Raw genomic sequence first — 69,443 nt, forward strand, 5'->3', positions numbered from 1 at the left:
GGATGCCCCTGTCTCAGAGTGCCTGAGCCCCATGAACAAGGTGATCACCAAGACTCTGCCATGAAGCCATTGTGCAGAAATGTCCCTGGGAGCTGCTCACTGTCCCCTCTCCTCCAGCTCCAAGTGCCACCAGCACCTCGAGCCTGTAAGGTCTCAGCTTCCTCCTGGGAGCTGTCCCCACAGGGACACGAGCTGGCAGAGGGTGGCCCAGCCAGGCCTGGGGTGGCAGTGCCAGGGGAGGAGAGGCAGCTCGGGGCTCTGGTTAGCCCTGAATCCGCAAAACTCAGCGTCCCCTGAGCAGTGCTCAATACTCCTATTGATCAGTGCTGTGCCTTGATCAGTTTGCTGTGCTGCTGCCGCAGTGCTGCTCTGGGCAGGGAGGGAGGGAGGGATGGAGGGAGGGATGGAAGGAGGGAGGAAGCGGCCCTGGAGGGGGCAGGGAGCCCAGAACGCGCCTGCGCTGCCGATGCTCCAACTTGCCAAGGCCAACTTTGCCTGGTCCTGCTGGGCTCGGGGCCTGCCTGCCCTTCTGAGGGAGCCAGGCTGAGCTCTGCACTGGGCACTCGGCTCAGGGGGTGTTTTTGAGGCAGGAGGGTGGAGGAGAAGTCCAAAAATTCAAAAATCTCCTCGCTCCTGCCCAGCTGCCTTCTTGCCAAAGCCTCCTCAGACACCTACAGCTGGGTGTCCAAAAGCAGAAGCCAAGAGCCAAAGGAGGGAGAGGGAGATGTGGTGTCTGTTCTGGCTGTTAGCACCCAAAGGAGGGTGGGAAGCAGGTGGAGGTCCCCATCCTGCTGTGTTTCTCTACAGAGGAGTGGCTGTGTCAGAGCAGAGGTGGGGTTGGGGTGTCCCAAGGGCCTGTGCATGGCCAGGGTGGCCAAGAAGGCCAATGGCACCTGGCTCGTACCAAAACCAGCAGGGACACAGGGATTGTCCCTCAAAACAAGCAGGGACACAGGGATTGTCCCTCTGTGCTGGGCACTGCTGAGGACAAACCTGGAGCAAGTGTCCAGTACTGACTCCTCACTGCAGGACAGACACCAAGGCTGGAGCATGTTCAGGGGAGGGAATGGAGCTGGGGAAGGGTCTGGAGCACCAGGAGAGGCTGAGGGAGCTGGGAAAGGGCTCAGCCTGGAGAAAAGGAGGCTCAGAGGGGACCTTGTGGCTCTGCACAGCTCCTGCCAGGAGGGGCCAGCCCAGGGGTCGGGCTGTGCTCCAGGGAACAGGGACAGGAGGAGAGGGAACGGCCTCAGGCTGGGCCAGGGGAGGTTCAAGTTGAACATCAGGAGGAATTTCTCCATAGAAAGGGTGCTCAGGCATTGGAACTGCCCAGGGAGGTTTGGAGCCCCCATCCCTGGAGGTGCCCGAGGAAGGCCTGGATGTGGCTCTCAGTGCTCTGGGCTGGGGACAAGATGGGGATGGAGCACAGTTTGACCTCGATGGCCTCAGAGGGCTTTTCCAAGCAGGTGGCTCTGTGATTCTGTGTGAGCAGAGGCCCTGAGGAGAGTGTGGTGGGATGGAGCAGAGCAGGACAGGTGGATCCACAGCTTTGACCTGGTTTGGGCTCAGGCTGGCAGTGCATGGGGTGGGTGTGAACACCTGGATGACTCTGGATGTCCCCATAGCCTGGGCTGGCTGTGTCCTGCACTGTCCCCATCATCTCAACACCCTCAGCAGCCTTGGGGACATCAGCCAGGGGCTTGCTCATGGGAGCAGCCCCATTTCTGCTGAGAGGACTGGGAGCACATGCTGGGCTCAGGAGTGGAGGGAGGCAGGGAGCCCAAACCCCACCCCCAAGGTCACAGAGTTAATTCCAGCTCGTGCCCCCCTCTCACACCTCACTGATTAATAATTGAAGAAAATGTATTTCTTTTTCAGCTTGGCATAAATCAAAAACAAACACAGCATCCATATTCTGCCCCAGGGAGGAGCAGGAGTGTGGGCTGGGAGCTGCCTTGGAGCAGGGGGAGGCTTGGATGGCAGCAGGGGCTCTTTGGCAGAGGCTGATGTTGGCTTCGAGCTTCTCCCATTGAAACCAGCACTAAAAGACTCCTTGAGGAAAGGGGCTGGTGGAGCTGGGCTGTCAATCTGCTGCCACCAGGAAAGCCTGAAGGGGTTTTGGGCATTTCCCAGTGTCCAGGTCCTCCACCCCTTTGGTTACCAGGTCCTCCATTCTTTCTCATCTCAGGTCCTCCATTTCTCCTGCTCCCAGGTCCCCCATCCATCCTGCTCCTTGGTTTTCCTTTCACCCTTCTTGCTCTCAAGTCCTGCACCTCCTCCTGCTCCCAGCCATGGCTCACCTGAGCTGCTGGCAGCCTCTGGAGACGCAGTTTTGGATTGCTGGAATGCTGTTGGAGGAATTCACCAGCCTGGCACCCACACAGTCCAGGGAAGCCTGGAAAAGGAGGAGGAATGGCAAGGATGTGTCCCTACCTCACCCAGGGCTTCCTGCCTGAGCAGGTCTGGAGCACCAACCATCCCTCTCTGCCACTGGCTGTGGGAACCCAGAACATCCCTCTGGATGTCCAGGACCTCTGCCAGGGGGCTCAGAGACCCTGGCACAGAGCCCAAGATGCCTGTGGGTTTGATTATGGCCCATGGAGCAAATTACCAACCTTATATGAAGATCAGCAAGCTACAACAGCTTAGGTAGAATATTAGTGAAGTTATCACAGGGTGGAAAAGTAGATTTTGGGGTTTTTGGTATGGGGGTTCAGGAGGCAAGATGGAGGGGACTGGGTGTGTCCAGCCTTTCTCCTTCTTCTTCTTGGCCTCCCTCTTCTGCTGTGATGGTGGCACTTACAGATTGGTTTAGAGTAGAAGCTCAGTGTCTAACATAGGTGATAGGTATTGGAAAGTAACTGTAAACATTGTACAAGTAGTTTTTAGTATAAAGACATAACACTGCCCCTGGGGCAGGCAGAGTGCCTGGAACTGTCCTGCTGGACGGACCTCAGCAGGGCAGGAGAAAATTTTTTATAGATAAGATACAATAAACAACTCTGAGACTGAGAAATTAAGAGCTCCGACTCATTCTTCAAGTGCTCAGGCTGGGAAAAGAGACTTTTAACATTCTGGGGGTCAAAGCAACCCAAAAGACCCCGAGAGCTGGCTCCTTCTCCCACCTCTCAGGATCCTCATCCAGGAGGGTTTGCCCATCCTGTCCTCTCCCTCCCGGCTCCCAGGGGTGACCCCATGCTCAGCTGCTCCTCTCCTGCTCTGTCTCGCTGCTTCCAGCCCCACAGGCTGCCGGCAGGAGCTGAATCCAGCGCTCCTGCCATCGATTTGCATTGATGGATCCTCCAGGAACGCCCATGGAAGGCGCAGGCATCCCTAACCGGGCCCGGCTCCTCCATATTCATCTGGCAGCTGTCGGGGCTGTACGTGTCGTCTGTAACCTCACACCTGCCCCTGGTGTGAATAACTCCCTCACGAGTTATTCTGCAGGTCCAAGGAAGGCCTGGATGTGGCTCAGTGCTCTGGGCTGGGGACAAGGTGGGGATGGGGCACAGTTTGACCTCGATGGCCTCAGAGGGCTTTTCCAAGCAGGTGGCTCTGTGATTCTGTGTGAGCAGAGGCACTGAGGAGGGTGTGGTGGGATGGAGCAGAGCAGGACAGGTGGATCCTGCCAAGGTGGAGCTGCATTTTGCCCTTCTGGCAGCGGCTGGAGCCCTTTGTTGGGGACGTGGAGCTGGGCAGGTACAGCCAGGATGGACTGGGAGAGACCTAGAGGTGGCAGGTGCTGCTACCGACACCTCTCCTCAGGGCTGTGGGGGCACCCACATCCCACAAAACACCCAGAGAACTTCTGGGAGCTTGGAGGGATCCGGCAGACCCCGGGCTGCTCCCATTTCTGGCAGCTGCCTGCTCCTCCCTCCCCTCTCGGTTAAATAAAGCTTTGGGCTGTGATGAAGCCCATTAAAGTCAGAGGCGAAGGTGTGGGATTGAAATGTAGGACAGCAGCCGCTGCAGAATGTGGTTGCATGGGATCAATGGGAAATCGATACCCGGCTCTGCTCCGCAGGCTCCCGCCGGGCCCTGCTGCTGCTGCTGCGCTCCCCGGGCACTTCCCAACTTCTGCACCCTCTGGAATGGCCCCGGACAGCCCCCAAAAGTGGGAAAGGAGGAATTTTGGCGTGCAGACAAAGGTCTGCACCTGCAGAGGGCTCAGGGTTTTGCAGAGGGCTCAGATGGGGCTGGATCCCCGTGGGGTGGGAGGGATGGAGCTGAGCTCAGGCACTGCACCTCTCCAGCTGCTTGTGGACGGTGCTGGGGAAGCAGCCACGACCCACACGGGGTCAGGGTTGGAGGCAGTGCCACCCCTGATCCCTGCAGAGGGGAGCATCCATCGGGAAGTGGGGCTGCTCCAGGCAGGGATCACCGAGCAGCAGAGCCCCGGAGTGGGGAGCAGAACACCAGCGGGGCATCCCTGTGCTCCCCCTGTGCCTCTGCACCTCGGCAGGAAAACACAGGTGCTGCCCGGGGCTCATCCAGCTCGAGCTCCCAACCTGAGAGAGGCTCTGCATCCCCCCATGCCACGGCCAGAACAGGCGAGCATCCCCACTGCCACTGCCACCACTGCCACTGTCACCAGTGCCACTGTCACCACTGCCACTGTCACCATGGCCACTGTCCCCACAGCCAGTGCCACCACAGCCACTGTCCCCACTGCCACTGTCACCTCTACCACTGTCACCACAAAGGGATCTCTCAGGAGCCATGGTTTAACTGGACCGAGGTGAGCGCGGTGCTGTTTAACCTCCTCTGAACATTGATGGATTGATCCAAGCCTGTTACTCTGGGTTTGTGCCAGCAACTGGGGCTGGGCAGGGCCCGGAAGGGCTGGGAGCTGTTCTGGGGGTGCCGAGCTGGGCAAGGAGCTCCCCACACTCTGCTGTGTGCCTGTGGTGCCCAGAGGTGACACCCCTGGCAGTAGTGCTCTCCACTGGGGCAGTGTGCCCTGCCCAGCCCAGCCCAGCTCAGCTCAGCCTGTCTCAACCCAGCCCAGCTCAGCTCAGGTCAGCCCAGTTCGGCCCAGCCTGGTCCAGTCCAGCTCAGCCCTGCCCAGACCAGCCCAGACCAGCCCAGCCCAGCCTAGCCACAGCTCAGTCCAGCCCAGCTCAACCCAGCCTAGCCACAGCGCAGTCCAGCCCAGCTCAACCCAGCCCTGCCTGGCCCAGCCCAGCACAGCTCAGCCCAGCCCAGCCCAGCCCAGCCCAGCCCAGCTCAGCCCAGCTCAGCCCAGGCCCCTCTGGGCTCCCCCACACCATCCCTCTTTCCAAACGTCACTTTGGGTCTCTTGGTGTCCCCTGAGTCCCTCCTGGCGAGGAGGGGACACCCTGGGGCCTGGGAAGGGGAAGGGATGTGCAAAAGCGCCATTAAACAGTCGGGTTTATCATCCCGGCTCACGTGAGCACGGCGGAACCATGACACGATCCATCAGGGATGAACATTAATTATGATTGCACCTTGGGATCTTGATTGCCATCGATTTATCGATTCCTCAGCCCCTGGCAGCAGCCCCACTCCGCAGGAATTGCACGGCGGGGAGGCGCCTGGGCTGGCCCTGACTGAGATTTGGGGCTGGGGTCTCCAGGGATGCTTGAGAGGAGAGGGGACAATGCTTTGGAGGGGAAGAGAAAAGAGACATAACGCTGCAGCACCGTGCCACCTCCTCCATGGCACAGAGGGGACGTGGCAGCCGCTGGGGACACTGAGGAGAGGCTGGGAGCACATCCTGGAGCAGATCCCACAGAGCTACGGGCTGGGAGCAGATCCCACAGAGCCCTGGGCTGAGGGAGGCCCAGAGCAGATCCCACAGATCCCACAGAGCCACAGGCTGAGGGAGCACATCCCGGAGCAGATCCCACAGAGCCACGGGCTGAGGGAGCACATCCCGGAGCAGATCCCACAGAGCCACGGGCTGAGGGAGGCCCGGAGCAGATCCCACAGAGTCACAGAGTGAGGGAGGCCCGGAGCAGATCCCACAGAGCCACAGACTGGGAGCAGATCCCACAGAGCCACGGGCTGAGGGAGGCCCAGAGCAGATCCCACAGAGCCACAGGCTGAGGGAGGCCCAGAGCAGATCCCACAGAGCCACGGGCTGAGGGAGGCCCAGAGCAGATCCCACAGGGTCACAGGCTGAGGGAGAAGATCCCACAGGGCCACAGGCTGAGGAAGAAGATCCCACAGGGCCACAGGCTGAGGGAGCCTCCGAGCAGATCCCACAGGGCCACGGGCTGGGAGCAGATCCCGGAGCCACAGGCTGAGGAAGGCTCGGGGCAGATCCCACAGAGTCAAGGAAGGCTCGGGGCAGATCCCACAGAGTCACGGGCTGAGGGAGCAGATCCCAGAGCAAATCCCACAGAGGCACAGGAGCTTCTTTGAGGCGGGGTCTGTCCCCCCCGGAGCCTCCCCGCTGCGGATCCCATCGAGCGGCGATCGGATCAATGCTGGCCGTACCAAGCCCCGCTCGGGCGGGGAGGAGGGACGGGCTGCAGCGCTTCCGAGGAGGTTTTCCATCCTCAGGCTCCTGGAGAAGGCGCCTCTGGACTGCTCAGGCTTGGTACATCCAGCAGCGATTAGCGAGGGAGGGAGAACAAAACCCGTGATGCCCCGATGTGTCCAGGCTGGGAATGCCGGGGGGCAGCACCTCATTCCAGGGCTTTGGTTTGCTGGGATGGGAATGCTGGGGTGCAGCACCTCATTCCAGAGGTTTTGTTTGCAGGGATTTGTCCATGCTGGGAATGCCGAGGTGCAGGACCTCATTCCAGAGGTTTTGTTTGCAGGGATTTGTCCATGCTGGGAATGCCGAGGTGCAGGACCTTATTCCAGTGGTTTTATTTGCAGAGATGTGTCCAAGCTGGGAATTCTGAAGTGCAGGACCTTATTCCAGTGGTTTTATTTGCAGAGATGTGTCCAAGCTGGGAATGCTGGGCTGCAGCACTTCACTCCAGGGGTTTTGTTTGCAGGGATGGGAATGCTGAGGTGCAGGACCTCTCTCCAGTGGTTTTGTTTGCAGGAATGTGTCCAAGCTGGGAATGCTGAGGTGCAGGACCTCATTCCAGCAGTTTTGTTTGCAGGGATGGGAATGCCAGGGTGCAGGACCTCTCTCCAGCTGTGCTGGCTGCAGGGATGGGATCCAGCGTCCTCCTCAGCTTCAGGGACATCCTTCCCTCTCAGCATCTCATCAAACTACCCAAACCAGCTGTTCACCATCAAAACTGCTCCAGGCTGGCTCTCAGCAGGCTCCAGGCTGCTCCCAAAGCTGGAGCAGCCCTGGATAACCATGTATAGAGGCAGGAGCAGCAGGAATGCTTGCTGAGTGACCCAGCTGCCCTCACTGACTTCTTCCAGCAAACCCAACCATGCCCAGGGAGGTGCCAGCCACAGAGCTGAGCCCATCACAGCTCAAGCAGGGAGAAAATAAATTATTTCAAATAATTTGGCTGTAACAGGATATTGATAACCAGACCAGGGCAGAATCAAGGGGAAACAACCCAGGAAAAACCTTCCTGGTGAATCTCCAGGGAAAACTTTTTGCAAAGGTTAAAAAGAAAGAAAAAGAACCTCAAAAAAATGCCCTGCTATACAATTAATTCCTTCTGATGGTCATTTCTCTGGCTACCATTTAAGGCAGGCACTTGGGAAGTGCTGGGATATCGATGGAGAGGAGGAGGAGGAGGTGGCAGGACCTCATCCCCTGCCCCTCTGCACAGGCTGTAAGTGCAGGGCCCGTGATTTATTCAGTATCCATGAATACTGAGTGAAATCAGAATAATGGGGCACTTAGCCAAGTTACTGAGAAATCGCTATTGTGATGCAATTTACTTCAATTAATTAAGCCTTTTTTGTAACCATTATTCCTTGTTTTACATTTTGTTTTAAATTTCAAACGATTGGGTGCATTGTGGTGGGAAGCTGATAGCGCTGGTTGGAGCCTGCACTCAGAGCCATAAATACCCCATGCTTGTGCCAGCCCCTCCCAGCCCCTGGGCCTGCTGCCCTCCCCAAAACTCAGTGAAGACCACAGAGCTCCCCTGCAGCTCCCTTGCACCTGAGTTCGGTGCTCAGGTGGATTTAATGTGGTTTTTAATGCAGCTCCTGAGCATCCTCTAAATTTGACCTGTGAAGGGAAAGCCTGAGCTGCGAGTGCAATGAGTGGAAAGGAAGGTTTTTCTCACTGTGTGGAAAAGGAAATAAACTCATAGAACCACAGAACTGGGTTGGAAAAGAGCTTGAAGCTCATCCAGTGCCAGCCCTGCCATGGCAGGGACACCTGCCACTGTTCCAGGCTGCTCCAAGCCCTGTCCAGCCTGGCCTTGGGCACTGCCAGGGATCCAGGGGCAGCCACAGCTGCTCTGGGCACCCTGTGCCAGGGCCTGCCCACCCTGCCAGGGAACAATTCCTGATTCCCAATATCCCATCCAGCCCTGCATGGGGAGATGCTCCGCCCAGGGGAGGAGCCAAGCATTCCTACCTGGGCACAATCTGAGCCTGGCACAGCACAGCAGCCTTTGCCCCCTGCATTGCCAGAGGAGCAGCTTTCTGCTGCCCTGCATGGCCAGAGGGAGCCCAGGCCCATCTGCAGCAGCCCTGGAGCTGCAGAGGAAAACTCCCCCCTTGTGCAGGATCCCTGCTGCAGCAGAACCACAGCTGGCACTGCAGGAGGGCTGAGCCCCCCTGGGATGGGGCTGGGACACCACCCTGGCACACAGGGGGCAGGGCATGGTCTGGCTCTGGCAGTGGTTTGTTTTCTGTTTTTGTTCTATTGCATTTATAATTTTAATTTCCCTAGTAAAGAATTGTTATTCCTGCTCCCATATCTTTGCCTAAGAGCCTTCTTATTTCAAAATTACAATAATTCATGGGGGCATAATAATTCATTTTCCATTTCAGGGAGGCTCCTGCCTTCCTCAGCACACACTTGTCTGTTCAAACCCAGACCCCAGGTCCCAGGGCTGCAGAGCACAGGTGCACACACAGGGTGTCAGGTCTATTCTGACTCTCTCAGTAGGTTATTTTGTTTGTACTATTGCATTTGTATTTTTAATTTTCCTGGTAAATAACTGCTATTCCTGCTCCCATATCTTTGCCTGAGAGCTCCTTAATTTCAAAATTATATTAATTCAGAGGGAAGGGGTTTACATTTTCCATTTCAGGGGAGCTCCTACCTTCCTTAGCACACACCTGTCTGTTCAAACCCAGACACCAGGTCACTGTTCCAACTCCTGCACTGGCACATGAGGGGTTCCTGTGTGGGGCTGGGGTCACCCCTTTAATGGAGGGGAGAGAAAATATTGGTGCCTCGGCCCCCTCAGGGAATAAATTCATACTGCAGGATTGATTCGATCTTTTCCCTCCTCTGCCTGATTCCTGGAGCCTCCTGGGTAACAAAGATTAAGCTCCAAGCCCTTCTGATATTACTTTGAAATGCAGAAACCTTCAGAAAAAGACACTAAATCTTCCCTCATCCTGGAAAATGGCAAATATCTCTGGGGATGGGCGAGTGCTTGGCTATTTGCTCCTTCTCCCACCCTGGAGTGAGGGAGCTCCAGGGCTCACAAAGCCCCCAGGGGCACCACACACCCCTGCCCTGCCCAGAGCTCCCCTTGCTCCCTCTCAGAGCTCAGAATTCAGTCTCACTCCTTTAGCTGTGGCCGGGAGCACAGGCAGCAGCCACCTTCATATCAGATCAATTAATTATCAGCCCTGTTAGGATGAAGCTGCTGAAATGTGGGCTGGGAGAGCTCAGGAGTGCAAGCACAGAGCTCTCATTTCCCCAGTCCCATAATGGCTGGAGACAGCCCTGCCTGTGATCCCAGTCTGCAGTGGTTTTGGTTTGTTAATTTGAGATTTTGTTAATTTTTATATTTTTTCAGCTAATGTATTAAAGAGTGTGGTTTGGTGTTGGTTAATTACTAATGTATTTGCTTTATGTTGTGAGATAGGATTAGGAGAAAGGTAAAGTAGTGGGGGTACAGAATAAGAGAAAAATGCTCTTAATTAATGGAATAATAAAACATAACAATGAAAATAATATTTTATTTTACAATGAAAATAACAACATGATAAATATACTGGAGAAACTAAAAAGGGTGTAAAAAGAATATTATGTTTTTTGGGGGGTTACAAGATTTTACATTAAAACCATGACACAGTTACACCAGAAGAAACCTGGAGCAGCTCCAGGTGCTTAATTGGTGCCACCTGGGCATGGGCAGGTGGAGCAGCATCCATCCCTTGGGGTGGGATCCTGGTCCTCCCTGAGGCAGCAGCTCCTCAGCTGGGAGACAGCAGGGGCTGTAGGCTTCACTGTGCACGGAGATGGAGCTGGAAATTGAGGACATTTAAAGAAATTGAGGAGAGAACAGGTAAAACTGAGGCACAGGGAGCAGGAGATGCAGAGTCCTGAGTGTGGGGGGCTCCTCACTGCAGGGAGGGGAAGGAAAAGGGGGTGGAGATGCTGCAGGAGGAGGCACAGTGTTGGATTAAATCCATTTTTGATTTAGAGATGGGGTAACTGAGAGGTGTTTTAAAAACTTTTATTCTATTTTCAGTCTCCTGAGAAGGGTGAGACAATGTTCACATTATTATCTGTATTATCTGTCATAATTCACACCATCACAATCAGAAGATAGTTGTGGCAGAAGATTGTGTCTAATCTCTCCCCTTTTCAAGAGAGAGGGGGAAATGTAGGAAAAGGATTTGTAGGGAATTCTCAAAGCCTGACAGAAAGCTCACACTGTGTGCATCTGTATGAAAACTTCCTATCAAACTTTCAAAATTCTCTACAAATCCATTTCCTACAGCACGGGAGCAATGGAGTGGAGAGGAGACAAGGAGAGGGACAAGGACAGGGCAGGGACAAATACAGGGACAGGGCAGCAGGTTTGATGTGCCCATGGGGTGTTTGTTCCCCAGGCCCTTGGGCTGCAAAGGGCTGGGCACTGCAGCCCTGAGTAGAGAGCAGCTGGAAAAGCCCAAGCAATTGAGGGGTTTTGTAAAATTGAAGCACTTTTCCCAGTGTCTGGGACCTGCCAAGTCAAGTTTTTGTCACTCGAGTTAGTTTGGGCTTTTCCTTGGTTTCAGCCATACATTTCCTTTACGGTCATGTCCTTCAAGTTCGGTGATGTCCCCCAAAATTCCCCCTTCCTTCCTGGGCTTCTTTCTTTGACCTCGGAGCCCTTGATCAGTCCAGACTTGTTCCACTCCCAGACTGGGCATCTCCCTTCAGCAAACAAAGCCTCTCACAGCCAAGGCCAGCTTTGCCGCTTCCTTTTCCTCAGCATCCCACAGCTCTGGACAAGTCCTTCCAGCTCTTTGCCAGCTGTGCTGCCTGCCCTGCCATCTCCAGAGGGGTCATTTCCCTGCTCCCAGCCCCGTCCCCAAGGCTGGCCTGGGTTACATCTCCCTGCCAGGTTAAACCTCCCCTTTCCTGCCCTGCAGATCTGCAGGAGATTCCACCTGAAGTCCAAACTCCTGGATGTTCTCACTGCCTCAAATGGACAGCTCTGGACATGAGGCTGTCCCTGGAAAAACTCCAAGTTTTCCATCATGACTTCCATGCCCCATCCCTGGAAATGTCCAAGGCCTGGCTGGACGGGGTTTGGAGCCCCCTGGTCTAGTGGAAGGTGTCCATGGCACAGGGATGGAACTGGATGAGCTCTGGTGTCCGTCCCAACCCAAACCAGTCTGGGATTCCATAAAATTCCCTTTGAAAGACTTTGCCATTGAGTTTTGGCCATGCCCAGGGAAGCTCAGGGGAGCTGGGAGCCACATTCACCATGTGTGTCCACAGGTCACTGCCCTCCAAAGCCAACCTGGAATTTCAAGGCAGGGACTCTTTCCCCCTCCAAACCCTCCCAGGCTGAGAAGGAAGTGATATTCTGACTCTATTTTTCTATCAATAAAGTTTATTGTCCTTTTCTCCCAAACCCTTCAGCAATTAAAAAAAAAAAAAAAAAGAAGAAGAGGAGGAAGAAGAAGACAAAGGGAGTTGATGTTTGACTGCTGGGCTATCACTTAAGTCCTTGTTCCTGTTTACTCAGGACTTATTAGAGCTCATTCAATGCCTATAGCATGGCTGGATCAATACCTGCTGGGAGCAAGAGAGATTCCGCTTGGCCACTGTAGCCCATGTTGCAGAATTGATCTGCTTGGCTGCTGCAATCTGAAAATCCATCTTTTTGCGCTCCCTGCCTCTCTCTGCCGCGGGTTGCTAAGCAACAGGGGCTCCTTGGGATGGCCATTGGCCAGCACTGTGGTCCTCCCTGGTCACTTGGCCACTTTGGGCTGCGAGTCCTCCTCCAAGGCTGGCTCCGGGTGCTGGGGAGGTGGGGAAAGGGCAGGCAGGAAGGGAAGGGGCTGGGGGGGTGGCGAGAGGAGGGACGAGGAGAAAAGGGAAATCGATATCACCTCACATTTAACCTTTCTTTAAAAAAAAAAATCTTTGAGAAAACTCTATTGACCCATTCCTTATCACTTCTCGCCACCGCAGCCTCTGCACCTGCTCTGCCGCCTCTTTTTGGGGCTCAGCACACTCCTGTCCTCCCTTCTCCCTGTGTCCCTCACCTTGGCTGGACACAAAGTTATGCCAGGTTAGCTAAAGGTGTCTTTTTAAACTGATTTCATTAAACTGGGGCAAAACCTTTGTGCGGATGTACTGGGATCAATGTAAACCCCATTTGCATCGATTTCGCTTCGCTTTGGTAAAGGAATCGAATTATACAAACCAATACCAACCTGCTTTAAAATGATTTAAGAGTGTCTACACAAGACCAATTTTGGCTTGCAATTTTGTGTGTAGACAAGGTCCATCCCTCCTCCCAAAGAGCCCTTCATTAGGCAAATCCTAATGGCCACAGGAGGCTCGGAGCTCTGGCTCCCATGGCCTCCCCAACAGACAAGCCTTTGCAGCTCATCCTAAAAGCTGTGCCCGGGTTCTGCTGCTCCTCCACCAGATGCAGATCAGGGCTGGGGAGGTGCTTTCCCAGGTGCTGCAGAGTGTTTGCTGTGCAGGTATTGATGCTGCTCTGGCTCCACCTGCTCCAGATGGAGGCACCTCCTGTGTGTCTGGTACTGCAGTCCCTGCAAGAAATCACATTTAGAGCCCAAACTGCTCCTACCAGGGTTAGCAACCCTTGTTTTGTGGTTATCTCACGTGGACAGAGGACAGAGGGGTCAGTACTGGACCACAGGCGCTCCAAAGTGGGTGTTTCCCCTTGGGAGACACCCATGGGAGTGGCTTCATTTCCACGAGTGCAGGTGGGCTCCCACAAGAGCTGGGAGAAGCCACATTTCTGTGGGCTCATCCAACCCAACCCTTTGCTCAGCTCCCACAGGAGGTAACTCACACCCATGGATGCTCCCCAGGTGGAAAATGAGCTCAGAGCTGGCTTGGGTGGGTTCTGATCCCAACCCTCAGCTTTGGCACAACTCCAGTGAAGCCCAGGGTCCCCCAGTGGCACACCCACACTGTCACTGGGCCAGCTGCTCCCTGGGTCACCCCTTTGATTAATTTGGGGGTTCAACACTCAATTCTGAGGCTCTGCATCACAACAGTTCCTGGTCAAACTGTGATGAGAAGCTTTTTCCTTTTTCCACAATGGCCTGCCTCACATCTGGGTGGGCTCTGGCTCTCAATGGAGACAAGAAACCCACCTGAGGGGCTTTGATCTGAACCCCTGAACACTGTGGGCAGCTTCAGGGACCCTCCTCTGACCTTCAGCCCAGGGAAGAAGCAGCAGAGGACATGAGTGTTATTATCCCATCTTAAAGATAGATTATTCTCATATTTTAAAGATATATTGTTGTACTGAAAGATAAATTATTATCTTAATGTAGATTAAAAATTCCAGCAGTTTTTCATCCTGAAGAGCTGAGCATAACTCAGGCCAAGGCAGTTACTCAGATTTTACACCCAGGCATCCAGGCAGGGTTGAATTCCCCATTCTGGGTGGCCAAAGAAAGCAAATCCTTTGTTGTGAGGAGTCCTCCTGACTCTGCTGCTGCAATTTTCTCCTTCTCTGCAGTTCCCTTTTGGAATTTTCTTGTCCTACACTGATTTTTTTCAGCCAGAGGAAGGGCAGAACACAAACCTTGGAGGACAAGTTGAGAGCCCTATTGATGCAGGGCTCTGTCCCTGGGAGCCTCTGAAGCCTTTCCACACCAAGCAGAGGTCGGGGACACTCCAAAAGTCTGGAAAATCAGAAAAAAATGTCACTTCATCAAAAGAAATCCTTCTTCCAAAAGAGCCACTGCTTCCTGAAATCTCCTTTTTCAAACATTTAATTTTGAAAGAACAGGAGTCATCAGAATATTCCCCTTCAGCATTTCCAAGGGAATCATTTTCCTCTTCCAGCCCTGCATGATTTTATTTTTGTTTTAAAATCATGATTAATTTACACTAAAAGGCAATTTGAAAAACCGCCCAAACTTAAATTTAGCTGCTACTCTAAAGCCTGTCAGAACCCCCTGCCTTGATTGACAGTGTCTGTTACAGCTGGGATTTCTTTATTCCATTTCTTGGGGTTTTTTTCTGATTGACAATGTCTGTAATGGCTGGTGTTTCTTTATTCCATTTCTTGGGGCTTTTCCTACGTGAGGACATTCAAATTCCCATAAATCCTCACAGAAGGAGGATCTGTCAGATCCCAAACCCCCAAGCAGGTACTTAGAGGCTGTCATGAATAGCAACCCTTCCTCCAATGGGGCAGTGATTTCCCTCTTCCCACTGGGATTTTTGGGATATTTTGTTTTATACACACAGTAATGGCTGCTGAATGATCACTGGGAAAAATGTGTATTTTATGATTCACAAATATTAAAATGAATATTAAATGTGTTGTGTTAGAAAGTGATGCTGTATTAATTCTCTTAAGTAGAGTGTTAAATATAGTTTTAGGGTATAAAAAAATGTTAAAATAGAAACGATGCTATGTAGGATACTTTTTTTGAAAGAGAGGACTTGCAGTAAGGTAGCAGCCACAGGACACCTGAATCTTTCAGAGAAAGAGAATTTATTGTTCCATTGTCAGAAGAAACGAACTCCTTCCTGCCTTGCTCAGCCCTGAAGACACTGTTAGGATTCAGAGGAAGAAGTTGACAGACAGACAGACAGAATCCTGTGTTTGAATGGAATTTATGCATCATGTATGAGGTGTATGAATATGCAACAGGTTAGTGTTTTAAGGGTTAATCGTCTGTTAACTGTGTCCTTTTCCAGGCTCGTGCTGCCCAGAAAAAGGTATCCAGACTGTCCATAATTCTTTGTTTCTATTGTCTCATATTGTCCTAATCCGAATTGTCCAAAATCATTATTACTCTAATTATATTACCATTTTTATAACCATTTTATTACTATTAAACTTCTAAAATTTTAAAAACAAGCAGTTAGCATTTTTCACACTTCCCTTCCCTTCCCTTCCCTTCCCTTCCCTTCCCTTCCCTTCCCTTCCCTTCCCTTCCCTTCCCTTCCCTTCCCTTCCCTTCCCTTCCCTTCCCTTCCCTTCCCTTCCCTTCCCTTCCCTTCCCTTCCCTCATCAAGATTTCGGTTCCTCAGCCCAGGGAGCAGCTCTGATCCAGCCGAGCTGGATCCAGCATTGGTTTTGCACTGTATATTTTTCTATATGTACTTTTCTTACAGAAATTTGTTATTGACCCTAGCAGGTGATCTTTAGGTTTTAAAATGGTACCAAAGGCAGCCAGGCTGATCCCCTGCAGCAGAGGAGGTGCTGGTGCAATGGCAGAGGATAAAGGAGCCAACTCTTATCAAGGGTTAATCCAAAATTTATTTCAGGAGCTCCAGGGAGCCCCCACAAACCTCAGGGGGCTCCTGCTGAGAGGTGCCAGGGTTACGTTGAAAGGGAGGTGGAAACCCAAAGTAGAAAACATTTACTGACCAATGAGTGACCCTGAGGGATGGAGGCTGGGGATGGACATTCAGGACAGGATATGGGGTGACACCTGGGGGTGACCCCTGGCCTCTGGCTGATCACCTGGATGGAAAGTTCTGGATGGAGGGGATGGGATGGTGAGGGACTGACAGAGAGCCAGGGTGGGGATTTGGGGATGATCTCAGCAAAGGAAAGGGATTACACAGGTAGAGGGAGGGGACACAATCTGAGGAAAATAAGGAGATACAAAGACAAAACCATTATAAAACATAAAAACTCACTACAACACACTTCACTAATCAGCCCCTCACAAATCACCCGCCCTGGGCTCTGTGAGGACTCCCCATGCCCAGAGCAGGGCTGGACAAGACCATTAACTGATTTTTGCTTTCACTTAGAGCTGCAGCATTGATGGCCCTGCTCGATATCTGACAGGCTCTGAGCTGGCCCCGAGAGCTGAGCAGCATCTCAGGAAAACATTCCTGGTCCTGCCTGCCACTGAAACCCCCAGGGCTGATCCTCAGAATCCTCCAGGCAGGGTGGGTGCTCCCCTGGGCTCCCAACCAGCTTCTCCAACATCTCTGGGTCTGAACAGCTCCAGATGGATTCAGGGGGCTGGGGCTGGGTTTGGTTCCTGCCTCGAGCCCCTCATGGTGTCCCCACTGTGGCCATCCCTGCCCCAGCCTCCCCCTGACTGCCATGGCCACCAGTCCAGGTTTCATCAGGAGGTGGTGAAGGTGTCCATGGCCTCAGGAATTGCTGCAGGTTTGAGCCTGGGATGTGGATTCTGTAGGAAGAGAGGGAGGTGACATCTGGGGACAGAATTCCCCCAGTCCCCTCCAGTGAGACCATCAGGGGTGAAGCTTAACCAGGGGCTTGGCTTAAAAACTGGAGATGTTCACCTGGACAGGAGAAGGCTCCAGGGACACCTCAGAGCCCCTTTTGGGGCCTGAAGGGGCTCCAGGAGAGCTGCAGAGGGACTGGGGACAAGGCCTGCAGGGACAGGACACAGGGAATGGCTCCCACTGCCACAGGGCAGGGCTGGGTGGGACATTGGGAATCAGGAATTGTTCCCTGGCAGGGTTGGGCAGGCCCTGGCACAGGATGGCTGCCCCTGGATCCCTGGCAGTGCCCAAGGCCAGGCTGGACAGGGTTGGAGCACCCTGAAGGTGTGCCATGGCATGTGCCATGGCAGGGGTTGCACTGGATGAGCTTTAAGGTCCCTCCCAACCCAAACCCTTCTGGGATTCTCTGAGAACATCAAAGAGAGGGAGGAAGAGGAGGGCTGCAAATGGAAAGGAGAGAGACCCTTGACAACATGAACTTATTCATTTTGCAGAAAAGAAAATTCATTCTACATTTGAGGAGAAACATTGAATATTTTATTCTTCAGGCCCTGTTTCTAAAAGTTCCTGTTCCCTTGCAAAGCCCCTGGACACCTGAGAGGCTCCTTTCAAGCTCACTTGGAAGGTTGGGGGAGGAAACAGAAGCTTCACCTTCCCAAGGAGATGAGTTTGTTGTGGATTAACATGAGACAAGTGCTGGGAAGCTGAGCCCACAGGCAGAGATCCCCCTGGCAGGGTGGGCAGTGATGGATGCAGGGAGTGGCACTGCTGGCCCTTCATGGGCTCAGTTCAGCTGGAAAAGCTCTCAAAGATCTTCAGGTCCAACCATTCACCAGGCCCAGCTCTAAACCATGGCCCTGAGCACATCTGATCAGGGTTTTGGAGCACTTTCAGGGACGGTGGCTCCACCATTTCCCTGGGCTCCCCACATCACAGCTGAGCCACCTGATACCTCAGGATTGAGCTTTTCTATTTTTCAGATTCTGTGCTGCTTTAGTGTGTGGGTCTGGATTTTGTACAATGGGATGGTGAGCTCTGTGCACAGAGCAGGGAAACAGAACAATTCCTGCCCAGACCCACCCACTAAAGCAGCACAGAATCTGAAAAATATAAAAGCTCAATCCTGAGGCATCAGTGGAGGATGTCCCTGTGCCTACCGTGTGTCCCACCTGGGGCTGAGGGCTTGCCTGGGAGGTGTCCACAGCCCGTGTGGGAGCAGGGGTTGACACTGTGCTCCAGAGCTCGAGGAGCTTTGCAGATCCCCAGGAGAATCCCCATGGAAAATCAGGTCATTGTAGAGCTGGGAGCCAAGCCATGTCCTGGTGGAGGTGCCCCTATGCTCCCTTTGGTGCCTCAGGTTTGAGCTTTTCTATTTTTCACATTCTGTGCTGCTTTAGTGGGTGGGTCTGGGTTCATGTCAGGGGATGGTGAGCTCTGTGCACAGAGCAGGGAGACAAAACAATTCCTGCTCCAGCTGGGGACCAAGGACAAATGATCCAAATCTCAGCCCAAGAGCACAAACAACGTGGGATGAAGAGAGAAAAACAAGCAGGATGGGACTGCATGGGCTGGAGCTGGAATGGGACAATGAACTGCAATGTGCAAATGGAGCAGAACTGATCAAAGTGAGAGACCCTGCGACCAGATGTCCATTTTGTGACCATTTTGGGTTTTATCTTGGATGCAGCCCTGGCTGGGCTCTTGTGCTGCCCAAGGTGGATCCATTGAGGCCTTTTAATAAATCCCTGCTTTATTCTTTAGCTCTGTTCAGTCTCTGTTCTAGCTCAGCCCTCACAAAGCATCATACCCACATGGGGACCAAGGGACCCTGAGACAGCATCTCCTCAGCAGCTGCCTCTTCCCCAGTGGGTCAAACCTCCAGTGCTGGGGGGCTCTGGGGGGTTCCACAGAAGATCTCCAGGGTGGCTGGATCTGGAACTCCTCTCTCCCAGCTCAGCTCCCTGTGAATATCAGAGCTGTTGCTCCAGGTCTGTGGTGCTTTTCCAGCTTCTCTTTCCTCTCCACTCTCCTGCAGGTTTTTTTGCAGCCCTCCCCACATGATTTAATTCCCATCCCCTGGGGGTTTTCAGCCAGCAGCTCCCTTTGCACTGCCCCGAGGCCTCCCTGAGGTGCCCCATGCAGGGTGCAGTGCCCAGGGAGAGGCAGAGCCGTGGCATAGCCCGGACAGCCGGGTGGCCCCGGCTCTGTTTGCACTGGATTATTCAGCCAGAAGCCTCCGTGTCCAGAGCACACGTGTGAGCACAGCCCTTTACAAATGAAGAGCAGGAAACAAAAACTTCATCCATTAACATAATGACAGGTATTTCCCTGTTCTTAAGCCAGGCCTGGCCGAGCAAAACACTTAAGTACATGATTAATTTGAAGCCTAAGAGACTTAAGCACATGCTTAAGTGTTCTGCAGCCCCGGACCTAACGACAGAGGTTTCCACAGAGCAATCCGTGCTCCCGACTTGTTCCAGTGGTGCTCAGATATATGGATTAAGGGTGCCATAAACAGTTGAGATATTCTGTTTAAACAATCATTTGTTGACAAGACTATTCTAAGCCCATCGAATCCCTAAGTGATAGATGTATGTTGTCTCTCTGAGTCTCATGCTGTATCAGCCATTGATTTTTTCCTGCCTGGATGCTAAGGTAACCTTTACCTGAGAGCTTAGGCAGAAAGCCCTGGGTGTGTGCTCACCACGCCGGCTGTTTGCACGCCTGGGCTCAGCTTTGCGCTCAGGCTCGGCTTTGAGCCCGTGCTGGTGGCACAAAGTGCCCTGGGGGATGGAGGAGCAGCCCTGGTGCTGCACCGAGCCTGGGAATGGCTCTGAGATGTTCCCCTCTCCTCCAGCCCAAATCATGGCTCGGGGTGGTTCCTCAACCTCCAGGGAGCTGCGATCTTGTCCTACAGTCCATGTCCCCTCTCAGCACCCACTTCTGGAGATATTTCCCTGCAGAGCTCACAGGTGCCCCGCTGGTTCCATCCCCGTGTGCCGGGACACCCTTCTTGGAGATCTGTTTTAATCACATTTATACACTTTAACCAGGGGAAGGAATCTATTGACAGTCTGTCTTCACATTTCTGTCAATTCTTCCGGAGACATCATTAAATCCAAGAGTGGATCTTAATTTAACGTGTTAGCTAACGGGTTATTTAATTAGTTTTCAATAACCCCCAAAAAAGTGGGGGGTGGGGAAACGGGCTAAGCATTAAGGGGAGAAAAAAACCCAGCAAAGCAGAGAGCAGGATGATGAACACATCCAGGTTTCCCGGACCTGCAGAGAAATTGTCTCCTCAGCCCCTTCGCCCCTTCTCTCTCTCAAGAAAGAGCCATGTTGCGTTTTCCCCCTCTCCCCACTGTGTTCAATAATAAATGAAAATGGTAAAAAGCAATTCATACACAGGCTAAGCGTCTGGATTTATTATCAAGACAATTACACCGAGGAGAATTCCCGGAAAATTACTCTTCGAAGTCTTTCTCTGGCACCCCCTCCCAGTTTGGATAAATACAGCAGCAATTACTGCTGCGGGGGAGAGCAGCTCAGGGCCGAGGGGTGCCAGCCCCGAGTGCCCCAGCCTGGCTGGCTCTTGGGTGGCATCTGCCCCCGGGGGTGGCTTTGTCACCGGGGGGTGGCAGGGGTCGGTGGGATGGGGTGGGTTGGGGGCATTTCCCTGGGGCGGGTCCGTGCCTCGGGTCGGTTCTGGCTGCTCCGGGTGTGGGGTCTGGGCGCTGGGGATTGTTCTGGTGACCAGGGATTGCAAACCCGGGTGGGCGAGGGGCATCCCGACCTGCAGGAACCCCCTGCCTGTCCCCCGGGACAGCTTGCTCTGCCTGGGGGTGGCAGCTCCCTGCCTTGTCCCCGCTGATTGCTGCTTCCCCTCATCCCCATCCCCGCCTTGTCATCGCCCTGCATCATTTCCCGTTTTCCTTATCCCGTCCCTGCCGTGTCCCCTTCCATCCTCACCTTATCCCTTCCCTGTCTCCTTTCTCATTTTCGCTCAGCAGCGCCTGTCTCTGTCCCTGCCCGTCCCTTCCAGCTTCATTTCCCATTTTCCCTCACCCTCACCAGTGCCTCTGTCCCTGCCTGTCCATCCCGGCTTCATTTCCCATTTTCCCTCAGCAGTGCCTGTCTCTGTCCCTGCCTGTCCATCCCGGCTTCATTTCCCATTTTCCTTGTCCCGTCCCCTTCCATCCTTGCCTTGTCCCTTCCCTGTCTCCTTTCCCATTTTCCCTCATCAGAGCCTTTCTCTGTCCCTGCCTGTCCATCCCAGCTCCATTTCCCATTTTCCTCCAGCCCAGCCTTTCCTGTCCCCAGCGCTGCCTCCCTCGGCCCCTCCCGCAGGCCGGGCCGGTCGCTGCAGCCCCGGGAGGGGTTCCCCGGTACCCCCGTACCCCCACACCCCGGTACCCGGTACCTGTTGCAGAGCTGAGCCCCCGGACCGGACCGGGGCTCTCCCAAGGCCCTCCCTGCCTTCCCTCTGCCCTCGGCAGCGGGGAGAGAAGCGTCCAAAGCCGGGATCTTGACAAAAAGCAGAGACGGCTTCTCCCGAGCCAGGTGAAGAGTCAAGAAAATATCTGCGGGAAACAGAGAAGCACAAGGGGAAATCAAAAAAATATTGTATGTACTTCAAAAAAATCGTATTTATATAAAATAAATCCTCTGGCTTTCTATGTATATTTTGTATAGGATATAGATTGTCTGTATTTTGAATAAAATGACTGCATCAGGCTCGCGTGCTGGAGATGCACGGGGGATGCAGCACGGCAGAAAACTCCCGGTTCCTCCCGTTCCCTCAATGTTTCACCGGCCCCGGTTTCTGCCTCCGACTCCCCGAGCCCCCGAGAGCTTTTGGGGCGCTCAGAGACGCGGGTTTGAAGGGCTCCAAAATGCAGAAGGAGCAAAAAGCGGCAGAAGGCAGAGTAGAGGGAACAAGGAGATCCCGGAGCTCTGGGGGACACCCGCGGTCCCATCCCGTAGATCACGGGCGAGCTCGTTCCGTGTCCCCGCTTTGGGGACACCCGCACCCCAACCCGGCCCGGGGACAGCCGGGCCTGAGCGGGGAAAGGCAGAGCGACAACGGGAGGGAGGGGGGAAATTAAGCGGGAAAAAATTTAAATAAAAATTCGATTGTATAATTTTTATATCTCGCAGCTGGGCGAAATCCCAGAGATTTTTTCCTCGCTTTCCCCCAAAAGCTCCGAAGGGGTCGAGCCCTCTCCGTGCTGCTGCCAGGTGTAAAGTTCCGCGGTGCTCTGCGGGGAATTTTGAAAACAAATCGCGGCTCAAAGAGGCTCCCGGAGACTCCGGGGGGTGTTTGAGGTGCGGGGGCAGCGGGGGGGACCCGGACCCCGCTCCCCGGCCCGGGTGGGATCGGAACCCCGGGGGCGCCCGGCCCGGCCCGGGATGCGCGGCAGCTCCGCGGGGCCGCTCCGTCCGGGGAAATCCTGCGGGGCTCACATCGAAAAGTGACACGGCCCGTCCTCAAACTGCGCCCCCCGGCGCGAAATCGAACGGGAACCCCCCCGTCCCCGCTTCCCGCCGCCGCCGCCGCCCCGCCGCTGCTTCCCGCGGAGTTTCGAGGCCGCCCAAAGTTTCTGGATAAACGAGAAAAGTCTCCGGAAAAGCCGTGGAGGGGTCGGGTCGCCCCCCAGCTCTCCCTCCCTCCCCCCTCGCCTCGCTGCCCCCCGGTGCTGCCGCTTTCCCCCCTCCCAGCCCGACCCACCGGCACCGGGGCCAGGCGGGCGGCGGAGCCGGACGGGGAACGGGGCAGGTCCCGGCCGGACCCCGCTCCGCTCCTGGCCCTAAAAACCCCCCGGGCCGGATCTGTAGAGAGAATCAAAAATTTCACCCGGGTAGAGCATTAAAAAATTCTATTCAATCCCGCCAAAGGGAAAGGGAAAGGAAAAGAAGTTGGGAGGGGTGGGGAAAGGGCCTGATCTTGCAGCTAAAACTGTCTTAAAAATTAATAATAAAATAATTTTAAAAAGCCTGCGAGGGCGCAGATCTCGATGATCGGCCGAGGGGAGCCGGGATTTTAAGCAGAGGAAGCGCTCGGTGGGGAAAGGGCCGGAGTTTTTTCTCGGCTGGATTCCTTCCCGGGGCGCAGCAAACCACAGTGCAACGCGCCTGGGCGCCGCCGGCAGCGTGGGGAAGGGAAAATCGCACCCGAACGGGCGGGACGGGGAGGGAATTGAGCAGAAATCGCGGGGCTGGGCCGGCCCGGGGGGAGCTGAGCCCGCGGAGGGGGCGCGGAGGGGACAGCGGGGTCTGGGGGTGCGGTCCCCCCATTGCCACCCCCGAGCGGTTTTCTCCATATCCCGCTGTAATGACCCCAAATCCAGGCGGAACTTTTCCGGCGTGGCTGGGTTTTTTCCTGCTTTGTTTTGTTTTGGAAGCGAAAGCGTTTGAATCCCCTTCAAGAACCGGTATCAAAGAGTCTTTTTTTAAACGCTATTGATTGCAAAAGTCTTATTTAAACCAACACATTTTAGTTTCTCACATTTTAAAACATCATCTGGGGCCCATTGTATGGAAAATCGATTAGCAGGAATTGCCACGCTCTTTGCCTCCCGCTTGATTGTTGGAAAATCGAGACATCCATAGGCAAAGGCTGGGCTGGGGAAGGTTTGGAACCGAAATGAAAGGGTTTGCGAGGGATCTATAGGCACTAAATAATTCACCTGCCAGGCGATGGTGCTGTTATTTTGAAGCCTTAAAGAACTTTAGGGAACTTTTTGACTCCCGGCGGGGTGCTCGGAGCCGCTTTCCGGCTCTTTTTCTTCCCTTGCCCGGTAAAACCGGAGGTTTGGCCGGTGCCCGGTGCCTGCTCGGCGGCAGCACCGCCCGAGGTGCGGCCCCTCCGCTGGGGCTGGTCCTGGCCGGGCCGTTTGTGCCTTCGCGCTGCTCCTAAGTGCAATGAGAAAAAAAAAAAAAAAAAAAAAAAAAAAAAAGAAAAACAAACCAGATTTGAGCTCAAACCAGCCCTGGAGCGGCGGGCACGGTACGGGCAGGGCACCGGCAGCAAAGCTCGATACCTCCCCAGGAGCCCGCACGGCCCGGGGGCAGCGGGGCAGGGACGGGGACCCCGAGAGCAGCTCTGGAAGCTGGGGGTGGGGTGGGGAAGGGGCTGCGGCGTCGCTGCGGGGATGTGGCGGGGCTGGGGGGGGTTGGGGGCTGCTCCGACCCCCGCGCCCCCTCCCCGCACTCACCGCTCCGCGCCCCGGTGCCCGCAGTGCCCGCAGTGCCCGCGGTGCCAGCGGTGCCCGGCCCCGCTCGGAGCGCTGCGGAGGAGCAGAGGGAAGGGAATTAAATCGGGAGAGGGAGCTCGGGAAGAAAAAGGTGGCGAGGGAAGGGATCAATAGCATCCAGCTGGCGAATGGAGCCGGGGCCTCTCCTCCTCGCCGCGTCCCGGCCCACGGCCGGAGCCTCTGGGCGCTCCCGGGGCTTGCCCCGGTTCGGAGCCGCGGCTCAGGCAGCGAACCCCGCGGAGCCCGGCCCGGACCCCGCTCGGCAGCCCGGGCAGCTCCCGCCGCCTCCCCGCGGCCCGGCCCCCGTGTCTCGGTGCCTCTCGCCCTAATGATATTGCATCGATCGGGGAAGGGCCGGGGGGGGCGGGAGGGGGGCGCGGGGCTACCGCATTACTCAATTATGTCGCACTAATTACTAAAAAGTCTCTCTCTTTTTTGCCGTTTGCTCGGTGCGGGGCTCGGCGGAGGGCAGAGTCCGGCGCCCGTCCCGGGGGGCTCCCGGTGCTGCGGGCCCGGCGGGGCCGGGGATGGAGGGGGCGTGGGGAGCCCGGCCCGGGGCCGCGGTGCGGGACGGCAGCTGCAGGGATAGATCTATCGATGGGCGGTCGATGCGCTATCGCCATTATTACACTCAATGAAACCCTTCCAGACGCGGATGCTTCATCCCTGGTTTGTTCCCCACCTCCTCCTCCTCCTCGCCGCTCACCTCGACACCTCGGCACTGCCCGGCTCCAAGCCCCCTGCTCATCCCTGCCCAGCTCCGAGCTTTCCCCTGCCCAGCTCAGAGCCTTCCCTGCCCATCCCTACCCAGCTCCGAGCCTCCCCTGCCCATCCCTACCCAGCTCCGAGCCTTCCCTTGCCCATCCCTACCCAGCTCCGAGCCTCCCCTGCCCATCCCTGCCCAGCTCCGAGCCTTCCCTTGCCCATCCCCGCACAGATCCGAGCCTTCCCTTGCCCATCCCTACCCAGCTCCGAGCCTTCCCTTGCCCATCCCTGCCCAGCTCCGAGCCTTCCCCTGCCCAGCTCAGAGCTTTCCCTACCCATCCCTGCCCAGCTCCGAGCCTCCCCTGCCCATCCCTACCCAGCTCCGAGCCTTCCCTTGCCCATTCCTACCCAGCTCCGAGCCTTCCCTACCCATCCCTGCCCAGCTCCGAGCCTTCCCCTGCCCAGCTCAGAGCCTCCCCTGTCCATCCCTGCCCAGCTCCGAGCTTTCCCCTGCCCACCCCTGCCCGGGTCCAGGCTTCCCTTCCCATCTCTGCCCCCTTGTCCAACTCCTGCCCGCCCCTGTCCGGCTCTGGGGCTCCCTGCCCACCCTTGGCACCTCAACTTCGCCTCTCCCCCCAATCTCTGCTGCACTCCTGACCGCACTGTCCCTCCTTGCCCGGCTCCGAGCCCTCTCCTGCCCATCCCTGCCCGGCTCCGGTCCCATTACCTGCCCGTAATCCCCCCCTGCCCTGCTGGTTCCCTCTCGGGGGTCCTGCTCACAGTCCCCGGCCCTCCAGGCAGGCACAAACCGAGGGGGAGGCCAAGGGGGGCCCGGAGCCCTTCCACACCCCGGCTCCGGGGCTGCATCGCGGTGTGAGGGGCAGAAAAGGGGCAAAGGGAAGGACCCCCCTCCCCTCCGATCATCGCCTACCCTCGCTCTCACGTCTCGGGAATTTGCGGGGCTTTATTTTAATGAACTGGGCGCTTAATTGACTTCCCGGAGAAGGTGCCAGATGGGATAGAAAACTATGGGATGGATGGGATGTGATGCGATGGATGGAACGGATGGGTTGAGATGGGGTGAGGAGGCTCGAGACGGTTTGTGTTAAAAACCCTGAATTTGGACGAGATTTGGCTGAGTTACTCCCTGAGCTGGGGAGTGCCGGGTGGGTCACCACGAACACCCCTGGAAGAACCGGGCCCGGCTGTCCCGCTGCTCCCAGCTCCTCCCGGCCATCCCCGGGCTGTGGAAGAGCCTGGAGCCCGGCAGGGCCGGGAGCGGAGCAGCCCGAGCGGGGCTGGAGGGCCCCACCCGCAGGAAGCGATGGATTTTATTTTTATTTTTTTCGGGCTGTTCAATAAAGCTTGGGAAAGCGGCATGTGCCGGCCTGGGGGAGCGGGAAAGGCCAGGATTGCCCCGGGAGCCCAGCTCGGGATAACGGGGCCGGGGCCAGCTGGAAACCGCTCTGGAAGCACAGCGAGCACCAGCCCCTGCGGTGGCCTAAAACTGGCTCACGTTAGCCCTTCATCCAGTCTTCCTCACCGCCTTTCCTTTACCTTCCCATTTCCCTTTCCCTTTCAATTTTCTCTTTCCATTCTCCATTTTCCCACTTCATTTTCCATTTTCCCTTCGCGTTTTCCATTTTCCATTTCGATTCATTCTTTCCCTTTCCCCTTCCTTCCTTCTTTATTTTTTCCTCCTCCAGCACCGCTGCTCGGGGCCCTGCAGCAGCACCGTGTGTCTCTCCAAGCGTGTCCCTGTCACTCCCCTCCTCGTGCCAAGGCCACCGAGGCAGCGCCCGCAGAGGGGCAGGGGACACGTGTGGGGACAGGGGGACACGCGTGGGGAACACCAGGGGTGCGGGACAGGATATTTGGGGTAGAAAGGGACAAGCAGACCCTTGGGAGGGGCACGGGGCGGGCAGCGGGGGGACAGGGGGTGTTGGGCACGCTGGGGACGGGCACATCCAGGGGTGGCTGGCACAGCCACATGTGTGCACAGGGAGCGGCCTGGGGCCAGCCAGATGTGCGGGGGCGCAGGTGGGCGCTCGGCACCTGCTGGGCACGGGGTGCGGCGGTGCGGGGAGGGTCGGGCCGGTGGCGGCGGGGTCACCGCGGGTTGGCGGTGTCACCGCGGGCCGGGGCGGGGGAAGGTGACCCGGGCGGTTCCGGGTGCGGGCGCTCCCCGCGGCACCGGGAGAGGGGCGGGGGGGCGGCTCGGTGCGCCGGGGGGGCGGGGCGGGGCGGCGCTGACGTCACGCCGCGGGCCAGAGCGAGGCTGCCGGGAGCCGGCGGCCGAGGCTCCGCAGCCGCCCCGCACCGAGCCCCGCGCCCCGCGCACCGCCCGCGCCCGCGCCCAGCCCCGCGCCCCCAGCCCCGCGCACGGCAGGGCGGGCGGCGGGCGCACCATGCCGGCCTGACCGCGGGGCGCGGACATCGATCCCCGGGCGCGGAGTCTGAATTAATCCGGGCAGCCGGCGCGGGGAGGGGGGGCGGCGGTGGAGGAGGAGGAGGAGGAGGAGGCGGCGGCGGCGGCGGGGGGGTGGGGGAGGAAGGCAGCGAGCGAGCGGGCGAGGCAGCGGCAGAGCCCGGCGGCCACCATGGAGCTGGCGATGGAGAACCTGGGCAGCCTGCACGGAGTCCCGCACTCGCAGCCCGCCGAGCTGCTGAGCCCCGCGCACGGGCGGCAGAGCTCGCACCGCAACCTGGTGCCGCACGGCCGGCCCGCCATGGTCTCGGGCATGGCCTCCATCCTGGAGGGGGGCGACTACCGCGGCGAGCACAGCCTGGGAGCCCCGCTGCACCCCGCCATGAGCATGTCCTGCGAGTCGCCCTCCGGCATGAGCCTGAGCAGCACCTACACCACGCTGACTCCCCTGCAGCACCTGCCGCCCATCTCCACCGTGTCGGAGAAGTTCCACCACCCGCACCACCACCACCACCACCACCACCCGCACCAGCGCCTGGCCGGCAACGTCAGCGGCAGCTTCACCCTCATGCGCGACGAGCGGAGCTTGGCCTCCATGGGCAACCTCTACAGCCACTACCCCAAGGACATGCCGGCCATGGGGCAGCCCCTATCGCCGCTGCCCAACGGGCTGGGCAGCCTCCACAACGCCCAGCAGCCGCTGGCCCCCTACGGCCCCGCCGGCCACTTGCCCAACGAGAAGATGCTCTCGCCCAACGGCTTCGACTCGCACGCCGCGATGCTGTCCCGGGGCGAGGAGCACCTGGCGCGGGGGCTGGCGGCGCCCAGCTCGGCCATGATGCCGCCGCTCAACGGGATGCACCCGCACGGGCACCCGCACGGGCAGCCCGGAGCGTCGCTGCTGGGCGAGCGGGAGCGCCCCGCGCCCGGCCCCGGCTCCCAGCCCGGCGGCTCCGGCCAGGTGGAGGAGATCAACACCAAGGAGGTGGCCCAGAGGATCACGGCCGAGCTGAAGCGGTACAGCATCCCGCAGGCCATCTTCGCGCAGAGGATCTTGTGCCGCTCCCAGGGGACCCTCTCGGACCTGCTGCGGAACCCCAAGCCCTGGAGTAAGCTCAAGTCCGGCCGGGAGACTTTCCGCAGGATGTGGAAATGGTTGCAGGAGCCGGAATTTCAGAGGATGTCGGCGCTCAGACTGGCAGGTAGGACACGGCACGGCTCGGCTCGGCTCCTCCGGCCGGGTGGGTCAGGGGGTGCTGCGAACACGCGTGGGAACCCTCGGCGGTTCCGGGGTTGTCATCACGAACTGGGGCCGGGCCCTGGCGGTGTTACCGATCTGGTTTGTGACCTTAAGACCAATGGGAATGAATTTATGTTTAAGGTGAGTTATACCTAAGGCGACCTCCCGCTCCCCGGGCCTGCCGCTGCCCGCGAGAGATGCGGGATCGCGGCTGGAAGGAGCCCAGAGCTGCCCCTTGGCCGCCGCCCGTTCTCCTGCCGTGGGGATTTCCCTGTCGGTGCCGCCGAACCGGCCCCGTGGCCGCGGCACAACCCTGGGACTGCTCCGCCGCCGCTTCGGCCGCCGCCTCTCGGTGCCGGGGCCGCGCTCGGGGGAATCTCCGGGCCGGGTCTGCCCCCGGCAGAAGCACCGAGCCCCGTGTCTCAATCCCCGGCTGATCGAGGTCTCTCAGCGCCGTTCCCGCGGTCCCGGGCCGGCTCTGGGCCGAGGCTGTGCTGGAGGAACGCGCGATCTGAGCCGGGGGTGGCGGGGAAGGGACCGGAGGGTGCGACAGAGGGGACAGAGGGGACAGCGGGGCCGTGCCCGGTGCTCCCCCGCCAGCCCTGGCCCAAAGCCGCCACCCCCGGAAACACAACCGGAGCTCTTGGCTCCGCGGGGCCGAGCCGTGGCGGTCAAAACACGCGTTAGTGATTTTTTAATTTATTTTTTAAGAAATCCGAGCTCCCCGTGGGGACGGGCAAAGACACCGACGAGGACCCGCCGTTATTTATGGGGAAGAGCAGCGTTCATATGTATTTAGTGTAATTCAGTTGCTCTTTAATTAGGGCAGGGTAGTGGCATCTTTTAGTTCCAGTCGATGCCCTATTGAAAAGCACTTAATAGAATGCAAATTGTTCCTGGCTTTACAAGGTTCTGGTAAATAAAGATTTAAACACTGCCGCGATCGGCCGTTTAATGCCCCCGTTGTTGGGGCTAATTGAGCAGCGGGCTCGGGCTTCTGCCTCGCCAGGATTGGAAATAATAATGAATAATTCAAAAATAATAGGAGTAATAATAATTTAAAATATCCGTGATGGTGATGATGAAAAGGCGGCCGCAGCTGGGGGAAGCTCGGGGGGAGCCCTCTTCTCGGCCCGCCTGGAGAGCTCCTTGTCCCCGGCCAGGGTCAGGGATCCCTGTCCCCAACCGGCTCGTAGGGTCCCTGTCCCTGCTGTCGCCTCTTTGCTCTCTGCACCGCCGTGGGAGATTTATTCTCCCCAAAATTATTTTTCTTCCCCGGCGCCGTTTCCCCCCCCGCCAGAGCCGCCATGTCCCCATTATTTACAGGAATCAACCCCCCAGATTTCCGGGGAACGGGGTTTGTTCATTTGCTGTCCGTGAAAACAGGAAAAAACCCACCAAGCACCAGCCCAACCTCCCGTCCTGAGCCTGCCCGTGCCGCTCCGAGCTCCCCACGCGGGACCGGGTCCGCTCCTGGAGGGGCTCGGCCGAGCCGCCCCCCGGTTCTGCCGCTTTGTTCCGGCCCCGGGCCCCGCTCGGTCCCGCTTTCGTTTCGCTCTTTCCACCCTCTCGCCCGCCCGGGCCCGGCCCTGGTTCCGCCCCAGCCCCGAGCGGCGGCTCCGGGGGAAGGGGCAGCGCTGGGGGGGCTGAGCCCGAACCCCCGATCGGTGCCGCTGAATCCCCAGCCCGAGGCCTCGGGGCGAGCCCGCCCGTCCTTTCCCGTTCCTTTCCAGGCTGGGGGCCTGGAGGGCTCCCGATGGTTGCCACTTTCGGCAAGCAGGGAAGGGACCTGGGCGGCGAGAGGAATTTTTCCTTCCCAGTAAAAGGCAAAAAAGAAAAAAAAAATTGTTCGACTTTTGTGCTCGTGTGGCGCGGCCGGGACACGGACTGGTACTGGTTCTGATTCTATTCCTGGTTCTATTCCTATTTCTCTTTCTGGTCCTATTCCTCATTCTGCTCCTGTTCTATTCCTAGTCCAATTCCTATTCCTCCTTCTGCTCCTGGTTCTATTCCTATTCCATTCCAATTCCTATTTCTCCTCCTGCTCCTGGTTCTATTCCTATTTCCTATTCCTGTTCCTGGTCCTGTTGCTGTTCCTGGACCCGGTCCTACTCTTATTCCTCTTCTCTTTTTTTTTTTTTTTTAATTTGTTTTGTTCCTATTTTTGATCCCAGCCCTGGTCCCGGTCCCGGTCCGGGGCCGCAGGAGTCCATCTGATGGATTAGTCCGAGTCACTGAGCCGCGGATCGATGACCACGCCGGGCCCTTAGAAATGGCACCCGCCGCTTTTCTCTCCTCTTTCCAGCCCAGTTCCCCCCGTCCCGCCGCCCCTCCGCAGATGAACCATTAATTAATTATTCAGCCGGGAGATGAGGGGGCCGCAGCTCCGGCCGCCCCCCGCTCCCTCCGGCCCCCGAGGGGCTCCGCACAAGAGGAGGGGTCCCACGGAGAAACATCTGGGCAGCAGCTGGCCGTGCCCAGCCCGTCCCCTCGGGCCGTTCATCCCCCGCTCCACATTAATCCCCACCAACTCCGCCAGGGCCCGTGGGGGACGCGGAGCTCCCACGGTGCCACTTTTGGGGGTCCCTGCAGGTGTGGGACCCCCACCCGCTAAACCCGGTGCTCTGGGGGCGGAAAGGCCCCGGCTCCGTCCCCGAGGGGCGATGGGGGAGCTGGGAGCGTTCCTGCGCCCCCATCCCCGCGTGTCCTCCCCACCCTGTGTGTGTCTCGCGTGGCTCTGGGTGCGCCCCCATCGCTGCCCCCTCCGTTGGGAGCCCCCTCCCCCAATTTATTCCGACGCTCAGCACCAGGAAATTCGCCCGTGGTTATTTCTCGGGAGGGCGGCGAGGCCGTGGTGTCCCTTTGGGGCGCTCGGGGATCTCTCCTGGCGGGTTTTCCCCGGCTGTGCGTGGAATTCACCCGCGCGTGGGGTGCGGCAGGCCCCGAAGGGCCCGGCGGCTCCTGCTGCTTTTACATTCGCTTCTGCTTTTCCTTCTCCAACCTTTCGTTTTGTTTTTCCATTAACGCTTCCACCTCCCACTCCCATTTTTTCGTTCTTCATTTTAATTTTTTTTGTTTGTTTTAACTTGTTTTTTCGTTCGTTTTCTTTCTTTCTTTCTTTCTTTCTTTCTTTCTTTCTTTCTTTCTTTCTTTCTTTCTTTCTTTCTCTCTTTCTTTCTCTCTTTCTCTCTCTCTCTCTCTCTCTCTCTCTCTCTCTTTCTCTTTCTCTCTCTTGCCTTCTTGCCTTCTGACCTTCTTTCTTGCCTTCCTTCTTTATTTCATTTTTCTTCCTTTCTTCCTTTTTTCCTTTCTTTCCCATTCTTTCCCATTCTTTTCCTTTCTTTTCCTTTCTTTTCCTTTCTTTTCCTTTCTTTTCCTTTCTTTTCCTTTCTTTTCCTTTCTTTTCCTTTCTTTTCCATTCTTTTCCATTATTTTCCTTCCTTCCCATTTCTTTCTTTTCCTTCTTTTTTAATTCTCCCTTTCCCATGAATCCCTTCCCCGAACACGTCTCCACCGCAGCACAAAGCGTCGTTTTTCAACACAAACCCCAAAACCACCCCGAAACTGCGAGCACAACCGCGGGGCTGGGCGGAGGCAAATGCCCGAGAGCTTTGCCAACACCAATAATTAATATCACTAATTAATACCGCGAATTAATACACAGACGTGCTAGAAAAAGCGACAAGATGGCGCTGAGTAAAAAGCCGGCAAATATATAATTTTTAAATTTTTTTTTTCACGAGTTTTGTTTTAATTTCAGCCTCTTTCAAACGACTTTGGCCCAACGACGGATTCTCCCGGCCCGCGGTCCCCGAGCACCGGGCGGCCCCGGTCCTGGCCCGGTCCTGGCCCGGGAGAGCGGCAGAAAACCGCGCACGGTTTCGTTGCTTTCGATCCGCGCGTGGCCGCAGGCGACGGGAAAAAGGCGCCGCAGCCGCGGAGAGCTCTGGAGGACCGGGAGCAAATGGGTTTTGTCGCCGTAAAATGGGCGAAAACGAGATTTTGGGGCTCCAGGCTCGCAGCGGCTCCTCCCGGCCCGGGTGAGCTGCACAGGCTGGAAATCGAAGAAAGATTCGGGGAAGGAGGCAAAGCTTTGTCCCAGCTGAGAAACAAAAACCACCAAACCAAACCCTTAAAAGTGTGGAGGTTTTTGTTTTTGTTTGGATTATATATATATATATTTTAAACTTGAATTACTTAATTTTTTTCTTAAATTATTATTATTTTATTTTGCCAATTTTTTTTTTTTTTTTTTTTTTTTTTTTTTTTTTTTTTTAGCTCGTAAATATAATTGGAACGAGATGAGCTTTTTAAGGTCCCTTTTGAAGCAAGTTTTGGGATTTCGTGAATTAGAGGTTACTTTCTCCGCCGGTGCGGAGCAGCCACCGCCGGCATCCCCGGCTGCGCGGGTGCGGCCGCTGCGCGCTGCGCTGCTCGCCCTGCGCCGTGTCCTGCAGCTCCTGATGGTCCTCACTGCCTGAATCCCGCAGCTCCTGGTGTCCCTCATTGCCTGAATCCCGCAGCTCCCGGTGTCCCTCATTGCCTGAATCCCGGAATTCCCGGTGTCCCTCATTCCCGCACCCCGTGTCCCGCAGCTCCCGGTGTCCTTTATTCCTGAACCCCGCAGTTCCTGGTGTCCCTTATTGCCCGAACCCCGCAGTTCCTCGTGTCCTTCATTGCCTGAACCCCGGAATTCCCGGTGTCCCTCGTTCCCGAACCCCGTGTCCTGTAGCTCCTGGTGTCCCTCATTCCCGCACCCCGTTTCCCGCAGCTCCCGGTGTCCTTTATTCCTGAACCCCGCAGCTCTCGGTGTCCCTCATTGCCTGAATCCCGCAGTTCCTGGTGTCCCCCACTGCCCGGCCCCGTGTGCCGCAGCTCCCGGTGTCCCTCAAATCCCGATGCTCCTGGTGTCCCTCATTGCTGAACCCCTCAGCTCCTTGTGTCCCTCATTTCCTGTGTCCCGCAGCTCCTGGTGTCCCTCACTCTTGAACCCCGCAGCTCCCGATGTCCCTCATTTCCCGTGTCCCTCAGCTCCTGGTGTCCCTCATCCCCAAATCCCATATCCCGCAGCTCCTGGTGTCCCTCACTGCCTGCACCCCGTGTCCCGCAGCTCCTGATATCCCTCATTCCTGAACCCCGCAGCTCCTGGTGGTCCTCATTGTCTGAACCCCGTGTCCCGCAGTTCCTGGTGTCCCCTCATTCCCGAACCCCGTGTCCCGCAGCACCTGATGGCCCTCATTTCTGAACCCCGCAGCTCCTGGTGTCTCTCACTGCCCAAATCCCGATGCTCCTAGTGTCCCTCATCCCCGAACCGCAGTTCCTGGTGTCCCTCATTGCCCAAATCTCACAGCTCCCGGTGTCCCCCATTGCCCGAACCCCGTGTCCCGCAGCTCCTGATGGTCCTCATTTTCTGAACCCCGCAGCTCCCGGTGTCCCTCATTCCTGAACTCCGCAGTTCCTGGTGTCCCTTATTGCCCGAACCCCGCAGTTCCTCGTGTCCTTCATTGCCTGAACCCCGGAATTCCCGGTGTCCCTTATTCCCGAACCCCGTGTCCTGTAGCTCTCGGTGTCCCTCATTCCCGAACCCCGCAGTTCCTCGTGTCCCTCATTGCCTGAACCCCGTGTCCCTCAGCTCCTGGTGTCCCTCATTCCCGAACCGCAGTTCCTGGCGTCCCTCACTGCCCGTGTCCCGCAGCTCCGGGTGTCCCTCATTCCTGCACCCCGTGTCCCACTGCTCTCGGTGTCCCTCATTCCCGAACCCCGCAGTTCCTGGTGTCCCTTATTTCCCGTGTCCCTCAGGTCCTGGTGTCCCCCATTTCCCGTGTCCCGCAGCTCCTGATGTCCCTCATTGGCTGAACCCCATTTCCCACAGCTCCCGGTGTCCCTCATTCCTGCAACCAGTGTCCCGCAGTTCCCGTGTCCCCCATTTCCCGTATCCCGCAGTTCCTGGTGTCCCCCATTTCCCGTGTCTAGCAGTTCTTGGTGTCCCTCATTCCCGAACCCCGCACTTCCCGTGTCCCGCATCTCCCGTGTCCCGCATCTCCCGTGTCCCCCATTTCCCGTGTCCCGCATTTCCCGTGTCTCGCATTTCCCGTGTCCCCCATTTCCCGTGTCCCGCATCTCCCGTGTCCCCCATTTCCCGTGTCCCGCATTTCCCGTGTCCCCCATTTCCCGTGTCCCGCATCTCCCGGTGTCCCCCATTTCCCGTGTACCCCATTTCCCGTGTCCCGCATCTCCCGTGTACCCCATTTCCCGTGTCCCGCATCTCCCGTGTCCCCCATTTCCCGTGTCCCGCATCTCCCCGCACCCTCCGCGCCTCCTCCTTATCAGCGCGGCGGGGCCGCCTCGCTCCGCCCGCGGCTGTTTTTCTGTTTGCTCCTAATCTGCGCCTCAGAAGGGGCCAATAAACCTCCCGCAGGTTAAACATTAAATGGGGTTCCTTCCCCACAGCCCCAGGAAACGCGCTCCCCTCTGCCCCCCACCCGCGCCCGCGGGGCTCTGCTCCCCCAAACGCTGCTCCCCAAATCCCCCGCGGGCTCTGAGCATCGCCCCAGCCCCGGGGGCCACGCCTGGAGCTTTTCTTGCCGCCTCCTTTTAATTTGGGTTCGCGTTTTGGGTGGGTTTTTGTCGGGTTTATCTTTTTCTGGGTGTACAACACGGGGGTGATAATTTTTTTTCCTTGTCCTGTCAATCGCCACTGAAACCATAAGGGAGAGATAACAGAGAAGAGAAAACTCTCGGAGTGACCTTTGAATCAATTTGAAAAACCTCATTTAACTGATAAGTCTTGAAAGGCCCAGAACTAATTTGAAAATACATCTATTAAAATCTCATTGCCGCTGCCTGGGAGCTGCTGGGAAGGGTGTGCGAGGCGACTTGCTGGGGTCGGGGGAGCCGGGAGAGCAGGTTTGAGCCCTGGTCAACAAAGAGATTGCAGAGCTGACTGCAAAATGATGGGGCTTAGACCAGGAGAAAAATAAGAATATTAAAAGAAAATGGGTTTTTCTCTCCCAGCTGGTGGGGAAAGGGGAGATTTACAGCATTTTCCTGCCATAACCAGGCACGGAGTCTGGGAGCGCAGACAGAATATTGGATTTTTTTTTAATTATTTTTTTATTTTTTTTTCCCTTCACAAAACAAATCCAATATTTTCTCATTCTGCTCAGAGGCAGCTGCAGGGCTGGGGAGCCTGTGGTTCTTTGGGGGCAGCTGTGCCCCACTGAGGGGTGAGGAGGAAGCTCTGTGCTCCCATCTCTGCGTTTTCTGCCCGGCTCCCTTGGTGCCAAAAAAGCAGAGGAAGAGGAGGGATGGTGAAGGCAGGAGAAGAGCAGAGGCAGGGCCCAGGCTCGTGTTTTCCTGCCTTGGCAATGTCCTGCCTTGCCCTGGGCATCACCTGGGTGTAAAGGAAACAAAAATCCCTGCAGGAAGCTCCTGACACAGAGAGCTCCTGGTGTGAGGCCGTTGTGGGTTGGGAGCAGGGTGGCGATGGCTGACTGGAAACACGAACACAAAAATCAGATTTAAAATGAAATAAACTCCATCAGAGCCTGGTTTGAAGGAACTGAGCCATGGCAGCTTGATGGGGGTGTGGAAATGCTCCTCCTGCTCCAGACCTTGGGTGCAATTTGGGATGCTGGGAGAGAATCCCAGCAGGACAGGCCGTGCTCCCTGCGGGAATCGCTGCTTCCCTGGCTGGGACAGAACTGGAGCAGTCACCTTCCCCAGGACAGGAAGAGTCTCCTGAGGTTCCCTGAGGTTTTTGGAAAGCTTCTAGGAGAGAGAGGCTGACCCTGAGCAGGAATGGAGGCATTGGGCAGCTTTGATCTGCCCTCACCCCATGTCCACCTTCATGGCTTCTTTTTTGGATTTGAGCTGAGATGTGCAAATTCCTGGAGTCTGGCAAGAAGCTGAAGCTTAAAGGAGCCCAGGATGAGTCCCATGAACCCAGGACAGGTGCCATGAACCCAGGACAGTCCCATTAACCCAGGACAGTCCCATTAACCCAGGACAGGTCCCATTAACCCAGGACAGTCCCATTAACCCAGGACAGTCCCATTAACCAAGGACAGGTGCCACTAACCCAGGACAGTCCCATGAACCCAGGACAGTCCCATGAACCCAGGACAGGTCCCATTAACCCAGGACAGTTCCATTAACCCAGGACAGGTGCCATGAACCCAGGACAGGTGCCATGAACCCAGGACAGGTGCCATGAACCCAGAACAGTCCCATGAACCCAGGACAGTCCCATGAACCCAGGACAGTCCCATGAACCCAGGACAGTCCCACGAACCCAGGACAGGTCCAATGAACCCAGGACAGTTCCATTAACCCAGGACAGTCCCATGAACCCAGGACAGGTGCCATGAACCCAGGACAGGTCCCATTAACCCAGGACAGGTCCCATTAACCCAGGACAGGTGCCATCAGCCTGGGACATGGTCTGACCCAGCTGGGATGGGCACCTGGCCCTGGCCCTGCTCCTGCGCAGCCCCAAGGGCAGCACAGAGAGGTTGAGGCAGCCCCTGGTGTTGGAAACTGGCCCAAAAGGGAAGGTGGAGTCCAAAATGTTCCCTCCATCCTCATCCAGAAGCCATGCAGGGAGGTGCTGGCCAGCAGCAGCTTTTGGCAGCGTTTGGAATGTGTTTAATCCTGGCTCCATGCAGCACTGAGGCCGCTGAGCGGCAAAATTTGCTGATTTAATGGAAATTCAAAAATCTCGTTAATACCTCAAATGATACAGGGAGATCTCTGTATCCAGCAAGATGTAAAGCAAGTCTGGCTGGGGTGGGAGAAATGGATTTTTAAAACCATTTGGTGCTGTTAAAAAATAGCAAAGCAAAGAAGCAACGTGGATTCTCTGGTGCTGGAAAGAGGGACCAAGATATTTAAAAAATAAGGACCCAATATTAAAATGGAGAGATGTTTGTATGGACATGGGTAGGATTTTAACAATGACCCTAATAACTAAAAAATTTCGTATATATATATTTTATATATATGTGTATATATATTTGCTAAGTTCTTTTTATACATATATATGTATATATAAATTTGCTAAGTTATTGCTTATGTTATTTTTATAAATATAACATTTATATTTATATTATTTTAATATTATATTTATTATTATTTTATATTTATTTTTATTAATTATAAATATAAAATTATATATAACTTTGTTAAGTTATTAGGATCATTCTTGGAATATATATAATGGAATATTTATATATTTTATATGTATTTATATATATATATTCCATCAGGGATCTGCATCAATGCTGTAAACACTGGTGGGTTTTGCAGTGCAAGGAGAGGAGGTTCAGAAATTATTTTAAAGCCATTCCACGGGTGTTTTATGGCTGCAGGAGTTGGGTTTAAGGTGTTTCACAGGTGCTGAAGTCAAGCCTTGCCCACATGGGGGGGATGCAGGGATGCTGGGCTGAGATGGGCAGGGTCGCTCGTATTGCTCGGATTCACTTTGGGATTTGGGAAACCTCGTCAGCCCTGGCAGACTGAGGGTGGCTCAGCTCTGCCCAGCCTGGGAGAGGGAAAGGGAAAATCTCTGTATGGAACAGGAGGGGAAAGCAGGGAAGGCCGGGACTGGCTGTATTCTCCGTGCTTGCAGAGGAGGGAGGAAAATCCCAATGTCTTGACAAAAAAAACAACAACAAACAAACAAACAAACAAAAAAACCAAACAAAAACAAAACAAAACAAAACAAAAAAAAACCTCCCAAAAAAGAAAAGAAAAAATAAAAAGGAAGAGCAAATTGCAGCTTTTCCTGCTGCTGCCATGCCCGGGGTACCAACCCCACTCTGCTGAGCTCAGGTTCAGCAGGAGGAGGCACCAAGGGGAGCTGCAGTCTCCCGTCCCATCAGGCTGGAGGAGCGCTGAGCTCTCCTGCTGCAGGAACGACTCCAGAGAGCCCCGAACGTTCGTGCCTGGGGGTTTGGGTGTGCAGAGGGGGCTCGGTGTGTGGCACAGCGCTGAGGGCTCTGTGGGAACCCTAAGTGTCAGGTTTGGCTGTCAGGGACCCTACAGGACCCCCAAAAGGACCAAGAGCAGGGCAAACACCTCGGGCCCCAAGGAGTGCCCACAGTGAGAGCAGGGCACGGTCTGGGGCAGCCAAGGGCCATGGCAAGGGTGGCTTTGACCCCTGGGAAATGTCCCAAAGGCGCCATTGGAGAGACACGAGCCGTGAAGTGGCCATGGATGAGCACTGCCCTCGTGCCTCAGTTTCCCTGGGCAGCATGGGGCAGAGCTCTGGCAGTGCCAGGTTATGAAACCCGAGGAAGGGAGGCATTGGAAGATGACTGAGAAAATGTGGAACCAAATATCTGAAAGAGATCTCAAGACCTTGATTCATATCCTGACTCATTCCAGGATCAACTATCATCTCTCACAAACATCTGTCTAACCTACTGCTACAGAAATGTCTCCTGATAGTGAACTGAAACTTCCCTGAACTCTGTTATCAGTTTCTTTTTAGCATTTACCCCAAATCTGTAATTTCAGGCTGGGTGTATTATCAGAGAATATCCTAGGGAGGGGTCAGTCCGTTTTATTTCCCTTCATAGAGTCTTTCCCAAGCAGTTTCTATGGGCTAGTGGTAAATGCAAAAGGAATGGTAAAGTTGGTGAAAGATGGTAAAGAATTTGGTAAAAATGGTAAAGAATTTGGTAAAAATGGTAAAGAATTTTTACGTGGACCTTTGGACCAAGTAACAACTCTCGGGTGCCCCGGAGCCTTTCGAGGTCCCTTTGTGGCCGATAAGGAGCCGGTAACGAGCGAAGCTTCTCCGCCAGGGATAAAATTGCAAATGCAGCGGGAGGTGCTGACGGGCGATAGCATCAGGGGCTGACAGAGATCTCAGCGCTGCGGGAGCTGCTCCCACCGCTGCCATTTTCACACAGATCTGCCCCTATTCCGTGTTTCCCCCCATTTTCCGAGGGTTTCTTGTTTGCCCCGGCGCGGAGCCCCCCGATAATCCCAGCCCGGGGTGGGGGCGGATCTCGCTGCGGTTCCTGTGGGGATGGAGCCGCAGCTGGCGCAGCTGGGCTGGGATGGGATGCTCGGTGCTCGATGCCAAAGGGGTTTGGGCTCCCAGAGCCTCGCCAGAATGGGGGGGACCCTTCCCCATCCGCCCCCCAAACTCCAGGGAATGGGGGCAAATAGGGCAGGGATTGGGGCTGGGAATGGGGATTGGGAATGGGGGGAAATGGGGCAGGAAATAGGGGAAGGGAATGGGGGAAGCGAATAGGGCAGGAAATAGGGGCAAACAGGACAGGGAATGGGGCAGGGAATAGAGGAAGGGAATAGGGGCGGGGAATGGGGGAAGGATTAAGGCATGGAATGGGGCAGGGAATGAGGATAGGGAATGGGGAAAGGGAATAGGGGAAAGGAATAGGGCAGGGAATAGAGGAAGGGAATAGGGGCAGGAAATGTGGCAGGGAATAGAGACAGGGAATGGGGGCAAATAGGGCTGGGAATGGGGCAGGGAATGGGGGAAGGGAATAGGAGAAGGGAAAAGGGGAAGGGAATAGGTCAGGAAATGTAGGCAAATAGGACTGGGAATGGGGTAGGGAATGGGGCAGGGAATAGAGGAAGGAAATAGGGGCAAATAGGACAAGGAATGAGGCAGGAAATAGAGGAAGGGAACGGGGCAGGGAATAGGGTAGGGAATAGGGGCAGGGAATGGGGGAAGGATTAAGGCATGGAATGGGGCAGGGAATGGGGAAAGGGAATAGGGGAAAGGAATAGGACAGGGAATGGGGACAGGGAACAGGGGCAGACGGGGGCAGGGAATAGAGGAAGGGAATAGGGGCAGGAAATGTGACGGAATAGAGACAGGGAATGGGGGCAAATAGGGCTGGGAATGGGGCAGGGATTAGGGCAGGGAATATGGGCAGGGAATAGGGGCAGAGGATGGGGACAGGGAATGAGGGCAAATGGGACAGGGAATAGAACAGGGAATAGGGGAAGGGAATGGGGGCAAATGGGGTAGGGAATGGGGGAAGGGAATAGGGGCAAATAGGACAAGGAATGAGGCAGGGAATAGAGGCAGGGAATGGGACAGGGATTAAGGCAAGGAATGGGGCAGGGAATGGGGATAGGGAATGGGGGCAGATAGGGCAGGGAATAGAGGAAGGGAATGGAGCAGGAAATAGGTGAAGGGAATAGGGCAGGGAATGGGGACAGGGAATAGGGAAGGGAATGGGGGCAAATAGGGATGGGAATGAGGACAGGGAATAGGGGAAGGGAATGGGGCAGGGAATAGGGGCAAATAGCGCAGGGAATGGGGACAGGGAATAGGGAAGGGAATGGGGGCAAATAGGGATGGGAATGGGGCAGGGAATGGGGCTGGGAATAGGAGCAAATAGGACAGGGAATAGGGCTGGGAATGGGGCAGGAAAAAGGGGAAAATAGGACGTGGAATGGGGCAGGGAATAGAGCAGGGAATGGAGTAGGGACAAGGGCAGGGAATGGGGTAGGGAATGGGGCAGGGAATAGGGCAGGGAGAGGGTGAGATGGTGACACTGCCCTGCCAGGCTTCAGAGTCCCCCCAAGGCCTCTGGAAATGGATGCCTGGATCAATGGCTGATGTTAATCCTCTTTTTGGGGCCAAGCTGTGGGATTTTGGTGACATTTCTCAAGTGCAATCAGCGAATCCCTGTCCTGGTGTTTCCCTGGGAACTCCTCTGCTAGACTGCCCAAAGCCACTGGCTCACTGGCCTGCACACACAGGCAGCCAGAAAACAGAAATTGAGAACAAATCATCAAAATCAGGGCATTTATTCGAGGAAAGATGATTCCAAACTAGCTGGCTTTTCCTGGAAAAATTCTAAAAGCATCTCCCCAAAACCTCAACAGCCTTTTTCACCCCAAAATGCTGATTCCTTTACCTTCACCACCCCCAAGAAAAAAAACCCCAGATGATTTCTTTGCTCTGGTTTCTGTGACCATGGTGAGGTGGTGGCCCTGCTGTGGTTACCTGGGGGTGAGCCAGGTTCGTCATCCTTGGGAAAAGGGACCCTGGGGGACATTTAGGGCACTGGGGTGAGCCAGATTCTTCACCTGGTAGCATCCTGGAAGTGTCACTGTCACCTGGCAGTGCCCCCCAGCAGTGTCACTGTCACCTGGCAGTGCCTGGCAGTGTGTCCTGCTTTGCAAGAACAGGAGAAAAGAGGCAGGAGTGGAAAGGGGAAGCCAAGGGGGTGCTGGGCATTTCCCCGGGCACAACTGTGCCACCCAAGGGTCCTCTTGCTCCCTCCTCTCTTCCCTTTGCTCTTCCTCCTCTTTGTTTTCTTTCCCCTTTTTCTTTTCTTCTTTACCTTTTCTTTTTCTCCCTTTTTTGTCCTCTTTTCTTTCCTTTTCTCCCTTAATTTTTCTTTTTTCCCCCCTTTTTCTTTCCCCTTTTCTTCCCCCCTTTTCCTATTTTTTTCTTTTCCTTATATTTCTCCTTTTATTTTCTCTTTTTTTTTCTTGTTTATTTTTCTTTCCTTTTTTCTCTCTTCTTCTGCATCTCCTCCTTTCCCCCTTCTCCCTTTTCTCTCTCTTCCTTCACTTTTTTCCCTTTCCTTTTCACTCATTTCTTTGCTCTCTTTCCCCCCTTCACTCTCTCCTTTCCTTCTCAACCCATTTTACCCCCCAAACCCCTTTCCAAGAGAAACCATTCCCTGGAACCATCCCAAGCCCCTTCCCCAGCTCTGCTGTCCCATTCCATGGGCAAGGAATGGGGCAGGGAATGGGGTAAGGAATGGGATAAGGAATGGGGTAAGGAATGGGATAAGGAATGGGATAAGGAATGGGATAAGGAATGGGATAAGGAATGGGATAAGGAATGGGATAGGGAATGGGGCAGGGAATGGGGCAGGGAATGGGGTAAGGAATGGGGTAAGGAATGGGGTAAGGAATGGGGTAAGGAATGGGATAAGGAATGGGATAAGGAATGGGGCAGGGAATGGGATAAGGAATGGGATAAGGAATGGGGCAGGGAATGGGATAAGGAATGGGGCAGGGAATGGGGTAAGGAATGGGGTAAGGAATGGGATAAGGAATGGGGTAAGGAATGGGGTAAGGAATGGGGTAAGGAATGGGGTAAGGAATGGGGTAAGGAATGGGGTAAGGAATGGGGTAAGGAATGGGGTAAGGAATGGGGTAAGGAATGGGGCAGGGAATGGGGCAGGGAATGGGGCAGGGAATGCACAGAGTATAGGGCAGGGAATGGGGTAAAGAATGGGATAAGGAATAGGGCAGGGAATGGGGATAGAATATAGGAGCAGAGAATGGGGAATGGGAATAGGGGCATGGAGCAAGCAGGGCAGGGAATGGGACAGAGAATAGGACAGGGAATGGGGCAGGGAATAGAGGCAGGGAATGGGACAGGAAATAGGGGTAAGGAATGGGGTAAAGAATAGGATAAAGAATGGGATAAAGAATAAGGCAGGGAATGGGGTAGGGAATAGAGCAGGGAATGGGGCAGAGAATAGGGCAGGGAATGCATAGGGAATAGGGTAAGGAATAGGGGTATGGAATAGGGGCAGGGAATAGGGCAGGAATGGGGTAAGGAATAGAGCAGGGAATGGGGCTGGGGGATGAGGACAGGGATTAGGGCAGGAAATGGGGCAGGGAATGGGGCAGGGAATGGGGAAGGGAATGGGGAAGGGAATGAAGCAGGAATTAAGGTAGGGAATGGGGCAGGAATTAGGGCAGGGAGTAGGGTAAGGAATAGGATAAGGAATAGAGGCACGGATTGGGGCAGGGAATGGGACAGGGAATGGGGTAAGGAATGCACAGGGAATTGGGGGCAGGAATGGGGCAGGAATGGGGCAGCTCCTGCGGGATGGATCCCCCTTCCCGCAGCCCTCCCCTCAAACCTGCCCGCGAGCTCCCGCCGGTCACGTCGCCATCAAAGTGATGTGCCAGCAATATCCAACACGCAGTTAAAGCCACTCGTGGGAGTTTCAATAAAATCGACCGGGCAGGATCAATGGGCTGCGCTGGCCCCATCCCCGCACGGAATGGGGCGGGGGAGCCGGGAAAAACACCCAGGGCTGCGAAATGTGGGCGGTGGGAGGGGGGAGCTGATTACAAATCCATCCCATCCTCGCCGTGATTAATTGCTGCGTTACCAGAAGGAACAGCGCGGGGTGGGGGTCATTTTTAAAGGTAACGGTGAGGAGGGAGCTTCTGTGCTGCCTTTGGAGGGGAGGCGACAGGAGCCTTTTCCCGTGGATTTCCCTCCAGGCAGGATGGAGCTGGGACAGTGATGGTTCACCCCAGCCCAGCAGCGATTTGGGATTTGGGAAGAGCCCTCCCCAGCCATGCAGGGGGAGCTGAACCCCATTCCCACCCAGCTGGCATCACTGACCCTGCTGTCCAGCTTGAAGGACCACCAGGGTGCGGGTTCCACCCTAAACCAGCCCCGAGCAGCCCCTTCACCCCACACTGGGGCTCTGAAAGGGCTCAGGGGATCTCGCTCCTGCCCTGCCCTCCCCGGAGATGCCCAGCTCAAATTAAAACATCATCCATCGCTGCGGTGGCAGCGCATAATCCCTGGCAGATCAGCGCAATTACTGCGGGAAATGCCTGGGGAGCTGAACTAATAACGCGGGCCGGTGGATTAAGAGTCACTGGCTTAGTGCCGGCCGTGCCACCGCGCCCGGGGGACACCCGGGGACACCCCGGGGACAGCGGGGTCCCGGTGGGGCTGGGGGCGGTGGGTGTGTGGCTGGGCGGGGGTTTGGGGTGGTTTTACTGCCCCATATGTGTGGGGCAATAGTGGGGCAGGGATGGGGCAGAGATGGACAGGGATGAGCAGGGATGGGGGCAGGGATGGGGAATGATGGGCAGGGATGGGGCAACGATGGAGGCAGGAATGGCCAGCGATGGGGCAGTGATAGGGCAGGAATGTGATGGGGGCAGTGATGGGCAGCAGTGGGCAGGGATGTGGCAGCGATGGGCAGTAATGTGGCAGTGATGGGGCAGGGATGGCCAGCGATGGGCAGGGATGAGCAGCGATGGGCAACGATGGGGCAATGATTGATCCGTGATGAGCAGCGATGGGGCAGTGATGGAGGCAGCGATGGGCAGCGATGGGGCAATGATTGATCCGTGATGGGCAGGGATGAGCAGCAATGGGGCACACGGAGCTTCCCTGCCCCGCACCCGGGCCGGGCAGTGCCATTCCCGCAGCTGAATGCGGCTCCCGGCGCTGCCCAATCCGTCCCCCCCTCCGGGGCGCGGGTGGACCGCTCCATCCCGTGTGCGCGGAGCGGCCGGACCGGCCCATTGAGCTGAGCAAGGGGGGAGAGCAAGGGCCGGTCCATCGGGCAGCGGGGGGGGGGGTGTGACGGGCTGTACCACTGCGCCGCCCCGGGGGGGGAGCACGCGCGGCCATCCGCAGGGGGGCGCCAGAGCGGCGGGGACGGCCCAGAGTGGCTGCGGAACGAACCATTGTCAGTACGGGGGGAGCGGGCGGGACCAGCGCTGCGGAATGGCGGGGGGGGTGAGCCGGGCTGGGACCCCTCCTCACCCTCAGCCCAGGAGGGGCCGGAGTCACCCTGGGCCAGAGGGGCAGGGGGGACACACCTGAGGGGCCACACGGAGCGGCACAATGGAGCTGTGTCCCCGCCGGTGTCACAGAATTGCAGAGCGGCTCGGGCTGTGAGTGACCTCAGAGCCCATCCAGTGCCACCCTGCCATGGCAGGGACACCTCCCACTGTCCCAGGCTGCTCCCAGCCCTGCCCAGCCTGGCCTTGGGCACTGCCAGGGATCCAGGGGCAGCCACAGCTGCTCTGGGAAATCCATTCCAGGGATGGATTCCACAATTCCTGATTCCCAATGTCCCAAACAGCCCTGCCCTGTGGCAGTGGGAGCCATTCCCTGTGTCCTGTCCCTGCAGGCCTTGTCCCCAGTCCCTCTGCAGCTCTCCTGGAGCCCCTTCAGGCCCCAAAAGGGGCTCTGAGGTGTCCCTGGAGCCTTCTCCTGTCCAGGTGAGCAGGCCCAGCTGTGCCAGGCTGGCTCAGAGCAGAGGGGCTCCAGCCCTGGCAGCATCTCCGTGGCTCCTCTGGCCTGGCTGCAGCAGCCCCACGTCCTCCTGCTGCTGTTGCCCAGGGCTGGGGCAGCTCTGCAGGTGGGGTCTGACCTGAGCCCAGGGGCAGAGGGGCAGAATCCCCCCCTGCCCTGCTGCCCACGCTGGGGCTCAGCCCAGCACAGGGGGGGTTTCTGGGGCAGCCTGAGCCCCTCACCCACCAACAGCCCAAGTCCTTCCCCCAGGGCTGCTCTCCCTGAGCTCATCCCCAGGCTGTGCTCAGGGCTGGGATTGCCCTGCTGGGCTGGGCCTGCTCCCCGTGTGGGCTCTGTGCCAGGTGGGAACAGCTGGGATTTGGGGTCACACTGGAGCCAGATTTAGGGTCACACTGGGGCTGGGCTGTGACATGGGCTGACAGAGCACTGTGAATGCGTGGGGCTCCCCTAGACTGGGGCCTCACACCTTGAGGGGCTCCAGGCTGGATCTCCCTCCTGTCCTATGCTGCTGGAGTTCAGGGGTACCCAGAGCAGTCAAAGTCCCTGTGCACATCATCCTGCCCACCCTCAGAGGGTCCTGGGGACACAAACCATGGACACCCCACCCTGAGGATTACAGACTGTCCTGGCTGTCCCTGCACCAGGGGCAGAAATCCAGCAGCCCACTGAGAACTGACTCAGCCAAGCCCCAAGGGACTGAGGGAGCTGGGGGTGCTCAGCCTGGAGAAAAGGAGACTCAGGGGTGCCCCCATCGCTCTCTGCAGCTCCTGAAAGGTGCCTGTGCTCAGCTGGGGCTGGGCTCTGTCTGCAGCAGCACTGACACAACCAGAGCACACAGCCTCAAGCTGTGCCAAGGGAAATTCAGGTTGGATATCAGGAAAAAGTTTTTTACAGAAAGGGTGATAAAGTTCTGCAATGACTGCCGGGGCGGTGGTGGAGTCCCCATCCCTGGGTGTGTTTAACAAAGCCTGGATGTGGCACTGGGTGCCAGGGTTCAGCTGAGAGGTTGGGGCTGGGTTGGACTCGATGTGTGTGTGTTAATGGGTCTAGGATGTTAAGAGGATTATATTCTTTGACCCTTCCAGTTCGATCTAGAAATGATGCAGTGGAGGTCTCTTGGAGGTTTCTTCCAACCCAGTGATTCTGTGAATTCTGTGGATTCTGTGATTCTGTGACCTTCCCATCTCACACCCCGTAAACGCACCCAGGACCAGATTTCATCAGGACATGCAGGAAACTCTTGGGTTTTTCCCCTCCACTCCTTTTTCTCTGTCTCCAGCCCATGTTTTGTGGCTGATGATGGCTCTGGGCCCTCTCTGGGCACCAGCTCAGGGCCAGCACACTCTGATGAAGGATGTGCCATTTCCACTGAACCTGCTCATTGTCCCTGCTCAGAGTTCCAGGAGCAGCTGGAGGCAGGAACAGCCTGCTGGGAATCCCAAAGGGAATCCCAAAGGGAGATCCTTGCTGCTCCTCTCCTGTGTGAAGGAGTGAGGAGAGAATGGAATGCACAGCCCCCCCAGCCACAATGTCTTCTCTTTCACACAGTTTGCATTTATCTGAAATTCAGTGTGGACCAAATGCTGACATGTAGATCTGCGAATGCCTCGTGTTTAATTAACACTTTAATTTATTAATTTACAATTTATTGGCCTATTTAGTAAATATTATTTACACATTCTGGAACAACTCAAGCTGCAGGAGTGGTCCTTCAGGAGCAAACTTGGAAGTGGATCCTTCAGCTGACAGAGCTCATCCTGCAGCACAGCATGAATCAGTGTGAATGAAAATCCATGGGCTAACAAGTTCAGTGTCACAGGGATGCCACCCTGGATTCCCATCACAGGCTCCTTGTCCAGCATTACCTCGTTGTCAGAATGGAAAATCATGAGTGTAGGAGCATTGGGGGGTAGGATGGTGGGGATGGACGGAGACGAGAGATCTCTGCAGCCAGGTCAGGAATTTGGGGTTTATTGCAAAGGGCCTGGGTGCAGGGCCCTGCTGGGAGCTGCAGCCACAGCTCAGAGCAGGGCTGAGAGGAGAGGGGGGGGGGAGAGGATGAGAGGGTGAGAGAGTAAAAGGGGTAAGAGAGTAAGAGGCAAGAGCTAAGAGGGCGAAGTTCCCGTTACAATACCATAAATCTTCTTCTGTGTTGAATATTCTGATTCTCACTAACCAATATAGTACAAGATACAAACCCTATAGCATTTACATACAGCCTATAAGAATCACTACATTACCATACTGTGTTACATTTTAAACCCTAAAAACTCCTCTTTGGGCCCTTCTGCCAAGCTAGTAGGGTCTGCTCAGACCCTTGGAGCTGCCTGCAAGCAGAGGGTGTTGTTCCATCAAAAGGGGATTACCTTCAGCCAGCCACACCATTGTTTTCCCGTTGTTCAGTAACTGAGGGATCTCAACGTTTGCTTTCATTTCAATCTCACTTATAGTTTCCATATTCTCAAAATCTTTTGCCAGGCAATCATATTTATAAGGCTTTCCTGTTTCACCTTCCCAACACCTGAGCTGGAAGGGACCCTCCAGGGATCATGAGTCCAGCCCTGCACAGCCACCCCAACAATCCCACCCTGTGCATCCCTGGCAGCCTTGGGGCCAGGAGGATTTCCTGGTTCTTCCCTTGGAGGGAAGAACCTTTCCCTAAAATCTGACCCAACACCAGCCTCCCCTGCGTCCATGGCACAACTCATCCTCCAAACTCCCCTTTTTCCCCCCCAGAATCTGTAGCAGGGGCTCTTGCACCAGCGCTGAGCACAAGCTGGCTCCGAGGAAAACTCATTGCAGGGGATGGAGCATTTCCAGCCTCATCCCCTCCGCCCTGCCGTCCCTCCGGGCGCTGCCGCCTCACTCCGGCACTTCATTAGCACCAATTTGCTCTCGTCTCGCTAAGTGCTGCTGACTCGGGAGAGGAGCGAGGAGATCCGAGCAGCTCCGGGGCTCCTGCCCAGCCCTGCCTGGCCACGGCAGCGCTCCAGTCCCGGCAGCAGCTCCCCATGGCCGTGGTGTCCTCTGGAGCAATAAAAGCAGCTGATTCTGCTCCAAAAACAGGCCTGGAAAGGGAGGAAATAGGACAAATGGGGGAGATGATCGCAGCAGAGCTGATCCCCATTCCCTGGGTGATGGGGAGAGCAGAGCAGGGCACCAGGTCTGCCTTCACAAAGGAGGCTGGAAAAGCGAGTGGGAAATGAAACCCGTGCAGAAAGGAAATGTTCTTAACAACAAATTCACCTTTTTAAGTCATGTGAAGCTGTTTTGGTGTCCCTGGGAGGGGTTTGGTGGCTGCCATCAGGGCCAGACCAGCTCTCCTGGGGAGGACAAGGGTAAACCCAGTGGAGGGATGGAGCCGAGCAGGGCTGCAGCAGCCACAGCTCCTTTGGATCGCTTCAGCCACCCTCAAACCACACAAACTCCTCTGCTTCAGCGCTGGGAAATCTGAAAATGCCACCCTTGGAAGGGCAGGCCAGGCTTGAGAAGTGCAGGAGAGGAAATGAGCTGTCCTGGAGGCTGAGCCCAAATCGGGACCCCCATCTCGGGAAGGACCCCTGGCACCCAAGCAGGGCACAGAGGGCTCGAGCTTCCCTTTCCAGCCCCTTCCCTCCAGATGCCAACCCCTGGGGCTGTGGGCAAAGTGTGGGGTGCTTGGTGTGGGTGGCTGGCACAGCCAGATCCATTGCATTATTTCCAGATCAAACTGGAAGAGTTGAAGAATACAATATCTGAACATCCTAGCCCCATTAACACACACACAGAACATTAATTTGCTAACTTCACAGGCAAATTTCAGCTGCAAAGGCTCTAACCAAGAATTTACCACCTATTACCATTTTAAAACCTAAAGATCACCTGCAAGGGTCGATAACAAATTTCTAACCTGTAAGAAAAGTACATATAGAAAAATATACAGTGCAAAACAAATGCTGGATCCAGCTCAGCTGGATCAGAGCTGCTCCCTGGGCTGAGGAACCGAAATCTTGATGAGGGAAGGGAAGGGAAGGGAAGGGAAGGGAAGGGAAGGGAAGGGAAGGGAAGGGAAGGGAAGGGAAGGGAAGGGAAGGGAAGGGAAGGGAAGGGAAGGGAAGGGAAGGGAAGGGAAGGGAAGGGAAGGGAAGGGAAGGGAAGGGAAGGGAAGGGAAGGGAAGGGAAGGGAAGGGAAGGGAAGGGAAGGGAAGTGTGAAAAACGCCAATCACTTGTTTTTAAAATTTTAAAAGTTTGATATTGATAAAATGGTTATAAAAATAGTAATATAATTAGAGTAATAATGATTTTGGACGATTTGGATTAGGACAATATGAGACAATTAAAACAAAGAGTAACAGACATCCAGGTACCTTTTTCTGGGCAGCATAAGCCCAAAAAAGGACACCGTTAACAGAGGATTAACCCTTAAAAACAATAACCTGTTGCATATTCATACATCTCATACATGATGCATAAATTGCATTCAAACACAGGATTCTGTCTGGTCAGTGTCAACTTCTCCCTCTTAATCCTAGCGGTGTCTTCATGGCTGAGCAAGGCGGGAAGAAGTTAGTTTCTTCTGATAATGGGGCAATAAATTCTCTTTCTCTGAAAGATTCAGGTGTCCTGTGGCTGCCATCCCAGTGTGTCCTCTCTTTAAAAAAAGTATCTTACATAGCATAGTTTCTATTTTAACATTTTGTTATAACCGAAAACTATATTTACCACACTAGTTAAGGAAATTAATACACCATCACTTTCTAACACAAGACATATAAAATTCATTTTATGGAGGCTGGGGAATCCCAGGAATGGACACTGCAGGGCAGGCTCTGCAGGTCATTCCATGGTTGGCACTGTGAGAAGTGATACTCACTTCCAAAAAAATGATACTCTCTTCCAAAAATTTAAAAAGTTTATTAAAATCTTATCAAAAATACAACAGCAGACTGAACAGAGAAAATATTACAGCACCTGAAGCAGGGTATTTTTCCCACCATGTGCTCACCCATGCAACAGAAATTTTGCCATTTAACCCTTTTGTTCCTCCCAAAGTTCTATCCATGAACTCCTTCTTTGCTGTCCAGTGGTGGAATTCACTTCCTTAAATCCTGATTGGAGCTCAGGTGCTGCCATAGTGACAATCCCACCGTCCCAAATGTCCCAAACCCAGAGCACCCCTGATAACAGCACAAAAGGGGTAAAACACAACTATAAATCTATAAAACTTCTCTTAACAAATATACAGGATATTTGCCTTTTAATTGTGAGAGCCAACCATGGGATTACTCCTCTATCCCACCACCCCTGTGCCTTTCAGGAAAAGAAAAAAGGCAAAAAGCAAGTTGAGGTTTGATTTTTGAGCACTTTTCCTTTGTTCTGTTCTGTCAGCATTGTGTTCTCCCAGCTGGAGAAGATCTGAATTTCTGCTGGAGACCCCAATTTGTGACAAATCTCTTTTTTCCTGCAGTACAAAGAGAAATCAAACCAAGCTCTCAGAGCTGCCCCAGCACCCAGGCAGCCCCACTGGACCAGAAGATTTCTGGTTTGGAGATAAAGCTCCCTGGTCTCTGCTCCAGCCTGGGGGAGCAGACACCACGAGGTTCATTCATGAGATTCATTCTGGGCTCATCCAGCTCTTTGCTCAGAGCTGAATTTCCAAAAACCTCCCAGAGCAGGTGGGGGCTGAACCAGCAACACCCAGCCCCTCCTCTGGGAATGGAGGGACATCACAGAGCCATGGAATTAAGGCTGGAAAGAGCTCTTGGATCAAGGACAACCACCAACCCAGCCCCACTGCCATGTCCCCTGCTAAACCATGTCCCCAGGTGCCACATCCACACAGTTTTGGAACGCTTCCAGGGATGGTGACTCCACCATTTCCCTGGGCAACCTTTCCCATGGAGAAATTTTCCCTAATATCCAATCTAAACCTCCCCTGGTGCAACTGGAGGTCATTCTGTCATTGGTTACTTGGGAGGAGAGACTGACCCTCACCTGGCTCCAGCCTCCTTTCAGACCTCTCTGCCCCTTCAAGGAGAGGGGGAAACTGAGGCACTCCAGGGGCTGGGCCCATCTAGACAGCACAGAGAGCAGCCAGCTTTGCTCAGGGCCATTTCCCACCAGTGGAATCAGCCTGTTGGATTAGACCCTTTTCTGACCCAGAGATGGGGTAACTGAGAGGTGTTTTAAAAGCTTTTATTCCAATTTCAGTCTCATGAGAAGGGTGAGACAATACAGATGGTATTATTCACACCATCACAATCACAAGCCAGCTATTTCCTAATTACAATTTATTATAAACATTTCTTGGCCTATCAGCTTTAGCCACACCATGCTGTAGATGCCTTAAAGCCAATCATCCAAAATTACCCCCTCGTGGGTCCCAAAACAACGCATATTTCAGAGTTCTATTTCTCCAAAGTATCCACTCTTATTTGCAAGGCCACCCTTTGAAACTTTCTAGTTCCATTTCTCTCTCAGCAATGTCTGTCCTATTCCATGGTGTTTCTAAATCAGCATTTCTTATCTCCAGGTTTGCATACAGGTGCACACTGGGTGAGCCTTCTGCCAGGCTTGGAGAAATTTCTGTAAATCCATTTCCCACATCAGCCCATCCCACCTTTGCACCAGGGCAACCTGTCCCCACCTGGCAACCACACCCAGGTTCCCCCTCTCCATCCCTTCCGCCACCTCCCTCTGAGCCCATAAATGCTCCTCAGTCCTCTTCCACCCCTGCGAGATGATTTGACAAGGAGAAAAAGAGAGAAACCGGTGGGTTTTGTGCAGAATTTCCCCCCCCACCCCAACCTTGCTTACAGCCGGCTTGCTCGCTCTGAAAGCCCCTGGCTGTCTTTTGTGATTTCAACAAATCACCAGCACTTAAGCAAAGTGGGCAGAAAATTACAGGTTGTATTGCAAGTGAATGGAGAGGGAAGAGCACGCTGGGGCCGAAAAGCAGAGGTTTGCTGGTATAATAGAGCAAGCAGGGTCTGACAGGCTGTGGGAGCCTGCAAAGCCATCAGGTATTAGTTTAATGCTTGGCGGGGTTCACGCTGCGAGGCATAATCGCAGTTCCTGAGCAGCAGCCATTTGATTGTCTCCATTATGTCCCCTCTGAAATGATTTGGGAGATGTTTTGCTCGGAGCTGTCAAGGTGAAGTCAAGGAAAACGCGATGCCTCTGACATGAGGCTCCGGGAGGCAGAAACCCTGGGCAGAGCCTCTGGGGAGGAGGAGAGGATGTTTCTGCCTTTTGGAGCTCTTTCCTCCTGCTTTCCCTGCCCGAGGTTCCTCCTTGTCTTTGCTCCCTGTTGTTTTTTCTGCAGCTGGGTCAGAGCTGCCTCAGGGATGGGATGTTTGGATTGTGTGCCCGGTGTGTGGAGGGATCTGTCACCAACCTCATCCCACTGCACCTGCCAACCCCCCTTGTCACTTCTGGGCTCCTTGGTTGGGTTTGGAGGGCATGAAATGAGCTGGGGAGGGGCTGAGAGAGGAGAAAACCCCAGTGTGGGTGAGCCCAACCTTTTATTGGCCAACAGAGCCATGGGAGACGGGAATATCCTGAGCTGGAAGGGACTCACAGGGATCATCAGCCCAAACCTTGTCCCTGCACAGCCACCCCAACAACCCCACCCTGAGCACCTCTGAGAGCTCCTGGAGCTCAGCTTTGGGGTTGGGACAATTGGTCCTGGTACTGCCAGGGCCCTCTATGCCCCAAGAGGAGCAGGATGACCCCTGTCCTTTGGGAACACATGCAGAGTCAGGGGTGGAAATGTCACCATCCCCACAGCCAAGCCCAGAGAGCCAGGAAGGACATGATGGAAAAACATTAAGCCAAGGTTGGACTGTTTGGATCTTAGAACTTGGGGGAAAAAGGGATTTTGGAGCACAAAGAAAATACCTGACCCACATCTGGTGTGGGTAAGAGGCAGAGTTGTGCCCCTGGCTGTTGTATTCACAGGGAATGCCTGATGAAGGCAGGAATGATGAATCTGACTCCATGTTCTCAGAAGGCTCATTTACTACTTGATAATAGTATATTATATTAAAGAATACTATACTAAAGAATACAGAAAGGATACAGACAGAATGCTAAAAGGATAATAATGAAAATTTGCGACTCTTTCCAGAGTCTCAACACAGCTTGGCTCCAATTGGCCAAAGAGTGAAAACAACTCACAGCAGAACCCAATGAAAGAATCACCTGTGGGTAAACAATCTCCAAACACATCCCACATGTGAGCACAACACAGGAGAAGCAAACAAGATAAGAATTGTTTTCCTTTTCTCTGAGGCTTCTCAGCTCCCCAGGAGAAAAATCCTGAGCGAAGGGAATTTTTCCAGAGAATGTGAATGCCACACCTGGCTGCCCCTTGTCCCTGGCTGCCTGTGGGGACGTGGGGACAGCCAGCAGCAGGCTGCCTGGGAAAGCAGCACCCAGGGGATGGGGAATGGGAAAAAGATCCTCCGTGGAGGGGTTGATGGCTGCCGTAAATAGATCTGAGCAGCGCCGGCATCGATCGCTGCTGCGCGGAGCTGTAATTAGATTGAGCTGGGGAGAGGGAGTGGGGCTGTGTCAGCAGAAAGGGAAATTAATAAATAAACAAACCAGCACAGGAAATGGGGGATGTGGCAGTGCAAGCCAAAAATAACCCAAACTGGAAAAAATAACCCAAACTAGCAAAAATAAATAACCCAAACTAGCAGGGGCGAGGAGCAGGATGTCACCTGTGCCTGGACAATGGCACTGCTGCCACTGCAGGAGCACAGTTGTACCCTGGTGGTTTGTGTTTGCCTCGGAGCTCGGAGTTATTGATGGGAGACTGGGGTGTAATAATCACTGCTAAAAAAGGAATGGGAGGGTGGAAAGCTGAGAGGCTGGACCCTGGGCTGGATGTGCAGCATGGTGTGGGAGTGGGTGGCAGCAGAAAGAGAGCAAGAGGACAGACTGGATGGCCAGGGTGACAGCTGGGTCACATCTTCCATCCACATGGAGACATTCCCAGGGCCATCCTGCAGGGCAGAACCCCTGTGAGTGGAGAGTGAGGAGCCCACCCTGGACACAGGAGGAGCTGAGCATGCCAGGGGTGCTGGGAGGGCTTGGGGTGGGTGGGCTTGGGGCACAAGTGTGGGGGGAGTGTTTCTGTTTGTTGTTTGGCTTGGGGGGACATTTGGGGTGGGTTCTTTTTAAAAATTCATGTCTGGGGGGAAAAAGTCAAATTTTCTATAAAGGCTTTTTTTTGTTTGTTCTTTTTGCAAGCATCTGATGGTCATAGGGTAGGTTTCCACATTCTCTGCTGGCTGTTTGAGTAAGGTACCACTGGGACAGGGTCCCCTGGCATCACTCAGTGTCCCTTTGTCCCTAAGGATGGTGGTGTGCAGCCAAACCTGCCTGGGGAGGGGGAGAAGGGGAGGGGAAAGTTCTCCACGGCTTTACCAAGAGAAAGTTCTCAACTGCCTTTACCGGGGGAAGGTTCTCCACTGGCTTTACCAGAGGAGGATTCTCCACTGGCTTTACTGGGGGAAGATTCTCCACTGGCTTTAACAATGGAAGATTCTCCACTGGCTTTACCAATGGAAGGTTCTCCACTGGCTTTACCAGGGAAGGTTCTCCACTGGCTTTACCAATGGAAGGTTCTCCATTGGCTTTACCAATGGAAGATTCTCCACTGGCTTTACCAGGGGAAGGTTCTCCACTGGCTTTACCAATGGAAGATTCTCCACTGGCTTTACCAATGGAAGGTTCTCCACTGGCTTTACCAATGGAAGATTCTCCACTGGCTTTACCAGGGGAAGATTCTCCACTGGCTTTACCAGAGGAAGATTCTCCACTGGCTTTACCAATGGAAGGTTCTCCACTGGCTTTACCAGGGCTGGCTGGTTTCTTGGTGTCCAGCTTGGTGCCTCCCATGCCCTGCCCAGTGGGAGCAGAGCTGGTGGCTCCCAGCACGGCGTGGGGACAGGGCCAGCACTGAGCCCAGCAGCTGGGACACAGAGCTCAATCTGCTGCATAAATTGTGTCCCTCAGTGAGCTCCAGATTTCCTCAGCTCTGGGTGGAAGGGGTGGATCTCATCCCTCTCTCACAGTTCAAGGTGATGGGAAGAGGGCTGGTAGTTGAGGAAGCTGAGCAACTACAGGAGGAGGAGATTATTTATCTTCCAGTGAGGAAGAAATTATTCCAAACAGCTACTCCTGAGTTACACATTGCCTCCCCTGTGGCTGTGGAGGTGTGTTTGGAGAGCAGGGAGGGGTTCAGCCCAAGGGAAATGCCTGTCCTGTGCCTCTGCAGCATCTTGGCCCCTCCGAGCTCTGTGCTTGGAGCTGGGAACTGCTTTGAGCCCTCCAGGCCAAAGAGGCTCCTGCAAGTGCCAAGCTGAAATCTGCCACCCAGACAGCAAATGTCTCAAGGGACCCTGAAAAATCCTTCAGAAAATCTGAACCAGGAAACCCCAAAGGTAAAAATTGCTGCTGCCCCAGGCAGGAGCAGGACTGCCTTTGGGAAGTCTTGAGCCCACAGTTTGATCTCTCTTTTCTGAGCTTCCCAAGAGGAAATGCTTTGTCCCCAGCCCAGCAGGGTCAGATCCATGCCCTGCCTTGCCCACGGCATCTCAGGTTCCTGCAGTTCTATGTCTGGCTGAGTCCCTGAGCACCCAGATCAAACCTGACAGCTTCAGGGTCAGCTCTGCTTTGAGCAGGGACTGGATCAGCCACGTCCACCATTTTACAGTTTTCTAGGAAAATATCATAGCAAAGGTCCCCTTTCCACCAACACTGTGCTTGATATCCCCACAATTAAAATTCATATATTTATTTATTTTACTCCCTCTCTGCCCTCATGCAGAGTGCTGGGGTCAGGGGCGCTTTCCTGGCTTCCCCCTGTGGCAGCCCCTCTGTGCTGACCTTTGCCTCCTGCCAAACCTGTAGGGAAAGCTTTTAATTCAATGCTGACAGATGTGCCAGAGGATCTGGTAGCAAAGGCACACAGGGGAGACAGAATTTCCTGGAGCCTCCAGTGATTCTGAGAGGAAAACCCTTCCCAGAGCAGGTGGATCCATGATGGGTCTGTCCAAGCTGATGCTGTGGGATTAAGGCTGCAGAGGGACCTTTCCATAATGTCCCTGTCCCCTGCATTTCTGAGCTGGCTGCTGGATGTGGTGGCCAAGAGCCACTGGTTCCCTGAGTCTTCCAGGGACATTCCCAGGGGTGATGAGGAGTTAGACCACGCTGAGCGAGGCCGAAGGATAACCCCCAGAATTTAGGGCTGAATCCCAATAGCCAGTCTGTGGGAACAGAGCAGTCCAGGGCTCTCCTCAGTCTCTAGCCCAGGGTCAGCTGGAGATGCTGAGACTTTCCCTGAGCTTCCCTCAGGCTTTTGTCACCCTGGTGCCACAAGAGGCCATTGTCCCTTCTCAGCAGGCTCAGGGAGGAAGAGGAGGGAGCGGTGGGACACAAACCAGCGAATTCCTGGCGGGAAGGGCCTGGATTTTGGGAGGCAGCCTGGATTTTGCAAGCAGGCCAGGGTGGGGGAGCCCAGATTAACATCCCTGTTCTCTCTTTTGAACGTGCCCAGCCTGCAAACGCAAGGAGCAGGAGCAGCAGAAGGACCGGAGCCTGCAGCCCAAGAAGCAGCGCTTGGTCTTCACGGACCTGCAGCGCCGCACCCTGATCGCCATCTTCAAGGAGAACAAGCGCCCGTCCAAGGAGATGCAGATGACCATCTCCCAGCAGCTGGGGCTGGAGCTCAACACCGTCAGCAACTTCTTCATGAACGCCCGCCGGCGCTGCATGAACCGCTGGCAGGAGGAGCCCGGCGCCAACCCCGGCGTCCCCTCGTCGTCTACAAGCACTTTCTCCAAAGCATGATGTCCCCCAGCCCTCCCTGCCCCTTCCTGGGTGTCCCTCTCATGACAAAGCCAACCCCAGACTCACACACACACATGGCCTGGGTGGGGTGGGTGCTTTTGGGGTGGGTTTGGGAGCCTGCAAACCCTCAGCTGGGTGTCAGCCATGGACGTGGGCCTGGGGACACCTCCTGCTGCCACCTCCTGCTGTCACCTCCTGCCAGCTTGTGGAGCAGGGACAGGGTTTGTGACCAGGTCAGCTCCATCCCCAGGTTTGGGATGGAGGGAGGAGCAGGGCTCTGTCTGGAAGGAAGTATCCCTGGTCCTTGGGGATCACAGAGCCTCGTCTCCCCCTGTCCATGAAGGTTTTTGGGGAGAGGGGCCCGTCCTGACCTCTTCACCAGCCTTGATCTCTGTCACAGCCACCCTTGTGGCTCCCACAGGGGACGGGTGGAGGTGGGAGTGACTCAAGAAGTGGTGTCACAGGCTGGGCTCTGGCACAGCCCCACTGCACCAGGGCCAGACCTGAGGGCTGAGCAGGGGAAGTTCTCCTGGCATGCCTGGAGGGCTCCTTGGCACTGCCAGCTCTCTGATTGCTGGAGGTTTTCCCCTGCTCAGGTGCAGTGTGTTCCCCAAGGCAGCCAGACCCTCTGTGCCACCACAATGTGGCACTTCTATCCCTTGAGGGTTTTGGAAACCTGGCTGAGGACACCCCTGTACCCCCCATTCCCTCTATGGGCATCCTCCTCCGATCCCCCCGGACACCCCCAGGAGCACCCACACCCCAGAGCCCCCCAGAGCCCCCCACCCACGAGAGTCCCCCTGTCCCAGATCCCTCCCAGAGCAGCTCCACGGTGAAGGAGTCCCCTCCTGCCTCCACGGACCCGAGCACCCCTTTCCAGGGGACCCCCGCTGCCCCAGCAGGTCAGAGAAGCACATTTTAGCTACAGAAATCGGGTATTTAAAATAACAATTGTTGGAGAGGAGACGGGAGGAGAGACTCGGAGCGAAGGATCTGATCTTTCCCGGTGACTGGCTCCACCTTTCACCTCTGGATTTCTGGTTCACTTTTCGGCTGAGGAATGGACACGGACCAAGCAGATTTGTTGGCTTTGCCTCTCACCCCATCCACCCCTCGACACACACACTCTTGCCCCCTCCCATCCCTCCTCTTCATCTCTGTTACCAAAGAAATTACAAAAACCAAAAACGCAACAACAACGACAACCAAAAAAACTTTCCCTCCGGCGAACCAACGTCGGTGCACGGTGGGAAAAGAAAAATCCGAGGGATCTGGTGGCGAAATCCAGCCCTGGGTGTGAGAAGGGGGAAAAATTCCCCAACAAGATTGAAAGGGAAAAAAACCCAACCCTCCCCCCCAAAAAAGGAATAACAACACAAACCACAACCAAACAAGCTCAACAAAGACCGGCAACTTACCAAAAAAGACACCAGATTTTTTTTTTTTTTTTTGTGCCAATTAACAACCTGCCTTAAACGTGAATTTCTGGAGCAATGGTACTTAGCTTCAAAGGGATCGTTTCCTCCGAGCTCTCGATGGTGACTTGTGCCATATAAAAAAGCAATCACGAGGCCAAACCCTTACAATCAGCCCTCTCCCAGCCCCCCGAGGGTTCCTTACAGGAGCAAGAGGTGCCACTGGGGACAGGGAAGGGCTGGGAGAGGCTTGGGGATGAAGAAGGAGGCAAGGTCCCCTTCTTCCCCCATCAGTTGGGGAAAAAAAATCCTCCAAAACCAACCATTAACCAAAAAAAACCAAGAAAGGGACACTCTTGAATTTATGCGGGTAAAAAGTACCATCTGTGTTCTATGGTTTCTTCGATTCACTTTACTTTGAGAGTGATCAGTTGTGTCACAGGAAGGCACCTTGTTGAAAAGAAGGAAAGAAAAAAGAAAAGAAATGAAAAGAAAAGGGTATGTGTTCACCAAAAAAAAAAAAAACCAAAACCAAAAAACAAACAAGCACCCCAAAAAAAAAAAAAAAGGAGAAAAGAAAGGACAAAAGAATGAAGAGAGAAAGAAAACAGCCCTGCACACGAAGCCCTGAGCAGGCAGGGTCAGAGGACGTCTTGAACCAAAGAGCTCCGGGGTAGGTGGGCGGTGGAGGGGCTGGGGGTGTCAGGCTGGACACGGTGACCCCAAACTGACCAACACTGCTGGACAGAGGGCGGGAGAGAGGGATGGAGAGAGGGCAGAGCGGGAAGGGGCAGGTGCCACAGCGTGTTTTGCCAACCAGAACCCAAAAACCCTAATGGGAATCTCATCCCCCCCAGGACCCCGCTCCCCGCCACTGATTTTTTCCCCTAATGTTGTTTCTTCGTCTTGTCGTGACGTGGTGATGATGGTGGTGGATTCCTGAACCCCATCGAGTTGTATTCAAGGGCTGCAAAGCCAGGAAGGGGGCCTTGGTTTGGGAAGTGAAAAACACAACAGGAAAAAAGAAAAAAAAAAAAAAGAAAAAAGAAAAAAAAAAAAGGGGAAAAAAGGAAAAGAAAGAAAAAGAAAAAAAAAAAAAAAAGAAAAGAAAAAAAAAGAGTAAATGCCACAGGCCCTCAAGGATGCAAAGACATTTCTAGTGAGAACCCGAGACTAAAGGCTACCTCACTTGAGTTTTCAATTTTTGTGATTTGAAAATCACGTCTGATACCAAAGATTTTGTTGCCTTGTCTGGTCTGTGCTGGAATCACCACTTTCCCTGCTCCCCGTGGCCAGGCTGGCCCAGAGAGCCCCTGGCCACCCCCAGCCCAGCCCCAGCCCTGCCCTGAGTCCCCAGAGAGCGAGGGAGGAGGCGAGAGAGCAGCTCCGGGATGGCAGCGTGGTAGATGAGTGCCTTTTTCCTGTACCAAAGGTGTGTGGCCATTTCTTTGCTCCTCTGCTTTGACCCCAAAACTCAGTGTGACCTCAGCTCTCCGCAGGGAAATAATCCCAGGGCTCTCGTAGCCTCTGGGATGAAGGAAAGAAAAGCCAACCCTTATCTTAATTGAAGAGAAAACATCCCCCTGGCTGAGGGAAAGGTGCTGGTTCCCCAGCATGTCCCCACTCTCAGATGTCCCTGTGTCCCCCAGGCTGTCCCCAGGGTCCCTCCATGCAGCCCCTCCTGCCCCAGGAGCACAGGCCTGGTGTCCAAGGACGCTGCTCCCAGGGAAGGGCTTTGCTCCATGTCCTTCTCCAGCCTCAGTGCTGGACCCTGCAGAAGCCCATGAGGTGACAAAGTTGAGTTTCCTCACAGAGTGACAAAGCTGAGTTTCCTCACGAGGTGACAAAGTTGAATTCCCTCACGAGGTGACAAAGCTGAGTTTCCTCACAGAGTGACAAAGCTGAGTTTCCTCCCGAGGTGATGAAGTTGAGTTTCCTCATGAGGTGACAAAGTTGAGTTTCCTCAACTTTGGGTGTTTTTGCCTCACTCAGCTCAGATTTGAGCTTCAGTTCCCGCTTTTGGTAGCACAGTTCATGGCATTTCTGTCTGGAAAGATGAAGACAGGAGCAGTGGAAGCCTCACCCTGAGCTTTCTCCAAACTCTTCCCTTAGGGAAGGGGTTGGACAGTGAATCCTTCCAGCAGGAGCTGTTTCCCCAGAGGAAGTTTTTGGCTCACTGGGGAGAACCTGCGCAGCCAGGTCTGCTCCATTCTGCCCCTTAGCTTCAGCAGAAGGCAGCAGGACCTGCCAGAGCTCCCCAGCAATCTCCAGAATGCCCAGTTTAGGGCAAACTTGGGTTGAGTTGTACCTGCCTGGGTCAGACTCTGGCCAAGGTGACTCCTTTGAGTTGGACCAAACTTGCCCAGGGCCACCCCTGGTGTGATTCTTGGGGTTGTCCCATGCAGGACCAGGAGCTGGACTTGGTGATCCTTGGGGTGGGTCCCTTCCAATCCAAGATATTCCAGGATTCCAACAGCCCTGGTGAGAGCAACCCCATGGGGGTTCCCCATCCTGCTGGGCAGCCTGAGAGGGCCCTGTCACCTCCCTGTCACCTTCCTGTCCCCTCCCTGTCCCCCCTGCCCACCTCCACACTATTGCCTTGGCCAGGGCTTGCCTGCCCTCCTGGCCACGCCACCCTCCTTGTCCCCAGTCCCCACCTGGCTTGTGATACCAAAGACGTTCTCTATGCAGGAGAAAGCCTTCATTGCCACCCAGCACAGACCTTACAAGCCTTTGACAATGTTCTCTGAAATACCTCAAAATATTTAATGTATAGTTTATGTGATAAAAAAAAAATTACTTAGCTAGTTTTTGGAATTTGTGACTTGAAGCTTTATACTGTTAAATTATAATTTTGCAGAAGACGGCATGTTCTTATTTCTTTGACGCGTTCAATGGGAGACATATTGAATGTTAAGGAAATGAAAGCTGGATAGTTTCACGATTTAAAAAAAAAAGAGAGAGAAAGAGAGAGAGAGAGAAAGAGAGAGAGAAAGATTAAAAAAAAAGGACCCTTGGAGTTTACAGATTTCATATTTAAACAAGTCCTTTTAAAAAAAAAAAGAAAAAAAAAGAAAAACTAATAATGATGACGATACCTTTGCGTTCAGATGTGTTACTTTTCTCTGAGTCATGTCGTATGAGAGTATTTATTATATGTGTTCTGTGTTCAAATGTAATTTAAAGAAGACAAAAAAAAAGAAAAAAAAAGACAAGATGAGAATTTGATTTATGCATGAAAAAAATATACTCTTTCTTGAAGTAATGTAATAATTATTGGGGAAGGGTGGTCGGGTGGGAGCGGGAGGGGACAAACTGTGCTTTTTTTGTCCACGAGTTTTTGGTTGATGAAGATTTCTCTGCATGGATCATGGTTCTGTTCCAGCTCACAACCACGGGAAAGTCATCATTTACCCCCTCAGTTTCTTCCTTCACCTCTTTTGTTCCTTTCCTCACCCTGAAAATCCCTTGGCAGCCACAGGGGGAGGTGGGGGCTGCTCGGGGGACCCCCGGGCAGGGGGCACAGCCTGGCCCCGTGCCCAGCAAACAGGGTAAGGGAATCTGGGACACGGGACCCTGCCGTGCCCACCCGTCCCTCCTGCCTCCCCGTGAGGTCTGGCTCCTCGCTCTGCTTTGTTTTCTGTTTGTTTGGGGGGGATATTGTGGGGTTTGGGTTTGGTTTTATTTGCTTTTCCAGCTCTGTGGGTCAAATCCCAAGTGCAGCCAAGAGGAGGAGAGACAATCAGCTGCCACCACGACCTGAGCTGGCAAAGCCATGGGGCTCCTCGTGTCCTCTGAGACAAGGGAAACAGCCCTGGGCCCCCTAAAACCCCCCTCAGGGGAGACCTCTCCAGGTGATGCTCCCAAATCCCAACCTTGGGATGCCCTCACAGCCCTGTCCCTGCACAGAAAGAGGTTCTGAAGATGCTGCTGCATCAAGGCCCAGCTGAGGTGACCCATTTCTGGGGTGTTTGTCCTCAGGAATGTTTGGTTTGGGTCAGAGGCACAGCCAGCCCTCTGTCCCTGCCACCAGCCTGGCTCTCACTCTGTGCAGACACTGCCCTGGTGGAAGAAGAAGAGTCCAAGCAGTGGAAGAGCCCCTGGAGGATCCCAACCCACCAGGTGGCCTCAGGCCACTTTGGAAGGGCTTTGGAGCTTTCTGAAATGCCCAGAGTCCACCCCTGAGTGGCTCCTTCCTCCCCCTGCTCCTCCTTCTCTCCCTGCTTACAGAGGAGCATTGAGAAGCCACATCTTTGGGGGCCAGGAGGAGGCAGTGGTGCCATTCCCAGAGCATTTCCCTGAAAGTGCTGCTTCCTCAGCCCTTCCCAACCTCTTCACCATTCAAGGTGGACCCAAAGCTCAGCTCACCATGAGGAAAGAGATCTCAGCTCCTCCAGGCCCCACCAAAGTGGCCTCCAGGAGCCAAGGAAGGTGTTTTTCAGTCTGCAGCCTTTGTCTGGTGCCAGTTCACCATGAGGAAAGAGATCTCAGCTCCTCCAGGCCCCACCAAAGTGGCCTCCAGGAGCCAAGGAAGGTGTTTTTCAGTCTGCAGCCTTTGTCTGGTGCCAGCACCGAGATGCTCAGCACCAGGTGCTGGTGAAGACCCACAGACCAAGGACCTGGCTTTAAGGAGGAGATGATGCTGGTTCCACTCATCTGTTGCCAACCCTTCTGCCCTCTGGAGAGCCCAGCATCCCCACCACACCCCATTTCCTCCTCCAAGACCTTTTCCACCATGAGAAGCTTGAAGGCCAAGACCACGATTACAACTGCAAGAAGGTTTGGACCCAGCCCCAGTCACAAATCCTTGGAGCTTACAGAGAGCAGCTGGATTCCATCCTGGGAGTGATGGCTTGGGAGACCCTGGAGAAGCCAAGATCTGAGCCCTGTTCCCCATCCTTTGGTCCACCAGGACTCTGGCTCAGCTGAGCCCACCCTGGACCTGCCCTACCTGCTGCCCACATCACCAAAATGCCTTCAGGAGCAACTTGCCACGATACCAAAGATTTTTTTTCCCCTGCAGGTAATGACAATCCGAGCTCTGTCCTAAAGACAATTCTCTTGACCAGGGTTGCACCCAAAGGGCATTTTTGTGCTGTGGGGAGCAGGAGTGAAAATGGGGCCCTGGGAACACCTCTGAGGGTGATGGAGGGCAGTGAGGAAGAGGAGGAGACCTGGGATCTCCCATTAGAACCTACTGGTTCATCCTGACCAGTGTCTGCTGCTTGAACTGTGGAAGTTTTCAGGGATTTGGGTCATTCCATGACGTGTGATGCCCCCAGTTCTTCCTGGAGTGGAAGTTTTCTAATGATGGATTTATACTTTGAAACCCCAGTGCCAGCAGTGGGGCAGCACCGTCCCCATCCTGCCAGGAAAGAAGGAGCCTCCTGGGGTCAGTTCTAAGCATTTTTACCCCACCAGAGCCAAGCTGTCCCTGCTCTAACATCAGCTGGGCAGGCAGGACATCAGCACAGAGTGAGAGAAATGGCTTTGCCAAAAATTCACCATTCACCCTTTTGGCTGAACATCCCAAGTCTGTGTGGGGAGGACTTGGAGCTCCTTTTTACCTCACCCCGGGGTTGTCACTGCCCTGTCTGCCTGTCCCTGTCACCACCACGTGTCCCCAGCATGGAGCTGGCACCTTTCCCTTGTCTCAGAGGACACCCAGCCATGGGGCTGGACCTGCAGGAGCTGCCACAAGGAACCCACTTCCTCTCACGTCTTTGTCTGGCATCTTTAAAGAGAGGAAATTAAAAATGCAAAGAACAACATTTGGGTTTGTGTTGGTTTGGTTTCTTTGTATTTTTGCCCTTTGATTTCTAAAGGAAACAAAGGAGTCAGAATCCAGCCTGGCCAGAGAGAACCCACAGCCTCGGCTCTGCCAGCCCAGCCTCCTCCAGAAAACATTGCTCATTTTTCTGTATAGCAATAGGTGAGGCTTGTCCTCGTCCCATGCAGTCTGAGGGCCACATCTCTGAGTTTTTAAATTACTTTTTCCTTCTAATTTAATTAAGTTAAATTTTTTTTTTTGCTGCTGCTTCATTGTTACTCTCATGGGATAAGTTTTGTTCTACAGCGAAATGCAATTGTTACTCCTCTGTGTCTTGCAACTATATTTGTTTAAGCTATTTACAAACGTTAAAAAAGAAAAAAAAATAAAATAAAAAAGAGTCTTATGTGTCAGGCACTTTATCCAAACTGTGCTGTGTGCTCTGGAGTTTGTTCCTTGTTCTTTGCAATGACTCACGCAGGGGAAGTTATCAGGAAACTTAACTCCAGCCTGTCAACAGGTTTTAAAAGAGAGAGAAAAAATTAATCTCTATTTGTTCATCCTCTACTGGTCATGACTGTGTTGTATTTCTGCAGCTTTCTGTTTCTTCAATAAATTATTTTCTAGTCATTCACCCTGGCGTGTGTGGTGTCCTGTGGTGGTGAGGGGGTCCCTCCTCTCCCCTGCCCCCTTTCACCCCTCACTCCTCTCTCAAACCTGCCCTGGGAGCTTCAGGGACCATGCCCAGGGCACTGGGGAAAGTTCCTCCCCCTCTTTTCCACCTGGCAGCTGCAGCAGTGAGAGCTTTCCCAGAGGAAAGATTTTTATTTCTTGGCACCATCCAATCCCTTCTGGCCAGAACCCAAGGGAAACACTTTAATTCTCACAAACCTGGTGCAGATGAGGCCAAAGCACTTGTAAAACAAACCCATGGAGCCACGAGTGCTGCAGGCAGGGCCAAGCCCCGTGGATGATTTAATTGTGCAATTTTTAACCCAAATTTCTTCTCCCACTGTGCCTTTTGCCATGGCACGAGCACAGCTGGCACAGCCAGAGGGACCACGGGACCTTTCAGTGCTGCTGTCACCCTTTGTGGCACAGCAGAGATTTCCAAGAGAGGAGAGAAAAGCTAAAACCTCCTTTTAATTAAAACCCAAAACTCATAAAAAGGGTGACCTGGTCACCTGTCATTTGTTCACACACAACTTCTCCAGCAGCCACTGCTGGTGACCCTGGCTCTGTGGGACGTGTCCCCCGTGCCCAGCAGGCAGAACTTCTCCATATCCCACTCAGAAGTGATTTGGGGACTTTGCAGAGCCTGTGAGCATAAACTGTCCCCAAAGGTGGGGACACCAGAGCTGGGGGAGTGGTGTGGAGACAGGAGAGGGCACACAGAGGACACTGCTCCTTGTGCAGGGACAGCAAAGGCCGGAGCTGGAGTGGTGGGGAGGGACAAGGAGGCTGCAGGAGCCAGGCTGCTCTGGCTGGAGAAGAAAAACCAATCAATCAATCAATCAATCATACCTAGCTGCCTCTCCAGAAATCAGGAGATATTTTAAAGTCACACTGCTCGAGTCAGAGCCATCTGGGCTGGTGGAGGTGGCCCTGCCCCTGGCAGAGATGAGCTTTAAGGCACCACAATGCGGGAAATAAATTTGTAGAAAATAGTGTGCACCTGTATGCAAACCTTGAGATAAGAAATGCTGACTCAGAAATGCCATGGAATAGGACAGGCATCGTCAAGAGAAAAATAGAACTAGAAACAAGTTTCAAAGGGTGGCCTTAAAAACAAGACTAGATAGTTTAAAGAAATAGAACTATGAGAGATGCATTGTAATAAAACCCACGAGGAGTAATTTAGATTATTGCCTTTAAAGCATTTACAACACAGTGTTGCAAAAGCTGATAAACCAAAAAACATTTATAATACATTGTAATTAAAAATAACTTCTGCTGTGATAGCACAAATTATAACATCTGTATTGTCTCACTCTTCTCATGAGACTAAAAATAGAATAAAAATTTTTACAACATCTCTCAGTTACCCCATCTCTAAATAAAAAAAACATAATCCAACACCACCCAAACTGCTCCAGGATTCCATGACCTGACAGAAAAACCACAGGACTGACACCAGCCCCTGGTGGAGAACACAAAACAAGGTTCTTCCTGCAGCCACTGCAGCTCAGTCCCCTGTGGGTGGGAATGAGGGGCTGCACCCCTCCAGCCCCTCTCCTGCTCTCCATCGGGGCAGGTAATTAATCCAGAGTTAATTAACAAGTCTGGGCCGGCAGCACTGCCTTTGTGGGTGCAGCCTGGGGTGGGATCAGCCTCACACCACAGGCTCCGAGGGCTTGGCAGAGCCAAGGGAGCTGGGCTGCCAGCCAGGGGGCCACAGGGTGAGGGCGAGCTTGGGGACAGTGGGCAGGGAGGTTGGTGACAGTGGTCAGTGAGCCTGGTGACAATGGGCAGCTGGTGGCAGTGCACAGCAAGCCTGGCGGCAATGGTCAAGGAGCCTGGTGGCAACAATCGGTGAGCCTGGTGTCAGTGGGCAGCTGGTGGCAGCGATCAGTGAGCATGGTGGCAGCAGGCAATGATCCTGGTGGCAATGGTCAGGGAGCCTGGTGACAGTGGGCAGGCAACCTGGTTACAGCAATCAGTGAGCCAGGTGGCAGTGGGCAGCGAGCCTGGTGGCAGAGGGCAGCTGGTGGCAGCGACCAGAGAGCCTGGTGACAGCAATCAGGGAGCCTGGTGGCAATAGGCAGCTGGTGGCAGAGATTAGCGAGCCTGGTGGCAGTGCTCAGGGAGCCTGGTGGAATGGTCAGTGAGCCTGGTGGCAGCAATCAGGGAGCCTGGTGACAGCGGGCAGCTGGTGGCAGAGATCAGGGAACCCAGTGGCAGCGGTCAGTGGCTGTCCCAGCTGTACATCTCTGCAAAGCCACATGTTCCCAGCATGAGAGTCATGGTGCCGCAGCAGGAGCTCCCCAGGCTGGGCCAGCCCCTCTGCAAAGCCACCAGACAGTACTAAAGGTGTCCCCTGGCAGGAGGGACCAGCCAGGTGTGCCCCGGCCCAGCAGGGTGGGGACAGCTACACCGAGGGGCAGCTACACGAGGGTACAGCCAGGGTCCCCTGGGGACTCAGGGCATCTGGGGTGGCCTTGGCACACAGATGGTCCCTCACACGCAGGCCGTCCCCAGCACACAGACTGTCCCTCACACTGTCCCCGCTGTCCCTCACATGCAGGCTGTCCCTCACACGCAGGCCGTCCCCGCTGTCCCTCACACGCAGGCTGTCCCTCACACACAGATTGTCCCTCACACGCCCGCTGTCCCCGCTGTCCCTCACACGCAGGCTGTCCCCGCGGGTGATGAGGCCGCCGTAGCCCTGCTGGTGGGAGAAGGCATAGCTGGAGCGGCGGAAGGAGCCGCGGGGGACGTGCGAGCGCAGCTCCACCGGCGGCTCCGGGGCCCGCCGGGCCCTCAGCTGGATCCTCTGCAAGAGATCAGGGAGATCAGGGTGGGGACAGCTCCATGGAGAGGCCTCAGCTCAGGGGGGACATGAAGGGGATGTCTCATGAGGGCTGAGCAAGAACTGAGACAGGACAGAGCTAAAGAATAAAGCAGGGATTTGTTAAAAGGCCTCAATGGATCCACCTTGGGCAGCACAAGAGCCCAGCCAGGGCTACACCCAAGATGAACCAAAATGGTCACGAAATGCACAACTGGCCACGGGGTCTCTCACTTTGATCAGTTCTGCTCCATTAGCATACTGCAGTTAATTGTCCAATTCCAGCTCCAGCCCATGAAGTCCCTTCTTGTTTTTCTCTCTCCAGCCCACGTTGTTTGTGCTCTTGGGCCTGAGATTTGGATCATTTGTCCTTGGTCCCCAGCTGGAGCAGGAATTGTTTTGTCTCCCTGTTCTGTGCACAGAGCTCACCATCCCCTCATGTGAAGCTCAGACCCATACCCTAAAGCAGCACAGAACCTGAAAAATAGAAAAGCTCAAACCTGAGGCACCAAAGGGAGCATAGGGGCACCTCTACCAGGACATGGCTTGGCTCCCAGCTCTACAATGACCTGATTTTCCATGGGGATTCTCCTGGGGATCTGCAAAGCTCCTCGAGCTCTGGAGCACAGTGTCAACCCCTGCTCCCACATGGGCTGTGGACACCTCCCAGGCAAGCCCTCAGCCCCAGGTGGGACACACGGTAGGCACAGGGACATCCTCCACTGATGCCTCAGGATTGAGCTTTTATATTTTTCAGATTCTGTGCTGCTTTAGTGGGTGGGTCTGGGATTCACATTAGGGGATGGTGAGCTCTGTGCACAGAGCAAGGAGACAAAACAATTCCTGCTCCAGCTGGGGACCAAGGACAAATGACCCAAATCTCAGGCTCAAGAGCACAAACAATGTGGAATGAAGAAAGAAAAACAAGAAGCATGGGACTGCATGGGCTGGGGCTGAAATTGGACAATGAACTCCAATATGGAAATGGAGCAGAACTGATCAAAGTGAGAGACCCCGTGCCTGGTCTGCATTTCGAGACCATTTTGGGTTTTATCTTGGATGCAGCCCTGGCTGGGCTCTTGTGCTGCCCAAGGTGGATCCATTGAGGCCTTTTAATAAATCTCTACTTTATTCTTAACTCTGTCTGGTCTCTGGTCTAGCTCAGCCTTCACAAGGCATCCCCACCAGGACAGGGTTTGGATCCCAGCTCCACCACAACCTCCTTTTCCATGATGGGATGGGGGATGTAGGGACTCTCCCAGGGGGCTGCAAAGCTCACAAAGCTCTGGAGCACAATCTCAACCCCTGCTTCCACCTGGACTCTTCTGAAGGTACAACCCACAACCCCAGTGGGGGTAAGTTCCACCAAGGCTGGGGTGGCACCAGGACCTGCACCAGACCCCAGACCCTTCTGGAGGGTCCTGGAGGACAATTCCTCACTGCAACCAAAAGCAGACCCTCTCCAAGAGCTGGGTCAGGTGTCTTGGCCCAGACCTCCCAGCTGGGCCA

General features: G+C 54.7%; 2 protein-coding genes across 3 annotated transcripts in view; one reads left to right on the forward strand and one right to left on the reverse strand.

Moving 5' to 3' along the window:
• The first annotated feature begins 27,193 nt into the window (after positions 1 to 27,193).
• Positions 27,194 to 57,241, forward strand: ONECUT3 (one cut homeobox 3). Of its 2 annotated transcripts, XM_059489842.1 has the most exons (3): positions 27,194 to 27,216; positions 27,416 to 28,329; positions 56,949 to 57,241. In XM_059489842.1, exons 2-3 carry the CDS (start codon positions 27,429 to 27,431, stop codon positions 57,239 to 57,241), a joined length of 1,194 nt encoding a protein of 397 aa, XP_059345825.1. In that variant the 5' UTR covers positions 27,194 to 27,216; positions 27,416 to 27,428. The 2 variants fall into 2 exon arrangements, with proteins under 2 accessions (XP_059345825.1, XP_059345824.1); XM_059489841.1 differs by lacking the exon at positions 27,194 to 27,216 and having other exon boundaries at positions 27,300 to 28,329.
• Positions 57,242 to 67,514: 10,273 nt separating this feature from the next.
• The window catches only part of ATP8B3 (ATPase phospholipid transporting 8B3), a 30,885-nt gene continuing 28,956 nt past the window's right edge, over positions 67,515 to 69,443 (reverse strand). The window contains exon 27 of the mRNA XM_059489992.1: positions 67,515 to 67,919. Coding sequence (XP_059345975.1) covers positions 67,515 to 67,919 — 405 coding nt within the window. The remainder of the gene's footprint in view (positions 67,920 to 69,443) is intronic.

The sequence above is a fragment of the Ammospiza nelsoni genome, chromosome 27 (assembly GCF_027579445.1).
Source record: "Ammospiza nelsoni isolate bAmmNel1 chromosome 27, bAmmNel1.pri, whole genome shotgun sequence".
Classification (NCBI taxonomy): Eukaryota; Metazoa; Chordata; class Aves; order Passeriformes; family Passerellidae; genus Ammospiza; species Ammospiza nelsoni.

Excerpts from the sequence above, each read along its gene's own strand:
- ONECUT3 (XM_059489841.1), top strand. The coding sequence starts at position 27,300 with ATGGAGCTGGCGATGGAGAACCTGGGCAGCCTGCACGGAGTCCCGCAC. Across the intron at positions 28,330-56,948 it reads GTCGGCGCTCAGACTGGCAG|CCTGCAAACGCAAGGAGCAG; the intron begins GTAGGACACGGC and ends GAACGTGCCCAG.